Source organism: Chiloscyllium punctatum, chromosome 30 (genome assembly GCF_047496795.1).
Source record: "Chiloscyllium punctatum isolate Juve2018m chromosome 30, sChiPun1.3, whole genome shotgun sequence".
NCBI classification, from domain to species: domain Eukaryota; kingdom Metazoa; phylum Chordata; class Chondrichthyes; order Orectolobiformes; family Hemiscylliidae; genus Chiloscyllium; species Chiloscyllium punctatum.
The window spans coordinates 51,983,057-52,054,751 of record NC_092768.1 but is presented as its reverse complement, the minus strand read 5'-3'; the positions used below and the strand labels follow the sequence as shown (position 1 = coordinate 52,054,751).

The 71,695-nt window shown below is 48.5% G+C and overlaps 1 protein-coding gene across 2 annotated transcripts; it reads right to left on the bottom strand.

Moving 5' to 3' along the window:
• Positions 1 to 31,279: 31,279 nt before the first annotated feature.
• tap1 (transporter 1, ATP-binding cassette, sub-family B (MDR/TAP)) lies at positions 31,280 to 61,349 on the bottom strand. Of its 2 annotated transcripts, XM_072550453.1 has the most exons (12): positions 61,148 to 61,349; positions 54,456 to 54,998; positions 51,613 to 51,727; positions 50,033 to 50,163; positions 48,381 to 48,586; positions 45,700 to 45,897; positions 44,832 to 44,960; positions 44,460 to 44,648; positions 39,320 to 39,493; positions 36,880 to 37,042; positions 35,838 to 35,974; positions 31,280 to 31,697 (listed from the first exon to the last, which is right to left on the bottom strand). In XM_072550453.1, exons 2-12 carry the CDS (start codon positions 54,967 to 54,969, stop codon positions 31,458 to 31,460), a joined length of 2,196 nt encoding a protein of 731 aa, XP_072406554.1. In that variant the 5' UTR covers positions 54,970 to 54,998; positions 61,148 to 61,349; the 3' UTR covers positions 31,280 to 31,457. The 2 variants fall into 2 exon arrangements, with proteins under 2 accessions (XP_072406554.1, XP_072406555.1); XM_072550454.1 differs by lacking the exon at positions 61,148 to 61,349 and having other exon boundaries at positions 54,456 to 55,279.
• Between the last annotated feature and the right edge of the window lie 10,346 nt (positions 61,350 to 71,695).

Genomic DNA, 71,695 nt, shown 5'->3' with positions numbered 1-71,695 from the left:
ATCTGTCTGGAGTTGAGGGAAGGTAATCTGCCATCCTCATCTGCTCTGGTCTGTTTGTGACTCCAGACACACAAAGCAATGTGGTTAGCTCTTAACTGCTGTCTGGGCAATAATATCTGTAGATGCAGAAACTCTCCTAACATTGAAGAAGTATTTAGATGTGCAGTTGGAATGCTGAGGCAGACGAGGCAATGGGCTTGGTGCTGGAAAATAGGATTAGAATTGTTTGGTGGTGGTTTTTGACTGGTATGGGTGTGATGGGCCAAAGGGCCTTGGTTTGTGCTGTAGAACTGAATGAACATAAGAACAGGCTATTTGGCACAACAAGTCCACACTGACAGTGTGAAGAGTATCCCTCCAAGACCCATCCTGTTGCCATACATTTCCCATGACCAATGCACCCACCCTACACATTGGTGAATACTACAGGCAATTTAGCATGGCCATCTTTGGACTGTTGGGTAAACCAGAGCAAACCCTTGCAGACACATGGAGAATGTGCAAACTCCATGTACACAGTCACCTGAGGCTGGAATTGAACCTGGGACCCTGGCGCTGTGAGGCAGCAGTGCTAATCGCTGAGCCACCGTGCTACCCGGATGGCTCAATCACTCTAATTACTGGGCTCAGCCAGTGGCGGCCACATCCCACAAACAAGAAAGTGCTACCAGACCTGCCGGAGGTTCTCCAGCATTTTGTGTTTTTTTCAGACCAGAAGACCATCTATTCATTTAACCTATCAAGGCTGCTCTGGACTGCCTCCAATACGAGAGTATCTTTCCTTAGTTGGGGAGGGCCGAAACTGTTCACAATATTCCAGCTGTAGACTGATCTTTGCCTTGTATCGTTTCCGTAAAACCCTCCCTATTTTTATACACCATTCCCTTTGAACTAAAGGCCAACATTCCACTTGCCTTCCCCATTACCTGCTGAAATTGGACGTTAGCATTTTGTGATTCATGGACGAGGATTCCCAAATCCCCCTGTTCCTTAGCTTTCTGCAGATTTTCTCCATTTAAATGATATTCAGTTCCTTTAGTCCTCCTGTCAAAAGTTCAGAACCTCACATTCCGTTTGTGTATCTGTATTTTAGCTGCTGCCTTGATCTACCCTCGAGTTTTTCTTGTTGCTTTTTTTTTGGAAATTGAAACAGCAAGTGAAACAGGGGAGGGGAATTTTGTGGTTTTCACTTTGTGGTTCGCTGTGCGTGATCAGTTCAATGTGATTGATTGATTAATACTGCACGGCAAGAGTCCCCCTGGTCAGGATACCAGGTTTAAACTGCCCTTGGAAAAGGGGAAATCCAAATCACGGAGACTGTCAGCTAATTGGGGGCAACAAATATGTCATTGTCAGCAGGGAAAGTCCCTCCTTTAATTCTGGCTGAAATATCCAAGTTACTGAGTCACAATAAACCACTAATTGGGCTGGGTACATGCGTAAAGTACTTTCGATATATTTGACCTTGGGCGATATGACCTCTCTCTCAATTATGTGATAGACCATAAAGATATAGGGGAGTTATACATCATGGAAACAACATTCGGCCCAACTTTCCCATTAGCCAGCATTTGACCCATTTCCCTTTTCGTCCTTCCTATTCGTATACCCATCCAAATGCTTTTACATGTTGTAATTGTATCAGCCTCCACCACTTCCTCTGGCAGCTCATTCCATACACACACCACCCTTTGTGGAAAAAGTTGCCCCTGAGGTCCCTTCTAAATCTTTCCCCTCTCACCAATGCCCTCTAGTTTTGGAATCCTTTACCTTGGGAAAAGGACCTTGATTGTTTACCCTCTCCAAGCCTGTCATGATTTGATAAAACTCTGTGTAGAGTTATGTGGAAGTGAGTAAACTGTCAATGATAAACTGCCACCAATGGGGGATTGCTACACGGTGTTTAGTGTGCCTGAATTTTAAATAAACACAGAAAATGGTGATCTCGCAGCTTCTGTGGACAGAGAAACAGAGTGAATGTTGCATTCCTGATGAAGGGCTTTTGCCTGAAATATCGATTTTCCTGCTCCTCGGATGCTGCCTGACCTGCTGTGCTTTTCCAGCACCACTCTAAACTTGACATGTCTCGTGATTTTTGATTTTGATTGGATTTGGTTGATTATTTTCACATCTACCGAGATACAGCAAAAAGTATTGCTTTGCATGCTGTTCAGACAAATCATACCTCTGAAACGTACTCCACTTCAGAACGATTGCTATACTTTTCTTGTATTTGATGTTGTTGTCAAATTTTAACCTGCCTTTAAGCCTTGTGTGGGAACAAGAGAGACTCACGGTTGGTGTGTTGCCTCCCGGGTGCCAGGGTCCATGATGTCTCTGATCGTGTTTTTGGGATCCTTCGGGGGGAGGGGGAGCAGCCCCAAGTCGTGGTCCACATTGGCACCTAATGACATAGGTCGGAAGGGAGATGGGGACTTGAGACAGAAATTCAGGGAGCTAGGATGGACGCTTAGAGCTAGGACAAACAGAGTTGCTTTCTCTGGTTTGTTGCCCGTGCCACATGCTAGTGAGGTGAGGGATAGGGAGAGAAAGGAGTTGAACATGTGGCTACAGGGATGGTGCAGGAGGGAGGGTTTCGGGTTTTTGGATAATTAGAGCTCTTTCTGGGGTAGGTGGGACCTCTACAAACAGGATGGTCTTCATCTAAACCAGAAGGGTACCAATATCCTGGGTAGGAAATTCGCTAAAGCGATTAAGGTGAATTTAAACTAATACAGCAGGGGGATGGGAACCAAAATGGTAGGACAGGGACAGAAGAGGATGAGAGTAGGGTGTTCCTAAATCAAGTATCTGACACTGGCAAGCGAGAACCTGTTTTGAAGTGTGTGTACTTCAATGTGAGGAGCATCCGAAATAAAGTGGGTGAACTGGCAGCGTGGGTTGGTACCTGGGACTTCGATGTTGTGGTCATTACAGAGACATAGATAGAGCAGGGACAGGAATGGCTGTTGCAGGTTCCAGGATTCAGATGTTTCAGTAAGAAGAGAGAAGGTGGTAAAAGAGGGGGAGGTGTGGCATTGTTGATCAGGGACAATATTGCAGTTGTAGAAAGAATGTTTGGGGACTCGTTAACTAAGGTAGTATGGGCTGAGGTTAGAAACAGGAAAGGAGAAGTCACCATGCTGGGAGTTTTCTATAGGCCTCCAAATAGTCCCAGAGATGTCGAGGAAAGGATAGCAAAGATGAGAGAGGCAGGGTAGTTGTCATGGGGGACTACAACTATCCAAATAATGACTGGGATCTCTACAGTACGAGTACTATAGATGGGTCAGTTTTTGTCCAGTGTGTGCAGGAGGGCTTCCTGACACAGTACGTAGACAGGCCTACAAGGGGCGAAGCCACTTTAGATTTAGTACTGGGTAATGAGCCTGGCCAAGTGTTAGATGTGGAAATAGGTGAGCACTTTGGAGACAGCGATCACAATTCTGTCAGGTTTACTTTAGTGATAGAAAGGGTTAGGTGTACTCCACCGAGCAGGAGTTACAGCTGGGGGAAGGGAAACTATGATGCAATTAGGAAAGGTTTAGGAAGCGTAGATTGGGGGAGGAAAATGCAGGAGGTGAGCACATTAAAAATGTGGACCTTATTCAAGGAAAAGCTCCACTGGGTCCTAGATAAGTATGTACCTGTTAGACAGGGTGGACATTTGGCTGGGGCTGTTTTTCCTGGAGCGTCGGAGGCTGAGGGGTGACCTTATAGAGGTTTACAAAATTATGAGGGGCATGGATAGGATAAATAGGCAAAGTCTTTTCCCTGGGGTTGGGGAGTCCAGAACTAGAGGGCATAGGTTTAGGGTGAGAGGGGAAAGATATAAAAGAGACCTAAGGGGCAACCTTTTCACACAGAGGATGGTACGTGTACGGAATGAGCTGCCAGAGGATGTGGTGGGAGGCTGGTACAATTGCAACATTTAAGAGATATTTGGAGGGATATATGAATAGGAAGGGTTTGGAGGGATATGGGCCGGGTGCTGGCAGGTGGGACTAGATTGGGTTGGGATATCTGGTCGGCATGGACGGGTTGGACCGAAGGGTCTGTTTCCATGTTGTACATCTCTATGACTCTATAGAACGCGTGAGCCGTGGTTTACTAAGAAAGTGGAATCTATGGTCAAGAAGAAGAAGGCGGCTTATGATAGAGCAAAATGTGTTAACTCAGATAGGGCACTTGAGGGTTACAAGGAAGCCAGGAAAGACCTAAAAAGAGAGCTCAAAAGAGCCAGGAGACATGAGAAGTTGTTGGCAGATAGGATCAGGGTTAATCCTAAGGCTTTCCATTGGTATGTCAGGAATAAAAGAATGACGAGAGTTAAATTAGAGTCAATCAAGGATAGTAGTGGGAAGTTGTGTGTAGAGGCAGAGGAGATAGGGGAAGCACTAAATAAATATTTTTCAACAGTGTTCAACATAGAAAATGACAATGTTGGCGAGGAAGATACAGAGATACTTTCATCTAGACTAGAAGAAATTGAGGTTCATAAGGAAGAGGTATTGGAATTATTACAGAATGTGAAGATAGACAAGTCCCCTGGGCCAGATGGGATTATCCTAGGATCCTCTGGGAAGCAAGGGAAGAGATTGCCGAGCCTTTGGCATTGATCTTCAAATCATCATTGTCTACAGGAATAGTGCCTGAGGACTGGAGGATAGCAAATGTGGTTCCCTTGTTCAAAAAGGGTAGTAGAGACAACCCTGGTAATTACAGACCAGTGAGTCTCACTTCAGTTGTTGGTAAAGTTTTGGAAAAGAGATAGGATTTATAACCATCTAGAAAAGAATAATCTGATCAGGGACAGTCAGCATGGTTTTGTGAAGAGTAGGTCATGCCTAACGAATCTTATTAAGTTTTTTGACAAAGTGACCAAACAGGTAGATGAGAGTAAACCGGTTGATGTGGTGTATGTGGATTTTTGCAAGGCGTTTGATAAGGTTCCCCACAGTAGGCTAGTATACAAAATGCAGAGGAATGGGATTGTGGGAGACATAGCAGTTTGGATCAGTAATTGGCTTGCTGAAAGAAAACAGAGGGTTGTAGTTGATGGAACACATTCATCTTGGTGTCCAGTTACTAGCGGCGTACCACGTCAGTGTTAGGTCCACTGCTGTTTGTCATTTTTATAAATGACCTGGATGAGGGAATAGAAGGGTGGGTTACCCACTGAGGTAGGTGGAATTGTGGATAGTGATGAAGGATGTAGTAGGTTGCAGGGAGACATAGATAGGATGCAGAGCTGGGCTGAGAGGTGGCAAATGGAATTTAACGTGGACAAGTGTGAGGTGATACACTTTGGATGGAGTAATCGGAATACAAAGTACTGGGCTAATGGTTGGAGTCTAGGGAGTGCACATGAGCAGAGAGATCTCAGTGTCCATGTACACAGATCCCTGAAAGTTGCCACCCAGATTGACAGGGTTGTGAAGAAGGCATACAGTGTTTTGGCCTTTATTAATACAGGGATTGAGTTCCGGAACCAGGAGCTTATGCTGCCGCTGTACAAAGCTCTGGTACGGCCACACTTGGAGTATTGTGTACAGTTCTGGTCACTGCATTATAAGAAGTATATTGAAGCTTTGGAAAGGGTGCAGAGGAGATTTACTTGGATGTTGCCTGGTATGGAGGGAATGCCTTACGAGGAAAGACTGAGAGTCTTGAGGCTGTTCTCGTTAGAAAGAAGAAGGTTGAGAGGTGACTTAATAGAGACGTACAAGATAATCAGAGGGTTAGATAGGGTAGACAGGGAGAGCCTTTTTCCAAGTATGGGGACGGCGAGCACAAGGGGACACAGCTTTAAAGTGAGGGGGGATAGGTATAAGACAGATGTCAGAGGTAGTTTCTTTACTCAGAGAGTAGTAAGGGTATGGAATGCATTGCCTGCAACGGTAGTAGATTCGCCAAGTTTAAGTTCATTTAAGTCGTCATTGGACAGGCAAATGGACGTACATGGAATAGTGTAGGTGGGATGGGTTTCAGATTAGTATGACAGGGCAGCGCAACATCGAGGGCCGAAGGGCCTGTACTGCGCTGTAATGTTCTATGTTCTATATGCTCTATGTTCTATGTCACCAGCACACAGTCTTGGACCTTGGAATGTGCTCGTCTGCAACACCCAACCCAAGGACAAGTCTTGGCACTGATCGACTCAGGCCGAGCAAAGATCATTGTTCACCAGATTTTATTGAAGTTAAAATTAACTTCATTTCACTTTCAAATCTCTGACACGTACAGGAGCAAATCAGCCAGTTACTGGGTGGGTAATCATGAGAGAAATGAAAAACCAGAAAATCATGGGGGAATGCGGCAGCTCTGTGGAGAGACAAAGTTAACATTCCAAGTCCAGCGACCCTTCTTCAACACTGATGGGTTTCAATTTGGAGATGGCGGTGTTGGACTGGGGTGTACAAAGTTAAAAATCACACAACGCCAGGTTATAGTCCAACAGGTTTAATTGGAAGTACACTGGCTTTCAGAGTGACGCTCCTTCATCAGGTGATAGTGGAGGGCTCGATCGTAACACAGAATTTATAGCAAAAATTTGCAGTGTGATGTAACTGAAATTATACATTGAAAAATTGATTGTCTGTTAAGCCTTTCATCTGTTAGAATATAGTGATAGTTTCACTTCTTTCATGTGTAAGTCACAAAACCCTTTTTTTTTAAATTGCATTCTCGGGTTAGCTGTTAACAATGGTGATAGCTAGACAATATGTTGAAATAAAAAGTGAGATAACAGAGTTTTACATAAATTCATGCAGTTCTGAGCTCAAAAACTGCATAAATTTATGTAAAACTCTGTTATCCGACTTTTTAGATTAGAATCAATCTAAACATCAGGGCTAACACCTTCAACATATTGTCTAGCTATCACCATTGTTAACAGCTAACCCGAGAATGCAACTTTAAAAAAAAGGTCTTGTGATTTACACATGAAAGAAGTGAAACTATCACTGTATTCTAACAGATGAAAGGCTTAACAGACAATCAATTTTTCAATGTATAATTTCAGTTACATCACACTGTAAATTTTTGCTATAAATTCTGTGTTACGATCGAGCCCTCCACAATCACCTGATGAAGGAGCGTCGCTCCGAAAGCTAGTGTGCTTCCAATTAAACCTGTTGGACTATAACCTGGTGTTGTGTGATTTTTAACTGATGGGTTTGACATGATTAGATAATGAGGCAGGGTGAGATGAAACAAAAGGGAAAGTCAGGAATTTTGTGGGATAAGAAATCAAAGGTGCTGTAGAACACTAGCCAAAAGGACTGGGAGTGGTTGCGGATTGCTCAGGTTACTGGGTAGTTGATGAGTGATGCCAAAACCAAGGGTTCAATTCCTGCACTGGCTGAGGTTACCCTGAAGGTTTCTCTTTCTTATCCTCCCCTGAGGTGCGATAACACTCTGATTAAACCCTAGTGATTGAATGGTGAATGTGATTTATTGGTGAAACTGGCTGGTAAGCTGTGGGAGACACTTTGAAACGTATCATTGATTCTTAAATGTGAATGCAATTTGGTGCTGAGAGTCAGGGTGACTGTCCAATCTGTCCGTTATCCCTAATACTGAAGAGAATAGGCAAAAGCTATTCATTGGCTCACTTCTCAGGGCAATGCCTTGACTGATCCTGTGTATAAATGAACTTAAACAAAACTGAAAGAACTGTGGATGCTGTAAATAGAAATTGCTGGTAAAGCACAGCAGGCCTGACAGCATCTGTGGAGAGAAATCAGAGTTAACGTTTTGGATTGAGTGATCTTTCCTCACAACTTGTGCACGGTACTTGTTAGACTACAGCTGGAGGGTGGTGTACAGTTGTGGGTGCCACACTATAGGAAGGGTGTGAATACAGTGGAGAGGGAGGACAGAAGAAGTCTACGCGCATGGCTCCAGGGATGAGAAACTTCAGCAATGAGGCTAGATTGAAGGAGTTGGGAGTTTTCTCCAGGGAGAGACGAAAGCTGATTGGAGGCTTGATCGAGGTTTTCAAAACCATGGGTGTGATGGACCGAGTGGGGAAGAGAAACTGTTCCTCCTCATTAAAAGGAACATGAACACGGGGACTTAGATTTAAGGTTATATACAAATGAAGCAAAGCTGATGTGAGAAATGAAGGTTTTCCCACAGCAAGGAGTTAGGGTATGGAATGCACTGACTGGAAATGTGGAGGAGTCAGGTTTGACGAAGATATTCGAGAGGGCATTGATTAGTTATTTGAATAGAAATGGTATGCAGGGATATGGGAAGAGGGCACTTGGTAATCGTGCTCATTTAATGAGTTGGTGCAGAGACACAATGGGCAAAATGGCTTCCTTCTGTGCCATAACAATCATGCGATTCTGTGAAAATAGAGTCAACCTGTCTGGTTTAAAATATAAACAAAGCTTGGTTGTTAACTGTCAGTCATCATTAACAGGTGTATTCTTCATGGCAACACCTCTATCAATCAGAGTCCAATGGCCAACCAATCAGCACTGTCCTCTCAGTCAGTGTAGCTAGGAGCTTGATCTTCGAATTGGTCCTGATGAGTTTGAGTCAAAGAGTTCGGACACAATGCTTCTTTTTCCAGCAATACTCACGTTCAGTACCACCAGGCGGTTAGTTATATCGAACACTGTAAACAAGTGGAATACTTTGACCTTGAGAACATCACCCAAGTCAATCCTGTCTTGGCTCATCTACTGCTGAAGCCTTCATTTCGCGACCTCTGCACCTGACTATTCCCGCTGGCCTCCCACATGCTACCTTCTGTCACCTGGAGGTCATCCGAAACTCTGCTTCCCGTGTCCTAACTTGCAGGAGATCCCAATTCCCAATGCCCCCTGTACTTGATTATCTACAATACAGCTCCCTCCCTCCTGGCGTAGGAAAAGAATCCCTACAGTGGGGAAACAGGCCCTTCGGCCGCACGATTCCACACCGACCCTCTGAAGAGTATCCCACCCAAACCCATTCCTCTACCCTATTATTCTACACTTACCCCTGACTAATGCACCTCACCGACACAACTCTGAACACTATGGGGAAATTTAGCATGGCCAATTCACCTGACCTGCACATCTTTGGACAGCGGGAGGAAACCAGAGCACCCGGAGGAAACCCACGCAGACACAGGGAGAATATGCAAACTCCACACAGACAGTCGCCTGAGGTGGGAATTGAACCCGGGTCCTTGGCGCTGTGAGGCAGCAGTGCTAACCACTGAGCCACTGTGCTGCCCCAGATTTTAAAATTCTCTTCCTCGTTTTCCAATTCCGGGATCCGGAGGTGAGGGAGACAATGTCAGTAACATGGAGAACAGGCTTAACAAGAACAATTTTGGCAGTTATCGAACTCGGCATTAACACCCCAAGGATGATGAAGAGTCAAAGCAGAAAATGAGGTGTTGCTCCTCAAGTTGAGTTCTGTTTCATTGTGACAATGCAGCAGGGCCAGGATACAAGATGGCGGCTGATAGGTGCTGATAATTGGGGGCATTAGCGGCACCGAGCAGCAGTGACACAGCCATGGCCAGGCTGGACAACTGCTTCCTGTTGGTGGACTGTATCCATGACAGACGTGGGGGTGGTGAAGGGTTGGGGATGGTTTATCCATCACATCCCTGAGGAGGAATGCAAGGATGGTTCCATTCCACAGGGGATTTGATTGGGGCCTGGCCCCACACTGGCCAGGATCCATGGCTGGCACCAGCTGGGGCAGAGTGGCCTCAGGAACGGCGTCGGCGGAGGAGGATCCCAGAACCAAGATGCAGTGAGATGTCCAGCAGTGGCAGGATGAGCATCAAGTAAGGAACAAGGAAAGGGAAAGGCCGGAATGGGGTATGTGAGGAGTGGGGTTTGTGTGGAATGGGGGATGTGAGGAGTGGGGGATGTGAGGAGTGAGGAATGTGAGGAGTGGTGTTTGTGTGGAGTGGGGAATGTGAGGAGTGGGGAATTTGAGGAGTGGGGATGTGAGTAGTGGGGGATGTGAGGAGTGGGAGTTATGAGGAGTGGGAGTTATGAGGAGTGGGAGATGTGTGGAGTGGGAGATATGACGAATGTGGGTGTGTGAGGAGTGGGAGATGTGAGGAATAGGGGTGTGTGAGGAGTGGGAGATGTGAGGAATGGGGGGTGAGGAGTGGGAGAGGTGAGGAGTGGGGGATGTGAGGAATGGGGAGTGTGAGGAATGGGGGATGTGAGGAGTGGGGTGTGTGAGGAGTGGGGTGTATGAGGAGTGGGCGATGTGAGGAGTGGGGGATGTGAAGAGTGGGGTGTGTGAGGAGTGAGGGGTGTGAGGAGTGGGGGATGTGAGGAGTGGGGTGTGTGAGAAGTGGGGTATGTGAGGAGTGGGCGATGTGAGGAGTGGGGGATTTGAGGAGTCGGGGGGTTGAGGAGTGGGGTGTGTGAGGAGTGGGGTGTGTGAGGAGTGGGGGTTGTGAGGAGTGGGGGGTGTGAGGAGTGGGGGAATGTGAGGAGTGGGGGGTGTGAGGAGTGGGGGGTGTGAGGAGTGGGGGATGTGAGAAGTGGGGAATGTGAGGAGTGGGGTGTGTGAGGAGTGGGGTGTGTGAGGAGTGGGGTGTGTGAGGAGTGGGGGGTGTGAGGAGTGGGCGATGTGAGGAGTGGGGGGTGTGAGGAGTGGGGAATGTGAGGAGTGGGGGATATGAGGAATGTGGGTGTGTGAGGAGTGGGAGATGTGAGGAATAGGGGTGTGTGAGGAGTGGGAGATGTGAGGAATGGGGGGTGAGGAGTGGGAGAGGTGAGGAGTGGGGGATGTGAGGAATGGGGAGTGTGAGGAATGGGGGATGTGAGGAGTGGGGTGTGTGAGGAGTGGGGTGTATGAGGAGTGGGCGATGTGAGGAGTGGGGGATGTGAAGAGTGGGGTGTGTGAGGAGTGAGGGGTGTGAGGAGTGGGGGATGTGAGGAGTGGGGTGTGTGAGAAGTGGGGTATGTGAGGAGTGGGCGATGTGAGGAGTGGGGGGTTTGAGGAGTCGGGGGTTTGAGGAGTGGGGTGTGTGAGGAGTGGGGTGTGTGAGGAGTGGGGGGTGTGAGGAGTGGGGGAATGTGAGGAGTGGGGGGTGTGAGGAGTGGCAGGTGTGAGGAGTGGGGGATGTGAGAAGTGGGGAATGTGAGGAGTGGGGTGTGTGAGGAGTGGGGTGTGTGAGGAGTGGGGTGTGTGAGGAGTGGGGTGTGTGAGGAGTGGGGTGTGTGAGGAGGGGGGGTTTGAGGAGTCGGGGGTTTGAGGAGTGGGGGATGTGAGGAGTGGGGTGTGTGAGGAGTGGGGTGTGTGAGGAGTGGGGTGTGTGAGGAGGGGGGGGTTTGAGGAGTCGGGGGTTTGAGGAGTGGGGGATGTGAGGAGTGGGGGATGTGAGAAGTGGGGGGTGTGAGGAGTGGGGTGTGTGAGGAGTGGGGGGTGTGAGGAGTGGGCGATGTGAGGAGTGGGGGGTGTGAGGAGTGGGGAATGTGAGGAGTGGGGGATATGAGGAGTGGGGTGTGTGAGGAGTGGGGTGTGTGAGGAGTGGGGTGTGTGAGGAGTGGGGAATGTGAGGAGCGGGGGGTGTGAGGAGCGGGGGATGTGAGGAGTGGGGTGTGTGAGGAGTGGGGTGTGTGAGGAGTGGGGTGTGTGAGGGTTGCAGATAGCTGGGCGATCGGGAATGGAACCATTGGATACTTGGAAAAAAACAACCCCCAGCTTTGCAGTTAATTTAAACAGAGTTCCAAATGGTGTCAGAGAGCGGCAACTCTGCAAATAGTAAACAAAACAACACTTTTCACTGTATTTTGGTCCATCTGATCGTAAATCAAGAACACGTCAGCATGAGAGCAAAGCAGAGTAATGGAACAAGGCAGTGTAATGGAACAAGGCAGTGTAATGAAACAAAGTTAAAAATCACACAACACCAGGTTATAGTCCAACAGATTCAATTGGAAGCACACCAGCTTTCAGAGCGACGCTCCTTCATCAGGTGATTACTGATATGCTTCCAATTAAACCTGTTGGACTATAACCTGGTGTTGTGTGATTTTTAACTTTTTACACCCCAGTCCAACACCGGTATCTCCAAATCATGATTGATATGATTTTGGTTTCCTCAAATCGGCTGCCTATTCAGACTGCTGCCATGCTTCCTGTATTTAGTTGGTTGCATCTGCAAAACCTCTCGGCAGGCAGTTGATAGACTACCATCAGATTGTGAATTCTTGCTTCATGACATTAGACCTACAAACTGGTTTCACTCATGGCAGATTGTAATCAGTTTAGTTCCGCTTTAACCAAGGAAAGAAAGACTGGTATTGGAGGCAGTCAGCTAGTCCTGGGTGGGGAGGGACTGTTGGATGAGGAGAGGTTGAGTAGATTGGAATCGAAGTAAAAACAATGACTGCAGATGCTGGAAACCAGATTCTGGATTAGTGGTGCTGGAAGAGCACAGCAGTTCAGGCAGCATTCAAGTAGCTTCGAAATTGACGTTTCGGGCAAAAGCCCTTCATCAGGAATAAAGGCAGTGGAGAGATAAGCTAGAGGAGGGTGGGGGTGGGGAGAGAGTAGCATAGAGTACAATGGGTGAGTGGGGGAGGGGATGAAGGTGATAGGTCAGGGAGGAGAGGGTGGAGTGGATAGGTGGAAAAGGAGATAGGCAGGTAGGACAAGTCCGGACAAGTCATGGGGACAGTTACTGAGCTGGAAGTTTAGAACGAGGGTGAGGTGGGGGAAGGGGAAATGAGGAAACTGTTGAAGTCCACATTGATGCCCTGGGGTTGAAGTGTTCCGAGGTGGAAGATGAGGCGTTCTTCCTCAAGGCGTCTGGTGGTGAGGGAGTGGCGGTGAAGGAGGCCCAGGACCTCCATGTCCTCGGCAGAGTGGGAGGGGGAGTTGAAATGTTGGGCCACGGGGCAGTTTGGTTGATTGGTGCGGGTGTCCCAGGGATGTTCCCTAAAGCGCTCTGCTAGGAGGCGCCCAGTCTCCCCAATGTAGAGAGACCACATCGGGAGCAATGGATACAATAAATGATATTAGTGGATGTGCAGGTAAAACTTTGATGGATGTGGAAGGCTCCTTTAGGGCCTTGGATAGAGGTGAGGGAGGAGGTGTGGGCACAGGTTTTATAGTTCCTGCAGTGGCAGGGGAAAGTACCAGGACGGGAGGGTGGGTTATAGGGGGGTGTGGACCTGACCAGGTAGTCACGGAGGGAACGGTCTTTGCGGAAGGCGGAAAGGGGTGGGGAGGGAAATATATCTCTGGTGGTGGGGTCTTTTTGGAGGTGGCAGAAATGTTGGCGGATGATTTGGTTTATGTGAAGGTTGGTAGGGTGGAAGGTGAGCACCAGGGGCGTTCTGTCCTTGTTACGGTTGGAGGGGTGGGGTCTGAGGGCGGAGGTACGGGATGTAGACGAGATACATTGGAGGGCATCTTTAACCACATGGGAAGGGAAATTGCGGTCTCTAAAGAAGGAGGCCATCTGGTGTGTTCTGTGGTGGAACTGGTCCTCCTGGGAGCAGATACGGCAGAGGCGGAGGAATTGGGAATACGGGATGGCATTTTTGCAAGAGGTAGGGTGGGAAGAGGAGTAATCCAGGTAGCTGTGAGAGTCAGTGGGTTTGTAAAAAATGTCAGTGTCAGGTCAGTCGTCCTTGGATGCTGCCTGAACTGCTGTGCTCTTCCAGCACCACTAACCTAGATTGGAATCGATTCTGGAGTAGGGTGCTGGAAAAGCATAGCAGTTCAGGCAGCATCCGAGGAACAGGAAAATCGACATTTCGGGCAAAAGCTTTTACCTAGATTGGAATTGAGTATTATGAGAGGCTACCTTATTAAAACACACAAGGTTCTTGGAGGACTGTACAGACTAGATGTGCAAAGGTTGTTTCCCAGTGTGGAGCATCTAGGACCAGAGGGCATCATCTCAGAATAAGGAGTCGCACATTTAAGGCAGAGATGAGGAGGAATTTCTTCTCTCAGAGCGGAGCGAATCTGCAGATTCACTGCAGAGGACTGTCAAGGCTGGGTAAAGTCTATTCAAAGCTGAGGTAGACAGATTTTTTAATCAGGAGGAGAATCGGGTTTTTGAGGATAAGGCTGGCAAGTGGGGTTGAAGATGATTAGATCAGCCATGATCTCATTGAATGGTGGAGTAGACTCAATGGGCTGAATGGTTTCCCCCTGCCACCCTGTTTTGACTTTTGGAGTAACAGACTTTTGGAGGGGTGGCATGGTGGCTCAGTTGTTAGCACTGCTCTCTCACAACAGCAGGGACCCAGGTTTGATTCTAGCCTCAAACGTCTGTGTAGTGTTTGCACATTCTCCCCGTGTCTGTGTGGGTTTCTTCTGGGTGCTCCAGTTTCCTCCCACAATCTAAAGACGTACAGGTCAGATGGATTGCCCATAGTGTTCAGGGATGTGTAGGTTCGCTGCATTGGTCAGGGGTAAATATCATGTAGGGGAATGGGTCTGGGTGGGTTACTCTTTGGAGGGTCGGTGTGGACTTGTTGGGCTGAAGGGCCTATTTTCACATTGAAGGGATTCTATGATTCGATGGTATTGGATTATCCATACATTAACATTTAGGAAGTCATTCTTTTACTAGTATGAATCTTGAATGGGGGCATCAGTACAAGCTGTTTTTAATCTCCTGCTCTCTGTGGCTTTTCTTGCTGTGAAAGGGGGTGTGGTTGTCACAACGTTCTCAGTTGTAGAAATTTTCAAAGCCCTAGATCTTGCACTTTCAGTTTTAGGCTGTTTTTCTTCACGGTAGCCAACAGTCTGTCAGTTGTGGTTAACTGGCAGTCTGAAATCAACAGCAATCCAAAACACCCCAACTTTACCCCTGAGCCTGTCGTGGTGATTCCCTCCTAAATATATACCGCTGATGCTGCTTTTGGGAAAATGACACTGTCTCACGAGTTATTAACTCAGATCGTGCCAGTCAGACCCCAGAATGAAACCTGACTTGGTTTTCCAGTTTGGTTGCGAAAGTGGTCCGTTATGAACAGATTCACATGAAGTTGTCAAAGTCCTTTTTACACAAGAACAACACTTTACCACCTGAAAGAAAGGAAAAGCTATCTATAAACGCATACATGTAAGCATATCTGGAAAGATCTGAACGTAAGGAGCAAGAGACCTTTTCGACCCTTCCCTCAGCAAGATCATTTACAGATACTCAACCCCAGTGAAATGTCACTCCTATCTAAACTCTTTAAACCCATAAAACAGAGAAGCAGAAATAGACCATTCATCCCATTGAGTCTGCTCCTGCAGGCAATGAGATCACGGCTGATCTGATCATCCTCAACACCACTTTCCTGCCTTTTCACCCTAACAATTGATCCCCTTGCAAATTAAAATAAAAGCTCTCCATCTCAGCCTTGAATATATTTTATGACCTGGCCTTGACAGTTCTCTGCAGTAAAGGATTCCACAGATTCACTAACCCTCACAGAGAGGCAATTACTTCTCATCTCTGTCTTAATTGTGCAACCTTTTATTTTGAGATGATGCCCTCTGGTCCAAGACTCCCTCCAATGGGAAACCCCCCTCTCCCCACCTCTCCAGTCAAGTTCCCTAAGAATCCTGTGTGTTTCAATAATGTGACTCTCATTCTTCTAGATGCCAATGAGTCCACACCCAGTCTACTCAACCTCTCCTCGTAAGACAGACCCTCCATACCCAGAATTCATCAGAGTGAACCTTCTTCAATTAGATTAGATTACTTACAGTGTGGAAACAGGCCCTTCAGCCCAACAAGTCCACACCGACCCTCCGAAGAGCAACCCGCCCAGACCCATTCTCCTACATTTACCCTTCACCTAACACTACGGGCAATTTAGCATGGCCAGTTCACCTAACCTGCACATTTTTGGACTGTGGGAGGAAACCAGAGCACCCCGAGGAAACCCACGCAGACACAGAGAGATTGTGAAAACTCCACACAGACAGTTGCCTGAGGTGGGAATTGAACCTGGGTCTCTGGCGCTGTGAGGCAGCAGTGCTAACCACTGTGCCACCGTACCGCCTGCCTCCGATACCCATTCATCTTTTCTTGATTAAGGGGACCAAAACTGTTGACAGTACCCCAGCTGTGGTCTGACTGGTGCCTTTTTATACACCATTCCCTTTAAAGAAAGGCCAACATTCCATTAGTCTTCTGTATTACCCACTGACACTGGAATGTTCACTTTATGCGATTCGTAGGTGAGGACTCACAAATCCCTCTTCTTTCTCCATTTAAATAATAGTCAGCTCCTTCAGTCTTCCCGCTAAAGTGCATAAGCCTCATTTTCCCACATAATATTCCATCTGCTCCATTTTTACCCACTTGTTTAACCCCCTGCCGACTCACCACTTGCCTTCCACCTACGTTCCTGTCAGCCGCAAACTTGACAATGGCTATGTTCACTTTCCTCATCCAAGTCGTTAATATAGGTTGTAAATAATATAAAATTGTAGGCCCAACAGTAATCCCTGTGGCACACATGTTGCCAAGTCTGATGATTCCTCCCCCACTTCCCCCATCCCTCCACCCTACCTTACCCCCACCCCCACACCCCTTGCCTGCCCTACCTCAACTGTCTGTATTTTATTAGTTAGCCAATCATCTACCCATGCTATTACATCAATCCCAATACCTTGGGCTGTAACCTAATGTGAGCCACCTTACAAAAGCCTTCTGAAAATTCAAATCCATTACTCCTCTGCTTCCCCCGTACACGTCCTACTTGTTACCTCCTCACAGAATTCGAATACATTTATCAGAATTTCTTCCTTTACTCACTCTCTCCAGTTTCCTGTCTTGGGGCCCTGAAACAGTTTTATGACATCTTTGCTTTGATGGTTGGAACTTGCTTTCAGTTCCAACAGCTTTAAAACCTCGACACACACTTCTCCTCATCGGAGAGTCTAACTTGAGACGATATCGTCTCAGAACTAATGAGTGCCAAATTCAAGACTGAGATAGGGAGGAATTTCTTGTCTTAGAAGGGTGAGAGTCTTTGGAAACCCCTGCCACAGAGAGAGCTATGGGGGCAGATTCCTTGTGTATATTTAAAGCTGAAATAGATATATTCCTGATTAATCAGGGAATCGAGGATTACAGGAAAACCACAGGAACGTTGCCAGACGAAATATCAGATAAACCATGTTAAGTCCCGAGCTCGCTGCAGATCATCCTGTGTCCAAAGAGGGCGGCAGAGGGTGTCTCTCTCTCTCTCTCTCTGCATGGAGACTGGAAACAAACCTGATTCCATAGACTCTACCCGGCAACACCTGACGTCATAGAACAACTCTTTATTATGATTGGTCTTCATGAACAGCATTGATAGGCAGTGTGTGTCAGAATGAGTGTGAGCTGCTCACACCGAGGGAGGGGAGAATGAGAGTGTCAGGGATGTGTGTGAGCTGCTCAAATTGTGAGGGAGGGCACATTGAATGTGAACTGCTCACACTGTGATGGAGGGGACAGTGAGTGTGAGCTGCTCATGCTGTGAGGAAGGGAACAGTGACTGTGTCAGGGTGAGTGTGAGCTGCTCACACTGTGAGGGAGGAGGCAGTGAGTTCTGTGAGTGAGCTGCTCACACTATGAGTGAGGGACAGTTGTCTTGTGAGGGTGAGTGTGAACCTCACACTGTGATAGAGGGGACAGAGTCTGTTATCAGGGTGAGTGTGAGCTGCTCACACTGTGATGGAGGAGACAGAGTCTGTTATCAGGGTGAGTGTGAGCTGCTCACACTGTGATGGAGGGGACAGTGTCTGTTATCAGGGTGAGTGTGAGCTGCTCACACTGTGATGGAGGGGACAGAGTCTGGTATCAGGGTGAGTGTGAGCTGCTCACACTGTGATGGAGGAGACAGTGTCTGTTATCAGGGTGAGTGTGAGCTGCTCACACTGTAATGGAGGGAGCAGTGTGTTGTCAGGGTGAGTGTGAGCCTCTTACATTGTGATGGAGGGGACAGTGTCTGTTATCAGGGTGAGTGTAAGCAACTCACACTGTGAGAATCATAGAGATGTACTGCTTGGAAACAGACCCTTCGGTCCAACCCGTCCATGCCGACCAGATATCCCATCCCAATCTAGTCCGACCTGCCAGCACCCGGCCCACATCCCTCCAAACCCTTCCTATTCATCTACCCATCCAAATGCCTCTTAAATGTTGCAATTGTACCAGCCTCCACCACTTCCTCTGGCAGCTCATGACACCTTTGCTTTGATGGTTTGAACTTGCTTTCAGTTCCAACAGCTTTAAAACCTCGACACACAATTCTCCTCATCAGAGAGTCTCACTTGAGAGGATATAGTCTCAGAACTATACTACCCTCTGTGTGAAAAAGTTGTCCCTTAGGTCTCTTTTATATCTTTCCCCTCTCACCCTAAACCTATGCTGTCTAGTTCTGGACTCCCCGACCCCAGGGAAAAGACTTTGCCTATTTATCCTATCCATGCTCCTCATAATTTTGTAAACCTCTATAAAGTCACCCCTCAGCATCCGATGCTCCAGGGAAAACAGTCCCAGCCTGTTCAGCCTCTCCCTATAGTTCAAATTCTCCAACCCTGGCAATATCCTTGTAAATCTTTTCTGACCCTTTTCAAGTATCACAACATCTTTCCGATAAGAAGGAGACCAGAATTGCACACAATATTCCAACAGTGGCCTAACCAATGTCCTGTACAGCCGCAACATGACCTCCCAACTCCTGTACTCAATACTCTGACCAATAAAGGAAAGCATACCAAATGCCTTCTTCACGATCCTATCTACCTGCGACTTCACTTTCAAGGAGCTATGAACCTGCACTCCAAGGTCTCTTTGTTCAGCAACACTCCCTAGGACCTTATCACTAAGTGTATAAGACCTGCTAAGATTTGCTTTCCCAAAATGCATCACCTCGCATTTATCTGAATTAAACTCCATCTGCCACTTCTCAGCCCACTGACTCATCTGGTCCAGATCTTGTTGTAATCTGAGGTAACCCTCTTCGCTGTCCACTCACCTACAACTTTGGTGTCATCTGCAAACTTATTAACTGTACTCTTATGCTTGCATCCAAATCATTTATGTAAATGACAAAAATTAGAGGGTCCAGCACTGATCCTTGTGGCGCTCCACTGATCACAGGCCTTCAGTCTGAAAAACAACCCTCCACCACCACCCTCTCTCTTCTACCTTTGAGCCAGTTCTGTATCCAAATGGCTAGTTCTGCCTGTATTCCATGAGATCTAACATTGCTAATCAGTTTCTCATGGGGAACCTTGTCAAATGCCTGACTGAAGTCCATCGAGATCACATCTACTGCTCTGCCCTCATCAATCCTCTTTGTTACTTCTTCAAAAAACTCAATCAAGTTTGTGAGACATGATTTCCCACGCACAAAGCTATGTTGACTATCCCTAATCAGTCCTTGCCTTTCCAAATTCATGTATATCCTGTCCCTCAGGATTCCCTCCAACAACTTGCCCATCACCGGTGTCAGGCTCACTGGTCTATAGTTCCCTAGCTTGTCTTTCCCACTCTTCTTAAACAGTGGCACCACGTTTGCCAACCTCCAGTCTTCCGGCACCTCACCTGTGACTATCGATGCTACAAATATCTTAGCAAGAGGCCCAGCAATCACTTCTCTGGCTTCCCACAGAGATCTCGGGTACACCCTGATCAGGTGGATTTATCCACCTTTACCCTTTTCAAGACATCCAGCATTTCCTCCTTGAGAGTGGGACAGTGTGTTAGGTGAGTGTGAGCTGCTCAGATATCCCCCCAAATAAAGTTCTGAGTATTTCCATAGAATCACACAGTATGGGAGCAATCCCTTCGGACCAAGCTGTTTATGCTGATCCGTTTTCCTAAATAGCTCCATTTGCCTCGAAACCTTCCCTATCCATGTGTTCCAAAAAGCCTTTTAAATGTTGGAAAGGTAGGGATTCTCTGAGACTGTGCCCTGTACTGATTGGCAGTCAAAGCAGGAATAAGGAAGAGGGAGTTTGAGAGAAGGGGAAATTGTGTGATCAAATAAAAGGAGGAATATGTGAGAGAGTAAGAGTGTAATTAACACAGAAAGACAAGAGAAGTTGTGCATGTGACGTAAAGGTTTCAGAATGAGGTGTCGTGAGGAGAGACTGAGAAACATGGAGAAAGAACCACAAGCTGACAAAACAGGTGGATACCAAAAATGTGGTAAGAGAGGTCTGAAGGGAGCGAAGGTTGAAGAGTTAAACAGCATCAAGAGAGAACAGAGTCGAAAATGTGGTGCTGAAAAAGCACAGCAGGTCAGGCAGTATCTGAGGAGCAGGAGAATCGACGTTTCCAGTTTTGCCAGGGCTCCTTGATGCCACACTCAGTCAAGTGTGACCATGATGTCAAGTGTAGTTCATACTCACTTCCCCTTTGAGTTCTGCAGCATGAGGGATGTGATCAGGAGACTAGTTGCTGCATTGAAGACTTCAGATTGGGGCTGGGGTAGAAGGAGAAGTAGATTGGTTGTGGAAAGGGAAGCAAAGGGTGGAGATTGATTGGAGGCATGGAGGAGTGAAGTGGGCGGGGCCTGGTGTGCTGGGCTGGTGATGGGGAGTACAGGAATTGAGGCAATAGGCAGTGTCGGTGCTGTCCATTTGTGTTGCTCTCTCAGGCTGTTGTCCTTCCAGATCTCTGAGTTCACATATCAATCATGCCCTGGAGAGGGATCTCTGACAGCGTCCATTCTAAAGCAGGGAAGACAGGGCCAGCTTAAGCTGAGAGCTCAGCCAGGTCCCACTAATGGATGAGGACAACACCAGACGTGACCTTTCAATAAAGAATGAACACAGAAACATAACACTGTTTCCCCCATAAGGCTGGAAATGTCCCCAAGGCTCCTGTCCCCATCAATGTGTGCCCGGCCTATGGGACGTGTGATCACCCTGAGCGCCGTGACTAATCTCTTCTCAACAAATACCGAGGATTCACTAGAGAAAGTGAAATTAATTTGTGGTTGTGAGAAATTCCCCTGTGTCTTTAGTGCTTGCAGACCATTTGATGTTAATGTTGATGGTGTTGGATTGGGAAATGGAGCCTGAGATGCAGGGTCTCCCTATTTAAACCGGACACTCTTTCTTCAGGTCTGTTGTTCCCCAGTAAGGCTAGAAAGCACGGCTGTCACCAATAAGCAGCTACTGACTTGGACACACAGCAGGATTTTAATTCAAATCAAGAAGGAAAAGGCAAAAAGAAAGACTATAGATAGCAGAGGAAGTAAAATGTGGATAAATGTGAGTGATAGATTGGGAAATTGAATTAGCTTTATTGTCACATGTACTCAGGTGAGGACAGTGAGAGGTTTACAAGTCTCAGGCACACATTTTAGGTACAAAGAATCGAGGTACAGATTCTTCAGTACAAATTGTTAGGAAAAAATAATTAGAAAAATAATGAAAGAAAAAGGCCAGCATAACATATCGTAGAAGTGAATGAGAAAATAGGGGAATAAGTTCAGTCCTTCCAGCCCAGGCTTTGAAAGCACCTAGCCTCCAGTCCATACCAGGCCTTATCTCCATACCAGGCGAGGCTTCACCTCACAGTCCTGGAGGTGGAGTGACCCCTCTGGAATCAACTCAAGGCCAGAGGTCCACACTGAGGCCATGCTGTACCAGGCTGGGATCCAGTGGACCAAGAGACCACCACGTCAGGCTGAGACACCACCCCACCAGGCTGTGAGATCACCACGCTTGGCTAGGAGACTGCCACAACGGCCAGGAGACTGCTGCACTGGGCCTAGCGACCACCACAACAGGCTGTGAGAATGCAGCACTAGGCCGGGAGACCGCCACACTGGGCCGGGATGCAACCGGACAAGGAGACCGCCACACAAGGCCGGGAAACCGCCTCACTAGACTGGGAAATCACCACACTAGGCCGGGAGACCACCTCACCAAGCCTGGAGACCGTCACACTCGGCTGGAAGATCGCCACACTACGCCGGGAGACTGCCTCACTAGTCCAGGACACCATCTCACCAGGCCGGGAGATTGCACACTAGACCAGGATCCCGCCTCACCAGGACGGGAGATTGTCACACTAGGCCGGGACACCGCCTCACCTGGCTGGGAGATTGCCACACTAGACCGGACATTGCCTCACCAAGCTGGGAGATTGCCACACGAGACCAGACATTGCCTCACCAGGCCGGGAGATTGCCACACCAGGCCGGGAGATTGCCACACTAGGCCGGGACACCGCCTCACCAAGCTGGGAGATTGCCACACTAGGCCAGGACACCACCTCACCACGCTGGGAGAATGCCACACTAGGCCAGGATACCACCTCACCAAGCTGGGAGAATGCCACACTAGGTCAGGACACCACCTCACCAAGCTGGGAGAATGCCACACTAGGCCAGGATACCACCTCACCAAGCTGGGAGAATGCCACACTAGGTCAGGACACCACCTCACCACGCTGGGAGAATGCCACACTAGGCCAGGACACCACCTCACCAAGCTGGGAGAATGCCACGCTAGGCCAGGATACCACCTCACCAAGCTGGGAGAATGCCACACTAGGTCAGGACACCACCTCACCAAGCTGGGAGAATGCCACACTAGGTCAGGACACCACCTCACCAAGCTGGGAGAATGCCACACTAGGTCAGGACACCACCTCACCAAGCTGGGAGAATGCCACACTAGGCCAGGACACCACCTCACCAAGCTGGGAGAATGCCACACTAGGCCAGGACACCACCTCACCAAGCTGGGAGAATGCCACACTAGGCCAGGACACCACCTCACGAAGCCGGGAGAATGCCATACTAGGGAGGGAGATTGCCACACCAGGCTGGGAAACTACCTCACTAGGTCGGGAGATCGCCATACTAGACTGGGAGACCGTCGCACTGGGCGGGGAGACCTCCACACCAGGCCAGGAGACCTCTGTGTCCTTAGACACCAGTCACTGAAAGTGAATGCAAGTGGAGAAGGTGGTGAAGAAAGCAAATGGTACGTTGGCCTTCCTAGCGAGAGGATTGGAGTACAGGAGCAAGGCTGTGGGGAGACCATATCTGGAGCACTGTGTGTAATGTTGATGCCTTTATCTGAGGAAGGATGTTCTGGCAATGGAGGGAGTGCAGCAAATGTTTTCCAGGCTGATCCCTGGGGTGGAAGTGGGGGTCAGCGGTGATGCAGCAGTCAGGGCTGAAGCCTTGTGAGTGGCGGTGAAGCCTGGTGTGTGTGTGTATGTGTCTTATATCAGCGTGGGGGAAAGGACACCCAGTGCACCACAGAATGAGCTGTCTTAGAGTGTCTGCTGACCCACAGCTTACAAAATGTGATGTTTGACATTTTAACTTTATTTTTCTACTTCTAAGAAACCTGTAGTGGTGAACCTTTTAACCTATTTATTAATTTTTCTATTTCTGTAACTGAGATTTTGCACTGAGGTAATTTGTACCTAAGATGGTGCCACGTGTGGTGACATTCTACATTTCTCACTATACGCTTGTACTCCATACTTGAGTCCACATAACAGTAAAACCTAAATCTAATTCTGAAATCTAAAGATTGGTCAGATAGGATTATATTCACTGGAATTCAGAAGAATGCGGGAGGTAGGAGAGAGAGAGAGAGAGACCTCATAGAAATCTTATAATTCGAACAGGATTGAAAGGGTAAATGGAGGGAAGATGTTCCAGATGACTAGGTGACTCAGGTCAAGACTAAATGTTTAAAGGTACAGGGTAAGCCATTTCAGACTGAGGGAAGGAGAAACATCTTCACCCAGAGAATGGTGAGTCTGTGGAATTTCCTACTGCACAAAGCAAAAGAACCCAAAACATTGAATGTTTTCAAGTTGGAGTTCAGTACAGTTCCTCGAGCTATAGGGATAAAAGAGTATGGGGTCAAAAGTGTCTTTCAGAGAGAGAGAGATGATCGAGAGAGGATATTGGAAAGAGGTCAGATCAGGAGAGTAGACAAGATTTCTAAGATTCATTTACAGGATGGGGGTATCACTGGCAGGGGCAGCATTTATTGTCCATCCCTTATTACCCAGATGGCAGTTAAGAGTCAACCACATTGCTGTGGGTCTGGAGTCACATATAGGCCAGACCAGGTAAGGATGGCAGTTTTCTTCCCTCAAGAGCATTAGTGAACCACATGGGCATTTCCAACGATTGACAATAGATCCATGGTCATCAATGCTCCAGATATGGTCATCATTAGACCCTGAATTCCAGATTTTTATTGAATTCAAATTCCAGTTTGAACCTGTCCCCCCCAGAACATTACCTGGGTCTCTGGATAATAATACCACAAGGTTATCACCTTGTTTCAATAATGTGACCGCTCATTCTTCTAGATGTCAATGAGTCCACACCCAGTCTACTCAACCTCTCCTCATAAGACAGTCCCTCCATACCCTGGATCAGCCCAGGGTGCCTTCTCTTGACTGCCTCCAATACCAGCTGATCTTTTTTTTTTGATTAAGGGGACCAAAACTCTTGACAGTATTCCAGCTTTGGCCTGACTGGTGCCTTGTGTAGTTTTAGCTAAACCTCCCCATTTTTATACACCATTCCCTTTAAAGGCCAGCTTTCTATTTGTCTCCTGTATTACCCACTGACCCTGGATGTTCACTTTATGTGATTTGTAGATGAGGACTCACAAATCCCTCTTATTTCTCCATTTAAATAATAATAAACTTCTTTAGTCTTCCCGCTAAAGTGCATAAGCCTCACATTTTCCCACATTATATTCCATCCGCTCAGTTTTTACCCACTTGTTTAACCCCCTGCTGACTCACCACTTGCCTTCCACCTATGTTCCTGTCAGCCGCAAACTTGGCGATGGTCTGTTCACTTTCCTCATCCAAGTCATTAATCTAGATTGTAAATGATATATAATTGTAGGCCCAGCAGTAATCCTTGTGGCACTCCACATGTTGCCAGTCTGATTTCCCTCCTTCTCCCTCAAGGCGTGCCAATTTAAGACTGAGATGGGGAGGAATTTCTTGTCTGAGAGGATTGTGACTCCTCGGAACCCCCTGCCACAGAGAGAGCTGTGGGGGCAGATTCCTTGTGTATAATTAATGCTGAAATAGATATATTCCTGATTAATCAGGAATCGAGGATTACAGGGAAAACACAGGAATGTAGACAGATAAACCATGATCATATTGACTGCAGAGCAGATCTGGGGGGCTGTGTGGCCTAATCCTCTTCCTGTTTTGTCTGGTCTTACGGTTGCAATTAGAAATTGCACTAATTAACCTGTCCTTCTGTCAGAGTGAAACTGTTCTCCTCAACTAAGGACCTGTTTCTCCTGTTAATATGAAACTGAGACCTGATTTCAGGGAGGAGTGACATCTCTCTGATTTCACCAAGGAATTTCGGAGAAACCTCTTCAATCAGAGACTAAGGAGAGTAGGGAACTTGGGTTAAACTGTGCTGTGACTGAATTGAAGAAGAGAGCTGCATTTGAGAAGAAGGTGTGGGGGTAAAGATCAGGGGAATGTTGATGGGATGGCAGGAGAGGGGTATAATGAGCTGCACATGGAATGTAAACACCAACGTCGTTCTCAAATCGGAGAAAGATACTGCGTAAGCTGGAAATCTGAAACGAAAGCAGAAAATACGAGAGAAACTCAGCAAGTCCAGCAGCGTGTGTGGAGAGAGAAACAGTTACCACTTTGAGACCCATTCTGAAGAGGAAGAGATTCACTCTGTTCCTCTCTCTTTCTCACTCCACTAGCTCACCATCACAGCTTCTCCTGCACTTTTCCACTTTTATGACACTGCACTGCTCTGTTGAATTGGATTGCCTCTTTCTGTGCTGTACTTTATAAAGGATTCATGGATTTCTGGTTAGGTCCAGGTCAGAGTACTGTGGTCAGCACTGTGATGCAGGGAGGGTCTCACGGTGGCGGAGAGAATGCAGAAGAGAGTGACCTGAATGAGAGACATCAGCAACTTGGACATTGGAGGAGCTGGGAGTGCACTCCTCACAACCAGGAGATGATTCTGAAGTGGTTTGATTAAAAATAGAAAGGGGGCTGACAAAAGAGAAAGTTCTCATTGGTCAGAATATCTGGAAACACAAGAGTTGAGACACTTGGTGTAAGATTAAGGAAACAAGAGAGACATTTCTTTCCATTTAGAGATTGCCTCATATCCAGTTTGCAAAGTCTGAAAGGTTTGTCCAAGCAGATACAATATATAAAGAACAGTACAGCACAGGACCTGGCCTTTCAGCCCACCAAAACTGTGCCTTTCCAAACTGCAAACCTTTTGCCCCTACACAGTCTGTATTCCACTATTCCCTGCCTATTCATATATCTATCAAGATGCCCCTTAAATGCTGCTGTTTTGTATCTATCTCCACTGTCTCCCTTAGCAGCACATACCAGGCACTTAGAACCATCTGTGCAAAAAATCTGCCCCTAACATCTCCTTTAAACTTGCCCCATTACCACAAAACTGTGTCCCTGAGTATTTGACAATTCTATTCTGTCTATCCACGCCTCTCATAAAGTTGTAAATCTCAGGTCGCCCCTTAGCCTTCGAGGTTTTAGTAAAAACCGACCAAGTTTGATCTTTGCTCATTGCTGACACCCTCCAAACCAGGCCACATCCTGGGAAACCGTTTCTGTTTACTCTCCAAAGGCTCCACATCCCTCTGGCAGTGTGGTGACCTCAGAATCAGACGTAAAACTCAAACCGGAATAGGATAAAACTGGGGAATATCTCGCAATGTGGGAGAGATTGGAATGAAATGCACAACTCTAGCACATCATAGATGGACTGAATGGGCTAGCTCATGCGACTGAGCCTACAGCCCACCCACATCACAGTCACATTCTGTATTTGTAGACCACCATTCAAACCCAGCGCCATCTCCCTTTGTAATGCCCCCCCCCCCCCCCCCCCAACCTTTCTATCTCCTTTCACCACTTCCCGAAACACATTATGGTTCAGTCCAGAGCCTACTGCAGATCATGCTGTGTCCACAGGGGACGGCAAAGGGTGTCTCTCTCTCTCTCTCTCTGCACGGAGACTGGAAACAAACCTGAATTCATAGACTCTACCCGGCAACACCTGACGTCATAGAACAGCTCTTTATTATGATTGGTCTTCATGAACAGCATTGATCGGCAGTGTGTGTCAGAATGAGTGTGAGCTGCTCACACCGGGGAAGGGGAGAGTGAGTGTGTCAGGGTGTGTGTGAGCTGCTCAAATTGTGAGGGAGGGGATAGTGAGTGTGAGCTGCGAGGGAGGGAGCAGTGTCTGTGGTCAGGGTGAGTGTGAGCTGCTCACATGGGGAGGGGTAGTAAGTGTGTCAGGATGAGTGTGAGCCGCTCAGATACTCTTCAAAGTGAAGTTCTGGGTATTTCCATAGAGTCACACAGTACAGGAACAGACCATTCGGCCCAAGTTGTTTATGCTGGCCCGGTTTCCTGAATGGCTCCATGTGTCTGTATTTGGCCCATATCCCTCTAAACTTTCCCTATCCATGTGTTCCAAATGTTTATTAAATGTTGGAAGGGTAGGGATTCTCTGAGACTGTGCCCTGTACTGATTGGCAGTCAAAGCAGGAATAAGGAAGAGGGAGTTTGAGACAAGGGGGATTGTGCGATCAAACAAACGGAGGAATATGTGAGATAGTAAGAGTGTGATTAACACAGAAAGATGAGAGAAGTTGTGCATGTGACGTAAAGATTTCAGAATGAGGTGTAGTGAGGAGAGACTGAGAAACATAGAGAAAGAACCACAAGCTGACATAACAGGTTGGATCCCAAAAATGTGGTAAGAGAGGTCTGAAGGGAGCGAAGGTTGAAGAGTTAAACAGCATCAAGAGAGAACAAAGTGTGGTGCTGGAAAAGCACAACAGGTCAGGCAGCATCCGAGGAGCAGTCTCCAGTTTTGCCAGGGCTCCTTGATGCCACACTCAGTCAAGTGTGACCTTGATGTCAAGTGTAGTTCATACTCACTTCACCTTTGAGTTCTGCAGCATGAGGGATGTGATCAGGAGACGAGTTGCTGCATTGAAGACTTCAGATTGGGGCTGGGGTAGAAGGAGAAGTAGATTGGTTGTGCAAATGGAAGCAAAGGGTGGAGATTGATTGGAGGCATGGAGGAGTGAAGTGGTTGGGGTCTGCTGTGCTGGGCTGGTGATGGGGAGTACAGGAATTGAGGCAATAGGCAGTGTCTGTGCTGTCCATTTGTGTTGCTCTCTCAGGCTGTTGTCCTTCCAGATCTCTGAGTTCACATATCAATCATGCCCTGGAGAGGGATCTCTGACAGCGTCCATTCTAAAGCAGGGAAGACAGGGCCAGCTTAAGCTGAGAGCTCAGCCCGGTCCCACTAATGGATGAGGACAACACCAGACGTGACCTTTCAATAAAGGATGAACACAGAAACATAACACTGTTTCCCCCATAAGGCTGGAAATGTCCCCAAGGCTCCTGTCCCCATCAATGTGTGCCCGGCCTATGGGGCGTGTGATCACCCTGAGCGCCGTGACGAATCTCTTCTCAACAAATACTGACGATTCACTAGAGAAAGTGAAATCAATTTGTGGTTGTGAGAAATTCCCCTGTGTCCTTAGTGCTTGCTGTTGATGTTATTTGATGTTAATGTTGATGGTGTTGGATTGGGAAATGGAGCCTGAGATGCAGGGTCTCCCTGTTTAAACCGGACACTCTTTCTTCAGGTATGTTTTTCCCCAGCAAGACCAGAAAGCACGGCTGTCACCAATAAGCAGCCACTGACTTGGACACACAGCATGGACATTCAGGATTTTCATAGAATCCCAACAGTGTGGAAACAGCCCTTGGGCTCAAGAAGTCCAGATCCATTCCCCTACATTTATCCTGACTAGTGCACCTAACCTACACTTCCCTGAATACTATGGGCAATTTAACATGGCCAATTCACCTAACCTACACATCCCTGAACACTATGGGCAATGTAGCATGGCCAATTCACCTAAGCTGCACATCTGTGGATTGTGTGGCGAAGGCGGGGCACCCAGAGGACACCCATGCAGACACAGGGAGCATGTGCAAACTTGAAACTCCATTTTAATTCAAATCAAGTAGGAAAAGGCAAAAAGAAAGATTATAGACAACAGAGGAAGTAAAATGTGGATTAATGTGATTGGGAAACCGAATGAGCTTTATTGTCACGTACTCAGGTGAGCACAGTAAGAGGTTTACATGTCTCAGGCACACTTTTCAGGTACTCTACAAGGTACATAATCTTCAGAACAAATTGTTCAGAAAAAATAATGAGAAAACTAAAGAAAGAAAAAGTTCAGCATAACTGATCGTAGGAATAAATTAGAAAATAGGGAAATAAGAAGTTCAGTCCTTCCAGTCCAGGCTATGGAGGCACCTAGCCTCCAGTCTATACCAGGCCTTACCTCCTGTCCATGCCAGGTTTTACCTCCCGTCCAGGCTATGTTTCACCTTAAGGTCCTGGAGGTGGGCTGGCCACTCTGGAATCATCTCAAGGCCAGAAGTTCACAATGAGGCCATGCTGGGCCAGGCTGGGCATCCAGTGGATGCAGAGATAACCACCCTAGGCTGGGAGACCACACGTCAGGGTGGAACACTACCACACCGAGCTGGAAGACTACCACACTAGGCCGGGTGACTGCTGAACAGGGAGAATGCCTCACCTAACTGGGAGACCTCCACAGCAGGCCAGGAGACCTCGGTGTCCTTGTACACCAGCCACTGAAAGTGAATGCAAGTGGAGAAGATTGTGAAGAAGGCAAACGTTACGTTGGCCTTCATAACAAGAGGATTGGAGTACAGGAGCAAGGCTGTGGTGAGACCATATCTGGAGCATTGTGTGACATTTTGCTGTCTTTATCTGAGGAAGGATGTTCGGCAATGGGTGGAGTACAGCAAGTGTTTTCCAGACTGGGGTGGCAGTGTGACTGGGTGACTCAGGTTAAGGCCAAGAGTTTAAAGGTACAGAGTAAGCCACTTTGGACTGAGGGAACTAGAAATATCTTCACCCAGAGAATGGTGAGTCTGTGGAATTCCCTACTGCACAAAGCAAAAAGAGCCCAAAAACATTGAATGTTTTCAAGTTGGAATTCGATACAGTTCCTTGAGCTATGAGGATAAAGGATATGGGGTTGAAAGTGGGAACTGGGTACCCAGTTGGATGATCAGCCATGATCTGAGTGAATGGGGGAGCAGAATCAAGTGGCCTGCTCCTGCTCCTATTCTGTATGTTGCAGTGATGCACAGAAGTGCTACACTGTCCCAGTTACAATGTCAAAAGTGGCATAGCTCTCAAATTCTTGTCTGTGAGAGAGAGAGAGATGAGCGAGAGAGGCTATTTGAAAGAGGGCGGGTCAGGACAGTGGACAAGACTTTTTAAAAATTAATTTAGAGGATGGGGGTATCACTGGCAGGGGCAGCATTTATCACCCATCCTTAATTACCCAGAGGGCAGTCAACAGTCAACCACATTGCTTTGGGTCTGGAGTCATGCGTAGGCCAGACCAGGTAAGGATGGCAGATTCCATCCCTAACGAGCATTAGTGAACCACGTGGACTTTTCCAGTGATTGACAATTAATCCGTTCAAATTCCAATGTGAACCTGTGCCCCCCAGCACCTTACCGGATCTCTGGATTAACAGTCCTGCGATAACACCACTGGGTCATCACCTCCAGTACAACAGAGAGAAGATAAACTGGATTTAAGGGAGAGAGACTCAGAGAGACACTATCCGAGATTAGGATGAGGGAGAGAGATAATTAAGTATTCAGTTGGACTTTTAAGAGAGAAAAATAATGTTTCTGATCCAGTGACCTTTCATCAATAACATTCCCATGGTTTCTCTCTGCCAGACCTACTGAGTTTCTCCAGCAGTCTCTGTCTGTTTCAGATTTCCAGCATCAGCAGTAATTTGCATTTGTAAGACTTGTACAAGGTGTTTTAACCTGCAGATTCCCAACCCGTGGGGTTACACAAACAACTTTTATTGAACAGTATCTACAGTCGAAAAATACACTCGATGCCTCGCATCGAATGACATAACAATTCATGAACAATTTACAACGCGGAGGATTTACAAAACAAAGTCAAGAAGTGGCAGCATGTACAATAATAAAAATGGATTTCCAGTCACCCGGCCTGGTCTCTGACTAGGTCTGTCACTGAATGTGAGTTCCATCAGTCTTTGAATTGGTCTGTCGTGACTGGCTTCTCTCTGTCTCTGTCTACGTGTCTGCCTGACTGTCCATATCTCTGTCTCTGTCTATCTGTCTCAATGTGGTGTCATTGTCTGACTATCTCTCTGTCCATGTTTCTGTCCACCTCTCTGTCTGTCTCTGTCCCTGTTTGTCTGTAAATATCTCTGTCTGTCTCCCTGTCCATGTCTCTGTCTGTCTCTCTCTGTGCTGTCGTTGTCTGTCTGTCCCTATCTCTGTCTCCGTCAGTCCCTGTGTACTGTGACCTCCCAGCCTGTCTCCAGCTCCTGGACCTGATGGACTCCGTCAGTTCTTCATTGGCTCAGGCTCTTCCTCTTCCGTAATCTTTCCAAAGCCCTGGAAGTGTTTCTGGAGCAGCCGCTGGTAACAGCCGCCGTTTTCCTGCAGCTCCTGATGTGTGCCCTCCTCCACCACGGTGCCAGCCTCCAACACCACAATGTGGTCAGCCCTCTCGATGGTACTGAGACGGTGAGCAATGACCAACACTGCATGCTGCCGGTTGCCATTGTACACAGACTGCAGGACCTGTGTGTGGGGGGGAAGGCACCGGTTTGGTTAGGTACACGGAGAGAATGAGAGAGAGAGAGAGAGACGGTGGGTTGGGCGTTAGATACGCGGAGAAAGAGACGGGGGATGGTGTTTATATACATGGAGAGAGAGAGAGAGACGGGGGATGGTTAGATACATGGAGACAGAGAGAGAGAGAGACGGGGGATGGTTAGATACATGGAGAGAGAGAGAGACGGGGGTGGTTATATACATGGAGAGAGAGAGAGGGGGGTGGTTGTTTACATGGAGAGAGAGAGAGAGAGAGACGGGGGTGGTTATATACATGGAGAGAGAGAGAGAGGGGTGGTTATATAGAACATAGATCAGTACAGCACAGAACAGGCCCTTCAGCCCATGATGTTGTGCCAAACATTGATCCTCATGTAAGGTAAACCTAATGTACGAACCCTCAAATTTCTGTGACCATATGCATATCCAGCAGTCTCTTAAATGTCCCCAATGACCTCACTTCCACAACTGCTGCTGGCAACACATTCCATGCTCTCACAACTCTCTGCATAAAGAACCCGCCTCTGACATCCCCTCTATACTTTCCGCCAAACAGCTTAAATCTTTGACCCCTCATGTTAACAATTTCTGCCCTGGGAAAAACTCTCTGGCTATCAACTCTATCTATGCCTCTCATTATCTTGTACACCTCAATTAGGTCCCCTCTCTTCCTTCTTTTCTCTAATGAAAAAAGTCCGAGCTCAGTCAACCTCTCTTCAAAAGATAAGCCCTCCATTCCAGGCAGCATCCTGGTAAACCTCTTCTGAACCCTCTCCAAAGCATCCACACCTTTCCTATAATAGGGCGACCAGAACTGGACACAGTTCCAAGTGCGGTCTAACCAAAGTTTTATAGAGCTGCAATAAGATCTCACGGCTCTTAAACTCAATCCCCCTGTTAATGAAAGCCAAAACACCATATGCTTTCTTAACAACCCTGTCCACCTGGGTGGCAATTTTAAGGGATCTATGTACCTCCACACCAAGATCCCTCTGTTCCTCCACACTGCCAAGAATCCTGTCTTTAATCCTGTACTCAACTTTCAAGTTCGACCTTCCAAAATGCATCACTTCGCATTTATCCAGGTTGAACTCCATCTGCCACCTCTCAGCCCCTCTCTGCATCCTGTCAATGTCACACTGCAGCCTACAGCAGTCCTTTATACTGTCAACGACACCTCCAACCTTTGTGTCGTCTGCAAATTGCTAACCCATCCTTCAATTTCCTCATCCAAGTCATTAATAAAAATTACAAAGAGTAGAGGCCCAACAGAGCCCTGTGGAACACCACTCACCACTGACTTCCAGGCAGAATATTTTCCTTGGGGTAAAAACAATGACTGCAGATGCTGGAAAGCAAATACTGGATTAGTGGTGCTGGAAGAGCACAGCAGTTCAGGCAGCATCCAACGAGCAGCAAAATTGACGTTTCTGATTATTCCTGATGAAGGGCTTTTGCCCGAAACGTCGATTTCGCTGCTCGTTGGATGCTGCCTGAACTGCTGTGCTCTTCCAGCACTACTAATCCAGAATATTTTCCTTTCACTACCACTCGCTGTCTTCTGTTGACCAGCCAATTCTGTATCCAGACAGCTAAATTTCCCTGTATCCCATTCCTCTTGACCTTCTGAACGAGCCTACCATGGGGAACCTTATCAAATGCCTTACTGAAGTCCAAATACACCACATTCACCACTCAACCCTCATCCACCTGTCTAGTAACATCCTTAAAGAACTCAGTAAGATTTGTGAGGCATGACCTGCCCCTCACAAAGCCATGCTGACTGCCTTTAATCAAGGCATGCTCTTCCAGATGGTCATAAATCCTATCCCTCAGAATCTTTTCTAACACCTTGCAGACGACAGATGTGAGACTGACTGGTCTATAATTGCCAGGGATTTCCCTATTTCCCTTCTTGAAGAGAGGAATTACATTTGCCTTCCTCCAGTCCTCAGGTACGACTCCGGTGGAGAGCCAGGATGCAAAAATCTTCGCAAGTGGCGAAGCGATCACATTTCTCGCTTCCCAAAGCAGCCGAGGACAAATCTGGTCTGGCCCTGGTGACTTGTCAATCTTAATGTTTGTCAAAATTTTCAACACATCAGCTTCCTCAATCTCTATCCGTTCCAGCATGCTTACCTGCTCCTCAATGGTTTCATTCACTACAAGGTCCTTTTCTTTAGTGAAGACAGAAGCAAGAAACTCATTTAGGGCTTCCCCTACCTCCTCAGACTCTATACACAAGTTCCCTATGCTATCCCTGATCGCCCCTACTCTTTCTTTGATCATTCTCTTATTCCTCACATTCATGTAAAACCTTTGGATTCTCCCTAATCCTTCCTGCCAAGCCTTTTTCGTGCCCCCTCCTGGCTCTCCTCAGACCATTTTTGAGCTCCTTTCTCGCCTGCCTGTAATCCTCTAGAGCTGACCAAGACCCTTGCTTCCTCCACTTTACATAAGCTGCCTTCTTTCTTTTGACAAGAAGCTCCTCCGCTCTCGTCATCCAAGGTTCCTTTATCTTACCCCTTTTTGCCTGTCTCAGAGGGACATATTTATTCATCACTCGCAATAACTGTTCCTTAAACAGTCTCCACATGTCTACAGTGCCCTTTCCATGGAACAATTGCTCCCAGTCCATGCTTCCCAACTCACATCTGATAGTATCATAGTTTCCTTTTCATATACAGAGAGAGAGAGAGAGAGAGAGGTGGTTGTATACATGGAGAGACAGAGAGACGGGGGTGGTTATATACATGGAGAGAGAGAGAGAGATAGAGACGGGGTGGTTGTTTACATGGAGAGAGAGAGAGAGACGGGGGGGGTGGTTATATACATGGAGAGAGAGAGAGAGAGACACGGGGGGTGGTTATATACATGGAGAGAGAGAGAGAGGGGGTGGTTGTATACATGGAGAGAGAGAGAGAGAGAGAGAGAGAGAGACGGGGTGGTTGTATACATGGAGAGAGAGAGAGAGAGACGGGGTGGTTGTTTACATGGAGAGAGAGAGACAGGGTGGTTATATATATGGAGAGAGAGAGAGACGGGGGCAGTGGTTATATACATGGAGGGAGAGAGAGAGAGAGGGGTAGTTGTATGCATGGAGAGAGAGAGAGAGGCGGAGGGGTGGTTATATACATGGAGAGAGAGAGAGGGGGTGGTTGTATACATGGAGAGAGAGAGAGAGAGAGAGAGAGAGACGGGGTGGTTGTATACATGGAGAGAGAGAGAGAGAGACGGGGTGGTTGTTTACATGGAGAGAGAGAGACAGGGTGGTTTTATATATATGGAGAGAGAGAGAGAGACGGGGGCAGTGGTTATATACATGGAGGGAGAGAGAGAGAGAGGGGTAGTTGTATGCATGGAGAGAGAGAGAGAGAGAGAGAGGCGGAGGGGTGGTTAGATACATGGAGAGAGAGAGTGAGAGAGACGTGGGTGGTTTTATACATGGAGAGAGAGAGAGAGAGACGGGGGTGGTTTTATACATGGTGAGAGAGAGAGAGAGAGATGGGGTGGTTAGATACGTGGGGGGAGAGAGAGAGAGAGAGAGAGAGAGAGACTGAGAGGCAGGGGCTGGTTAGATTTATGGAGAGAGAGCGAGAGAGTCAGAGACGGGGTGGTTAGATACACGGGGAGAGAGACAGAGACGGGGGTGGTCATATACATGGAGAGAGAGAGAGAGAGAGAGAGAGAGATGGGGTGCGGTTAGATACATGGGGGGGAGAGAGAGAGAGTCTGAGAGGCAGGGGGTGGTTAGATACATGGGGAGAAGGGGAGAGAGCGAGAGAGACAGAGACGGGGGTGGGGGGAGCTGGTTAGATACTCGGAGAGAGAGAGAGGAAATAGATATAAAGTGAGAAAGACATGGGGGTTAGTCCCCAGGAAGAGAGAGAGAGAGAAAGAGAGACATGGGGGTTAGACATGGGGATGTTGGGGGGGTGGGGGGGTGTGTGTGATGGGGGGGAGAGAGAGGATGTGTGTAAAGGAGACAAAGCAAGTGTGAGGGAGGGAAAGGAAGAGAGTGTGTGTGTATGTGTGTGTGTGCGGGAATGTGTGGGAGTGAGGTGATGAGAGACAGCGATCAGGAGTGACGGCCCCTCCCACACTCACCGTGTTCTCACTGATTCCGTCCAGGCAGCTGGTAGCATCATCGAGAATCACGACAAGGGGTTGTCGGATCAGAGCTCGGGCAATGGCCACTCGCTGCTTCTGACCCCCGGAGAGCTGTTTGCCCTTCTCACCGACATCTGCAGATTGATGGGAGAGAGAGAGAGAGAGGAGTGAGGGGGCAGCTCAGACAGACAACAAGGCACTGTCCCCAACAGGAGCAATCAGTGCTCACAGCACTCAGACCCTCACTCCGACACACTGAGGGGGGCACTCAGCAGCAACAGCACCACCCACTCCTCCAAAACTCAGTCTCCCACGGGACTCTGAACCCCCATCACTCTGTGTCTGGTTGCCCCCTACTCTGTGTCTGGTTGCCCCCCCCCCCCCCCCAACTCCATGCCCAGTTATCCCCTCACTCTGTGCCAATTGCCATCTTCACTGCTCGGGGCCCAATTGCATTCTGCTGTATGCCCAGTTGACCCCCTTCTGTGCCTAGTTGCCCCCACTCCAGGACCAGTTGCCCCCTCCCAAGCCCTGTGCCCGGTTGCATTCCACTCTGTATCCAGTTACCCTTGGCTCCATTACCCAGTTATCCCCGCACCCCATGCCCAGTCGCCCCCCCTGCACTCCGTGCCCAGTTACCCAGCACTCCATGCCCAGTTACCCCCCACTCTGTGCCCAGTTGCCCCCAGCACTCCATGCCCAGTTACCCCCCACTCTGTGCCCAGTTGCCCCCCGCACTCCATGCCTAGTTACCCCCCCACTCCGTGCCCAGTTGCCCCCTGCACTCCATGCCCAGTCACCCCCCACTCCATGCCCAGTTATCCCCCCACTCCGTGCCCAGTTGCCCCCCGCACTCCATGCCCAGTTACCCCTGCACTTCATGCCCAGTTACTCCCACTCTGTGCCCAGTTGCCCACACCCATGCCCAGTCACCCCCCATTCTGTGCCCAGTTACCCCCCCCACTCCGTGCCTAGTCGCTCCCCCCCCAGTCCGTGCCCAGTCGCCACTCTCCACTCCGTGCCCAGTCGCCGCACTCACCAGTCTTGTATTGCTCCTGCAGTGTGGTGATGAAGTGGTGAGCATCAGCGCGAGTTGCTGCCTCCTCCAATGTAGATGCCAGTGGCTGCTGGTCCAGGCCATACGCAATGTTCCTCTCCACCGAGCGAGCGAAAAGCACTGGCTCCTGACTCACCAGCGCCACCTGGGGACCACGCACAAGCAGCAGCTCAGAAATCCCACCAGCAACAAGATGGGGGAGTCCCAACAGGGAAGGGGTCACGCTCACCATGCACAACACACTGTGCAACATTCCACATGAAAGGCTTGTGGTCAGAGCCCTGCTCTGGGTTGGATGAAAGCTCTGCAGGCTAAGGATTGCTTTCCTGTGCTACTAGACTAGACAGGATTGAGCTACATAAGGAGGAAGTGTTAGCAATTCTGGAAAGTGTGAAAATAGGTAAGTCTCCAGGGCTGGATGGGATTTATCCTAGGATACTCTAAGAAGCCAGGGAGGAGATTACCGAGCCTTTGGCTTTGATCTTTATGTTGTCATTGTCTACAGGAAAAGTACTGGAAGACTGGAGGATAGCACATGTTGTTCCATAGTTCAAGAAGGGAAGGAGAGACAACCCTGGTAGTTATAGGCCTGTGAGCCTTACTTCGGTTGTGTTAAAGTGTGAGGAAAGGTTATAAGAGATAGGATTTATAATCATCGAGAGAGGAATAAGTTGGTTAGGGATTTGGTTTTATGAAGGGTAGGTTGTGTCTCACAAACCTTATTCAGTTCTTTGAGAAGGTGACCAAACAGGTGGATGAGGGTAAAGCAGTTGATGTGGTGTATATGGACCTCAGTAAGGTGTTTGATGAGGTTCCCCATGGTAGGCTATTGCACAGAGGCATGGGATTGAGGGTGATTTATCAGTTTGGATCAGAAGTTGGTGAGCTGAAAGAAGACAGAGGGTAGTGGTTGATGGGAAATGTTCATCCTGGCAATCAATTACTAGCGGCGTCCTGCAAGGATTGGTTTTGGAGCCACTTTTGCTTGTCATTTTTATAAATGACCTAGATGAGGGCGTAGAAGGAGGGGTTGGTAAATTTGTGGATGACACCAAGGTCAGTAGAGTTGTAGACAGTGCAGATGGATGCTGCAGGTTACAGAGGGACGTAGATAAGCTGCAGGGCTGGGCTGAGAAGTGACAAATGGAGTTTAATGCAGAAAAGTGTGAGGTGATTCAATTTGGAAGGAGTAACAGGAATACGGAGTACTGGATGAATGGTAAGATTCTTGGTAATATGGATGAGCTGAGAGATCTTGGTGTCCATGTGCATAGATCCCTGAAAGTTGCCACCCAGGTTGACAGGGTTGTTAAGAAGGCATACAGTGTGTTAGCTTTTATTGGTCGAGGGATTGAGTTTCGTAGCCATGAGGTCATGTTGCAGCTGTACAAAACTCTGGTGCGGCCGCACTTGGAGTATTGTGTACAGTTCTGGTCACCGCATTTTAGGAAGGATGTGGAAGCTTTGGAAAGGATTCAGAGGAGATTTACGAGGATGTTGCCTGGTATGGAGGGAAGGTTTTATGAGGAAAGGCTGAGGGACTCGAGGCTGTTTTTATTGGAGAGAAGAAGGTTGAGAGGTGACTTAATTGAGACAGAGAAGATAATCAGAGGGTTAGATAGGGTGGACAGTGTGAGCGTTTTTCCTGGGATGGTGATGGCTAGCATGAGGGGACATAGCTTTTAGTTGAGGTGTGATAGATATAGGACAGATATCAGGGGTAGTTTCTTTACTCAGACAGTAGTAGGGGCTTGGAATGCCTGTGGAGACAGTAGTTGACTCGACAACTTTAATGGCAGTTAAATGGTCATTGGATAAACATATGGATGAGAATGGAATAGTGTAGGATAGATGGGCTTCAGATTGGTTCCACAGGTCAGCGCAACATTGAAGACCAAAGGGCCTGTACTGCGCTGTAATGTTCTAGGTTCTATTACCAGGAATTGCAATATAACCCCTGATTATCCCGGGGTATTTTGCACTCCTAGGAGGGGTGTATATGATCCTCTCTCTCTCATACACGTTCTCCCAGGATGGGGCGTGTATATGAATCTCTGTCTCCGTCCCTGGCTAGAGATATATGACCCTCTCACTGCCCCTTACGGGTATGTGACCTTCCCTGTGCTCCTGGGGGTGAGGGTGTAAGTGACCCTTTCTCTCTGCCCCTGGAGGTATATAGTCCTCCTCACCTCTCCTTTTCTCTGCCTGTCACTAGAGGAAGGTATGCGACACACTCCCCTTGTGAGGGGGGGGGGGGTTGCTAAATGATACTCTCTCCCTGCCCCTGAGGGACATATGACCCTCTCCCTCTGCTCCTTGGGATACATGAAACAATCACGCTGCCTTTCGATGATATATGGCACATCCACCCCCCTTCCCCATTCCCCCAGGATCAGGGTGTATGTTCCCTGCTGCTCCTCACCTTGTTGTGGTAATATTTATGTTCATATTCCTCAATGGGTCTGCCATCCAGCAGGATCTGTCCGGACTGAGGTTGATAAAACCTCTCGAGCAGGTTCACACACGTCGTCTTGCCCCCACCGGAGGGTCCCACCAGGGCCGTGACCTCACCACACTTCAGCTCAAAGGAAACGTTCTGAAAATGGGGGCAGACTCAGTCAGATGTTGCTCACGGTTTGAATCAGCTTGCCATCTCTCTGTGGCCAGAAACACCAGGAATGGACTCTCGAGTGTGTCCCCTGACACAATGTAATTATTCCTGACCTGAATGTGTCTTCCCTGCTTTCTCATAGTCCTTCATCCCTCATGGGAAACACTATTTCTCAATCTTAGGTCTGACTCGTATGGAAAATAAAGACCACGAAAGCATGGGAAGGGTGAAAGCATGAAGCCCACTGGCAATCTGTGGTCTGTGGAATGGGATAAGGTTAGGGGAACATTCTTACACCAATTACCAGAGTAAGGTTAAGGCTGAGAGGGCACTATGGCCAGATGAGATAACACAAGTAATAAAGTAAGTTAAGTATCATCGTGACAAGATTGGGACCATAAATATTTGGGACATGACATTAAAATATCTAATTAATAGTTAGTAGAGTCAGCTGGAGACTATCGTAATAGATGGAATAGCTAGATATCTACCATGACAGGTTAGTCTGGAATTGAAGATCACTGTAGCAGAGTTAGCACTAAATATCTAACTGTGACATTAGAATAACATTAAGTAGAATGTACAACTAAAGAGATAATGGGAACTAACATCACTGGTTTATTGTGTAGCTAGAGTGAGGTACTTTGATTAATATAGTTGGACATGCTGATAAACTGACAGAAACATGACAAAAAAGATATAAAAATCCACGGACCCTGAGGTTCGTTGGCATTCGAGAATCTGCTTTCTCAGTGTAACGGTTTTTTGTTTACAAATAAAAGACCTCCTTCTTGAAGAACTCTCTGCATCTCCATATTCTCTCCACAACACTCGCAGAACCACCGGCCTGTCGTTGGGACAGAGTTTGAGATTCCCGGTTTTGCTCTGTGTGAAACGTTCTCCCTTGTCTCAACCCTTGACAGCCTGGCTCACACGACAGACCCTTACAGGGAAACAGCCCATCCCCTTCAATATATCACCCCATGGCTTCGACGGTCAAACCCAGCCTGGCTCAACTGGTGAGGACTGCAGATGCTGGAGAGTCAATGTCAAGAAGGGCAGTGCTGGAAAAGCACAGCCGGTCAGGCTGCATCCGAGGAGCAGGAGAGTCGACGTTTCGGGCATAAGCCCTTCCTGATGAAGGGCTGCTGTGCTTTTCTAGCGCCACCCTTTTCGACTCTGTATCAACTGGCCTCTCATAATCTGCAGGATACAGGAGCAGAATCAGGACATTCGGCCCATTGAGAGTCTGCCTCACCATTCCATCAAGGCTGAGAGATTTCTCAACACCATTCACCTGCTTTCTCCTTGTAACCCTTGGTCCCCTTACTAAGTGAGAACCTATCTATTTCTGTTTTGGATACACTCAATGAGGTGGCCTCTGGGGCAATGGGTGCCACTGATGCCCCACACTCCACATCTCAGTTCTGAAGGGCTACCCCTTCACTCGGAGACTGTGCCCTTGGGTCCTAGTGGAAACATTTTCTCCATATCCACTGTATCCACGTTTTTCAGTACCCTACCCTCTAAACGCCATCAAGTACAGACGCAGAGTCCTCAACCACTCTTCATATGACAAGCCCTTCATCCACAGGATCGTTCTTGTGAACTTCCACTGGACTTCGTGCAGGACCAGGAGCCCAACCAGTAGTGGCCCAAAACCGCTCACCATATTCCACATGCAGTCTAACCATGGTCTAATACAGCCTCAGCTGTACATCTCTGGTATTCTAGCTCGCTTGAAATGAAAGCTAACATTGTATTTGATTTCCTAACTGCCTACTGAACCTGCCTGTCAACCTTGAGACAATCCTGAACGAGGACACCCGAGTCACTTTGTATTTCAGAATCTTGAAGCCTTTTCCTGTTTTAGAAAATGGTCTACTCTTCCTACCAAAGGGCACAACCTCACACTTTGCCACATTATATTCATCTCTATTCAACTTCTTTACCATTCCTGCGAGCTTGTCTGAGTCCTCCTACAGCCTCCTCATGTCCCGCCATCAATGTTCGCAACAATGCCCTCAGTTCCTTCATTAGAAAGAACATACAACATGAATCGTTGTAGTGAAAGGCCTTCAGAACTCCAAATAGATCACGTCCACTCGCTCTCCTTGTTCTAACTTCCTCTCCTCAATGACTTCTAACAGATTTGTTAGACATGACCTCCCGGTGCTGACTCGGCCTGATTTTACCGAGCACTTCCAAATACTCCACAATCTCATCCTTAATAATACACTCTAAGATCTGACCAATGACCAAAGTCTGGCCAACCGGCCTATAATTTTCTGTCTTCTGCCTCCCTCCTATCTTAAAGAGGGGTGTTACATTAACCATATTCCAGTCCTCTGGGACCCTCCCTGACTCCAGTGATTCCTGAAAGATCACCACCAATGCCTCCACCATCTCCTCAGCTATCTCCTTCAGAACTCTGGTGTATAGCCATGGAAATGGAGTCATAGAGATGTACAGCACAGAAACAGACTCTTCTATCTAACTGATCCAGATATCCTAAAGTAATCTAGTCCCATTTGCCAGCACCCGGCCCATATCCCTCTAAACCCTCCTTGCTCATATAACATCCAGATGCCTTTTACAGTCATAGAGATGTACAGCATGGAAACAGACCCTTCGGTCCAACCTATCCATGCCAACCAGATATCTCAACCCAATCTAGTCCCACCTGCCAGCACCGGCCTATATCCTTCCTATTCATATATCCATCCAAATGCCTCTTAAATGTTGCAATTGTACCAGCCTCCACCATTTTCTCTGGCAGCGTATTCCATACACATACCATCCTCTGCGTGAAAAAGTTGCCCTTGGGTCTCTTTTATATCTTTCTCCTCTCACCCCACCCCAGGGAAAAGACCTTCCCTATTTATCCAATCCATGCTTCTCATGATTTTGTAAACCTCTATAAGGACACCCCTCAGCCTCCGGTGCTCCAGGGAAAACAGCCCCAGCCTGTTCAGCCTCTCCCTGTAGCTCAGATCCTCCAATCCTGGCAACATCCTTGTATATCTTTTCTGAACCCTTTCAAGTTTCACAACATCTTTCCGATAGGAAGGAGACCAGATTTGCACGGAATATTCCAAAAGTGACCTCACCAATGTCCTGTACAGCCGCAACGTGACCTCCCAACTCCTGTACTTTAATTCTCTGACCAATAAAGGAAAGCATACCTTCTTCACTATCCTATGTACCTGCGACTCTGCTTTCAAGGAACTATGAATCTGTACTCCAAGGTCTCTTTGTTCAGCTACATTCTCCAGGACCTTACCATTAAGTGTATAAGTCCTGCTCTGATTTGCCTTTCCAAAGTGCAGCACCTTGCATTTATTGAAATGAAACTCCATCTGCCACTCGCCCATTGGCCCATCCATCTGGTCTGGGTGATTTATCCACCTTGACACCTTTCAGCTTCCCCAGCACCTTCTCCTCAGTGAAACCCACTACACTCACCCCTGTTCCCTGACTCTCTTGAAGTTGTGGGAAACTATTGGTATCTTTCAACGTGAAAACTTTTGCCAGGTATCAATTCAGTTCCTCTTCCATTCTTGTGTTCCCTATTACTCCTTCATCCGCCTCATTTTCCAGCTGTCCAAAGTCCTTTCTGGCCTCTCTCTTCCTTTTAGCTATCAAAAAAGAACGCTTACAATTCATGTTACTTGCTAGCTTAGTCTCATATTTCATCTTGTCTGTCCTTAATTTTTTTTTTGGTTATCATCTGCTGGTTTTGACAGCTTCCGAAACCTCTGGCCTCCCTGTAATCTTCACTGCATTGTATGCTTTTTCTTTGACACTGTTCCTGATTTCCCTTGTCAGCTATGGTTCCCTATCACCCCCCCCCCCCCCCCCCCCCTTAGTATGTTTCTTCTTCCTTGGGATGAATTTCGGCTGAGCATCCCAGAATTCCAGCCATTGCTAATCCACTGTCATCCCTGCTAGGCCCCCTTTTTCTCCCAATTCTGGTCACCTCCTCCCTCATGCCTTTATTTGATTATAATACCATTACATCGGATTCAGGCTTCAATCGACTGCAGAGTCAATTCGATCACATTTTGGTCAATGGACCAGAGGTGTTCCTTCACCTTCAGCTCCCTAATCAAGTCTACCTCAAACAACCATCGCATAGATATTTCACAAATTCCTTTTTTTCAGATCCACCATTAGCCTGCTTTTCCCAGTTCACCTCCATGTTGACAGTCTGCATGAGTATTATCACAGTGCCATTCTTCAAGGCCTTTTCTACTATTGACTTACTTTCTGCGGCATTTTAGCCCAGGAATATTCGGTGGAATCTACACTGCAAAGCTAACTTCTCCTTCCTTCATCTCTCTAGCTCTTCTGTGCCATCCTCTCTCCCTCTCTCTCAACATCCCTCTGTCTCTGCGTCTTCCTGTCTCTGTCTCTCTCTCTCTTTCTTCCCCTTTCTCTCTCCCCGTCTCTCTTTCTCTCCATCTCTTTCATTCTCAAATCTCTCTCCATTTTTCTCTCACCCCTTCCTCCCTCTGTGTTTCTCCCTCTTTTCTTGTGTCTTTCTCTCTTGCCCACTGCCTTTCTTTCTCTCTCTCTCTCCCCCTCCATTTTTCTCATCCCATATCTCTTTCTGTCTCTCCATATCTCTCTTTTTCCCTCTGTTTCTATCTCTTGCCCCCCCCCTCCATCACTCTCCTTCCCCCTCTGTTTCTTCCTCTCCTTCCTGTGTCTTCCAGCTCTCTGCCTCCCCCTCCCTCTGTCTATCTCCCTTTATTACCCCCTCTCCCTCTCCTCTCTCCCTCCATCTCTGTCTCCCCCTCCTCTCCCTGCCCAGGCTCTCCCACACACCCCCACTCCCCCTCTCCCTCCATCTCTCTCTCTCTCACACAGTGTCCCTCTAGTTGGCACTGACTGGTACCTTGCCATCCCACAAGGTCATGTGATGTGAGAGGTAACAGGGTGCCGGTACCTTCAACACGGGTGTGTTCGGTCGTTTCGGGTACGAGAAAGTTACATTCCGGAACTCGACGTGTGCCCGGAGTGACTGTGGTGCCAAGGTGCCCAGTGTAGAGGGATCAGGCGGGCGGTCTATGTACTCAAACACCTTCTCCGATGCCCCAACAGCTTTCTTCACATTGGGATAGACAGAGATCAGCACCTAGGGTGAGATGCACAAGAGGGATCAGAGGTCAGGGGAGGTCAGAGGTCAAGGGAGGTCGTGAGAACCAAGGTCAGCGGAGGTCATGGGAATGGAGCTCAGTGGGGGGGGGGGTGTCACGGAAACCGAGGTCAGCAGGGGGTCACAGGGAATGGTGTGCACTGAATGTTCCTCATCACTCACCTCGATGGCAGTGGTGAACTGTAGCTGGTAGAAGATGATGGAGACGAGAGTCCCACTTGAAACACTGCCTCCTGAGACCAGGCAACCTCCGATGTAGAGCAGGGTGACCTTCAACGCCAGGTCTGACAGCTGAGGTGTAGGAAAAACCATCGAGAGAGAGAGAGACACAGAGAGAGAGAGAGAGAGAGAGAGAGAGTATGAGAGAGAGGGAGAGTGAGAGAGGGGGCAGGGAAGAGGAAGAGTAGGGAGTGGGACGAGTAAGAAAGAAGGTGAGAGAGAGAGAGAAGGGGGGGAGAGAGAGAGATAGAGAGAGAGAGAGAAAGAGAGAGGGAGGGAGAGGGGTGATAGAGAGTGAGAGAAAGAGAGAGAGTCACCAACAGATTTACAAAGAGATTTGGACAATAGCACCATTCCCATCCCACTGCCCTCTCCCTCACAACCCTACTCATCCGTCACAACCCATCCCCCTCCCTCACAACCCCTCCCCTTCTCTCACAACCCCTCCCCTTCCCTCACAACCCCTACCCATCCCAAACGCTACCCCTGTCTCACAACCCCCACCCATCCCAAACCCTACCCCTCCCTCACAGCCCCTACCCCTCCCTCACAGCCCCTAACCCTCCCTCACAACCCCAACCATTCCCTCACAACCCGTACCCCTCCCTCACTCCCTCACCCTCACTCTCACTCCTCCTCACTTCCCCTCCCCCTCCACTCTCCCTTCCACTACCCCTTCCCTCATCATCGCTGCTACATTAATCGTTAATCCAGTTGCCCCGGTCTCACTGTAGAAGTTGACACCTAGCTGTGACCCTGAGTGAATGGAGGGTCCCCCTGGACTGCCCCTGGGAAAGGAAAGGTCCCTTACGCTGTTGGTCCACATGAAGCCAGCGTAGGCTGCTGCCTCCTTCTTGTTGAGGCGGTACGTGTCCTCCAGCCGGTCACTATAGCGACGAGACTCGCCATCCTCATTGGCAAAGCTCCGCACAGTCTTCATTGAGGAGAAGGTTTCCATCGCCACGTCGTTCGCCTTGGCCAGGGATTCCTGAACATCGGCTGCCAATTTCTAGCACACCCGCAAAGAGAGGGGGAGAGAGAGGGAGAGAGAGTGTCAGTGAGTTGTTGCAGTTAGTGACTGTTAGAGAGAAAGTTAGTGAATGTGAGGAGAGAGAGATAGTGAATGTGAGGGAGAGAGTGAGTGTTAGAGAGTCAGTGAGTGTTAAAGAGAGAGTGTGTGTTAGAGAGAGAGTTAGTGAGTGTTAGAGTTAGTGAGTGTTAGAGAGAGAGTCAGTGGGTGTTAAAGAGAGAGTTAGTGAGTGTTACAGAGAATTAGTGCATGTTAGAGAGAGACAGTCAGTGAGTGAGTGTGAGAGAGACTGAGAATTAGTGAGTGTTCAAGAGAAAGTTAGTGAATGTGAGGGAGAGAGAGCGAGTGAGTGTTAGAGAGAAAGAGTTTCTGTGTGTTAGAGAGAGAGAGTTAGTGAGTGTGAGAGAGGCTGAGAATTAGTGAGTGTTAGAGAGTTAGTGTGTGTTAGAGAGAGAAAGAGTTAGTGTGTGTTAGAGAGAGTTAGTGAGTGTAAGAGAGAGAGAGACAGTTAGTGAATGTTAGAGAGAGTTAGTGAGTGTTAGAGACAGAGTGAGTGTTAGAGCGAGTCAGTGAGTATTAGAGAGAGAGTGAGTGTTAGAGAGAGACAGTGAGTGTTAGAGAGAGAGAGAAATAGAGAGAGTCAGTGAGTGTGAGATAGAGGGTCAGTAAGTGTTAGGAGTGGTAAGGACTCAGTGATCACAGAACGACTCCAGTATTAGACACTGAGGGAGATTATACAGTGCTTAATGGGGAATGAGTCTGATATTCGACACTGAGGAAGATTATATAGTGCTTAATGGGGAATGAGTCTGATATTCGACACTGAGGAAGTTTATACAGTGCTTAATGGGGAATGAATCTGATATTCGACACTGAGGGAGATTATACAGTACTTAATGGGGAATGAATCTGATATTCGACACTGAGGGAGATTATACAGTGCTTAATGGGGAATGAATCTGATATTCGACACTGAGGGAGATTATATCGTGCTTAATGGGGAATGAGTCTGATATTCGACACTGAGGAAGTTTACATAGTGTTTAATTGGGACTGAGTCTGATATTAGACACTGGGAGAATGTGAGGAATGCAGATGCTGGAGATCAAAGTCAAAGAGTGTGGTGCTGGAAAATCACAGCAGGTCAGGCAGCAACATGTCCTCATTCCTGATGAAGGGCTTATGCTCAAAATGTCGATTCTCCCGCTCCTCAGGTGCTGCCTGACCTGCTGTGATTTTCCAGCACCACACTCTCGACTCTGATATTAGACACTGGCTAGGTGGGCAGATGAGGGCAAAGCTTTTGATGTTGTCTACTTGCACACCAGCAAGGCTTTTGATAAATTCCTGCCTTGGAGACGGATAGCAAAGGTAAAAGCACATGGGATCAAAGGGAATTTGGCAAACTGACTCCACAGTTTACCCAGTGGCAGGAAGCAGACGGTGAATGGCTGAGGGGTGTTTTTTTTCCGACTAGAAGTCTGTATCTAGTGGGCTCCCAAAGGGATCAGTGTAGGGGCCCCTTGCTGTTTGTGGTTTTATCTTGAATGACTTAAACTTGAAAGTTGGAGGGTTGATTCGTAAGCTTGTGGATGGCATGCACATTGGTGGGGTGGAAAATAGGAGGGGATCCTTAGATGAGGGGATGATATAGACAGTCTGGCCAAATGCACTGATCATTGGCAAATAGAGTACAATCTGGATAAGTGTCAGGTGATGCACTTGGGCAGGTCAAACAAGGTAAGAAAATATACCTGGGAAGCACAGAGGATCAGAAGGTGTGTATAGACAGCCATTACATGAGGTATCAGCGCAGGTAAGTCAAGTAGTTAAGAATATACACTAGGTATACTTACATTTATTAACCAAATTTTAAGAGCAGGGAGATGATGCTGGAACTGTGTACAATGTTTGGCCACAGCAAGCGAATTGTGTGCAGTTCTGGAATCCACATAATACAAGGGATGTGATTGAACTGGAGAGGGTGCAGAGGAGATCCGGGGCCGGAGAGTTTCGGTTATGAAGGGAGATTAGAAGCACCAGGGCTGTTTGATTCAGAGCAGAGGAGGTCGAGGGGGGGGGACAGGATTGAGGTGTATACACTCATGACGGACTTAGATAGGGGACTGAGGAAGAGAGTTATCCTGATGGAAGGATCAGTGAGCAGGGGTTTAAGGTAAGGGGAAGATTTAAGGTTTAAGTTTGAAATATGAGGAAAAACCTTTTCACCCAGAGAGTGGTGGGAATCTGGAACTCACCGCCTCTGTGATTAGTCCAGGCAGAAACCCGCACAATATTGAAGTATTTAAATGTGCATCTTGTGATTCCTAGGGATACAGGACTAAAGGCCAAGTGCTAGAAAATGGGATTACAATAGTTAGGCAGTTGACTAGTGCGGTCCTGATGGGCCTGTTCCTGTGTTGTATGCCTGACTGACTGGAATGAGTAGATAGTAAATGTACCTGGTAATATTTGCCGGTGTACTTCGGTACGATACTGATAATGAACATGCCCATGATGCTGAACAAGGTCAGTTTAAAGGACAGCTTGACCATAAAGGCCAGGAGAAAGACGGCCCGCATCAGGTACCACATCAACAGGCTCAACTTCTCAGTCAGTGACTCGCTTATAGTGTTCGTATCCGTGGTGATCCGGGATGTGATGTCACCTGGGCAACAAGCAGGGAGACAGCATCAAAACCTGTTTCCTCTCTGGAATTCCTGAAAGTTCCCAGTTCTCTGTCAAACACTGTCTGTGGTGTTCCTGAGCTCATCATCTGTCGCACAAATTACCATGACTCGGGGCACATCATCTGCTTGCATACTTCTGTACTGAACATCACTGCAGGTCTGAGTCTCTCTCTGTCCACAGTCTGTTTCTCTCTCTCTCTCTTTCTCTCTCCCTCTCTATCCTCTCCCTCTCTGTCCACAGCCTGTTTCTCTCTCCCTCTCTATCCTCTTTCTCTGTCCACAGCCTGTTTCTGTCTCCCTCTCTATCCTCTCCCTCTCTGTCCACAGCCTGTTTCTCTCTCCCTCTCTATCCTCTTTCTCTGTCCACAGCCTGTTTCTCTCTCCCTCTCTATCCTCTCCCTCTCTGTCCACAGCCTGTTTCTCTCTCCCTCTCTATCCTCTCCCTCTCTGTCCACAGCCTGTTTCTCTCTCCCTCTCTATCCTCTCCCTCTCTGTCCACAGCTTGTTTCTCTCTCCCTCTCTATCCTCTCTCTCTAATCACAGCCCTTCTCTCTCTGTCTCTCTCTAATCACTGCTTATTTTTCTCCTTTTTTTTGATTTAATTTGATTTGTTATTGTCACATGTACCTGGGTACAGTGAAAAGTTTTGTTTTGCGAGCAGATCATATGACACAATGATCAGAGGGTTATTGAACAGAGTGGGGAATACAAAGTTACGGCTGTACAGAAGTAAGGCCTACACTAGATTTGACATTTGAGAGGTCCATTCAAAAGTCTAACAGCAGGGAAGAAACTTCAATCAGTGGGTACAAGTATTTATGTTTTTGCCTGACAATAGCTTGGAAGAGACTAAAACCAGCGTGGGGGTCGTCTTTGATGACAGGGGCTTCTCTCTGTGACTCACACTCTCCCTGCTCTCTCTCTGTGACTCACACTCCCCCCCCCCCCCCCCCAGTGTCTCTCATTCTCCACACCCTCTCTCTCTCTCTCTCACGCCCCACCCCTACCTAGGACCTCTCAATCTCACCTCCCTCTTTCTCTCTGTGTTTCTCACTCTCCCTTTTCTTTCTCTCTCTCTCTCTCCCTTTCTTTCCCTCTGTACCTCTCATTCTTTTCCCTCTCTCTCTCTGTCTCTCATTCTCCCTCTCTCTTTGTGACTCACTTTCTCCTCTCTCTCTGTACCTCTTACTCTCCCAACTTTCTCTTTCTCTGTGTCTCTCACCCCCCCCCAACCTCTGTGCCTCTTACTCTCCTCCCTTTCTGCCTTTCATGCCCTCCCCATCCCTCTCACGCTCTCCCTGTGCCACTCACTCTCCATCCCGTTCTCTCTCTCTATTTCTGTGCCTCTCACTGTCCCCATCCCTCTCTATCTGTGCCTCTCACTGACCCCCTTCTCTCTGTGTCTGTTGCTCCTGCCCCCTTACCTGTGTGCTCAGTGTCAAAGAAACAAATCTTCTGCTTGACCACTGATCGAAACACGGAGCTCTGGATATGTGTGTGGATGCGCGTCATTGTAACATTGTAGACACAGTCACAGATAAACTCTGTCAGAGCACTGTGGGAGAGACAGGGAAACAGGCATCACTGCAGTTAGACAGCATTGTGGGACAGACAGGGATTACTGCGGTTAGACTGCATGTGGGAGAGACAGGGATCACTGCAGTTAGACTGCACTGTGGGAGAGACAGGGAAACAGGCGTCACTGTGGCTAGACAGCATTGTGGGAGAGACAGGGATCACTGCAGTTAGACAGCATTGTGGGAGAGACAGGGATCACTGCAGTTAGACAGCATTGTGGGAGAGATAGGGAAACAGGCATCACTGTGGCTAGACAGCATTGTGGGAGAGACAGGGATCACTGCGGTTAGACAGCGCTGTGGGAGAGACAGGGATCACTGCGGTTAGACAGCGCTGTGGGAGAGACAGGGATTACTGCGATTAGACAGCATTGTGGGAGAGACAGGGATCACTGCGGTTAGACTGCATTGTGGGAGAGACAGGGAAACAGGCATCACTGTGGCTAGACAGCACTGTGGGAGAGACAGGGATCACTGCGGTTAGACAGCGCTGTGGGAGAGACAGGGATCACTGCGGTTAGACAGCGCTGTGGGAGAGACAGGGATTACTGCGATTAGACAGCATTGTGGGAGAGACAGGGATCACTGCGGTTAGACTGCATTGTGGGAGAGACAGGGAAACAGGCATCACTGTGGCTAGACAGCACTGTGGGAGAGACAGGGATCACTGCGGTTAGACAGCGCTGTGGGAGACACAGGGATCACTGCAGTTAGGCAGCACTGTGGGAGAGACAGGGATCACTGCAGTTAGACAGCATTGTGGGAGAGACTGGGATCACTGCGGTTAGACAGCGCTGTGGGAGACACAGGGATCACTGCAGTTAGGCAGCACTGTGGGAGAGACTGGGATCACTGCAGTTAGGCAGCGCTGTGGGAGACACAGGGATCACTGCAGTTAGGCAGCACTGTGGGAGACACAGGGATCACTGCAGTTAGACAGCATTGTGGGAGAGACTGGGATCACTGCGGTTAGACAGCATTGTGGGAGAGACTGGGATCACTGCGGTTAGACAGCGCTGTGGGAGACACAGGGATCACTGCAGTTAGACAGCATTGTGGGAGAGACTGGGATCACTGCGGTTAGACAGCGCTGTGGGAGAGACTGGGATCACTGCAGTTAGACAGTGCTGTGGGAGACACAGGGATCACTGCAGTTAGGCAGCACTGTGGGAGAGACAGGGATCACTGCAGTTAGACAGCACTGTGGGAGAGACTGGGATCACTGCGATTAGACAGCATTGTGGGAGAGACTGGGAAACTGGGATCTCTGCAGTTAGACAGCACTTGGAACGCACATCCCAGGAGATTCACATATTGCGCACTGCTTGACAAACAGGAATCACCAGCGATACAGCACTCCAAGTGGGGATGAGTAACGTGGAGTAATCCCAGTGAGCCAGCATTGAGTGCATGGTGAATCTGATTACCTTGCACTGGTGATCAGGGACATTGCAATGATAGAGTTGGTGAACGCTGATGGGTCGTCCTCGTTCATCACCCAGTCGGTCATCCGGCCAGTATAATAGGGTATCGCCATCTCCCCTGGGAACACAGGAAGCCAAGTCTGACCAATAATAAGCAGGACCGTTTCCAATCCCCTTCACCAGCCTGAGAAACCATCCATCTCTGACCTTCCCACCCAAACTCACTCCCAACCCCAGACCAGGGACTCTAACTTGAAACATTGCACTTTTTATCATGTCAGTTCAGTACGTGCAGATTAGGATCCATTCAACAAGATCATAGTGAATGTTACCACAATGTCTGCTACACACATCTAAGGGAATTCACTTTCTTCGTGTCATATGTACATAATGTTGTGACTCCGCCCTGAAAGTCAGTCTGTAAGTTGTGTGTTCACACACACTCAGGCACACACGCACGCGCACACAGACTCAAACACACACACACACACACACAGACATACACACCCACACACGTGTACACACACAGACACGCGCGCACACCCACACATCTGCACATACACAGACTCACACACACAGACACACGCACAGACTCTCACACACACGCAAACACACACAGAGACTCACACACGCATGCGCACAAACACGTGCACACGCACAGAAACCTGCTGCTTTGATGCAATGGCTGATGTATAACCTGTCATGTGTTTTACGGTTTTAAGTGCCCAAACCACACAGTTAACGACAAGCGACTGATCATTAGACTCTCATCATTCCAACATGTCAGCCTCTGGTTCACATGCCAGTCTAAACCCGATAACCAAGCAGTCCCTTGTCAGTCCCTTCATATTCCGACAGACAGATTTCAGGAGGGAATTCCAGAGCTTGGGATCTCGGCAGCAGAAGGCACTGCCCCCAGGGGTGGATCAAGAGGCCAGAACTGGAGGAGCACTGTGATTCCGGGCTGGGGAAATGGGAATCAGACTCCAGTGGATAAGAGAGATCGGGAGGGCTGAGGGGACAGTGGGGTTGGGAAACAAGAGGGAAAACTTTAAAATCAAAGCATAACCAGCCCATGATCGAAAGTACAAATCTACATATACAGGGGGTGAAAGGGGAGATGACTCAGTGTGGGCTAAGACGTGGCCAGCAGAATTTTGGATATTCAGGAAGGGTAAAACGCGGGAGACCAAATGGGAGTGCGTTGGAATAGTCGAGACTGAAGGGAATGAGGGCAGGTTTGAGGCTCTCAACAGCTAATGGAGTTTCAGCAATGGCAACATTTGCGAGTCTAGATCTGGGTGTTCTTGTACACCAGTCACTGAACGTCAGCGTATTGGTAGAACAGGCTGTGAAGAACGCAAATGATACGTTGGCCTTTATAGCAAGAGGATTCAAGTATGAGAACAGGGACATCTTACGCAATTCTACAGGGTCTTGGTAAGATCACACCTGGGGTATTGTGTGTAGTTCCGAGTCTCCTTATCTGAGGAAGGATGTTGTGGAAAGGGAGGGAGTGCAGCGAACATTTCCCAAACCGATTCCTGGGATGGCAGGACTGATGTTACGAAGACAGATGAGATCAGTTAGAAGTAGATTCACCTGAGTTTCGAAGAATGACGAGGAAATTCGAATGCTGTAGAGTAAACTCAGGAAGCATGTTCCCATTGACCAGAGAATCTAGAATCGGGGTCACAGTATCAGGACACAGGGTCAGCCATTTAGGACTGAGATGAAGAGAAGTGTTTTCACTCAGAGAGTGGGGAGCCTGGGGAATTCTCTGCCACAGAAAGTAGTCACAGCCAAAACATTGTATGTTTTCAAGATGGAGTTGGATATAGTTCTTAGGACCAAAGGGATCAAATGGTATTGGGGAGAAAGTGGAACAAGGTACTGAGTTGGATGCTCAGCCATGATAATACTGAACAGGGAGGTGGGCTTGAAGGGCTGAATGGCATACTCCTGGAAATATTTTCTTTGTTTCTACACAATTTTTGATTATAAACATGGAAATCTGCAGTCATAATAACAGCATGGAGATAATGGTCAGAAGGTCATCTCAGGGTCAATTGTTAGTTTATTCTTATTATCTTCTCATGGGCTGGGCCAGTATTTATTGCCCGTCCCTAGTTGCCCCTTGAGAAGGTGGGGGTGAGATGCCTTCTTGAACTGCTGTTGGTAGACCCACAAAGCCCTGAGGGCACTTTGACCCAGCAACACTGAAGGAATGGCAATATATTTCCAAGCCAGGATGGTGAGTGGCTTGGAAGGGAACCAGTGGCGTTCCCATGGATCCGATGACCTTGTCCTTTTCGCTGGCAGTGGTGGTGGGTTTGGAAGGTGGTTTCTGAGGATGTTTGATGAATTTAAGACTGAGCATGCAAACTACCTGAGGGATGGGAGTCGATGGCAGTGCCATCTTCGAATGGTTGGCAAACCTATTCTTCTAGCCTGTCGATTGACCTGCCCACCTCGATCCTTATGGCACTACCCGACTCCCATTCCCCTCCCCATTGGCACACTTGACCCATTCTTCACCCTACCAATGATACCGAACCAGGTAAAAACAATGACTGCAGATGCTGGAAACCAGTTTCTGGATTAGTGGTGCTGGAAGAGCACAGCAGTTCAGGCAGCATCCAAGGAGCAGCGAAATCGACGTTTCGGGCAAAAGCCCTTCATCAGGAATGATACCGAACCTCCTAACCCTGCTCCCTCCTCACCAGCCCTGTCCATCTCTGGACTCCTGGCCCCCAGGTAACTGCCTGCAGATAGCCAATACAGCACCGTGCCCACCAACCCACCCCCCCACCAAACCTGGTCAGCGATGCCAGTGTCCATCTTACCCAGTGAAGACAGGACCAGGAACAGAGCCACTAGAAGGAAGTGGCCGATGTTGGGCTTCATATAAGCCAGCAGTCGGGACAGGGTGGCCTTGGAGCCTGCCTCGCCCACGGGCTGCCCTTCGGAGCTGGGGGGCAGGATGTGCCAGCGCAGGAAGAAGACCAGTCCCGTGCTGGCATAGTTGAGGGACAGGGTGCTCCAGTTGTGCAGCCCGTACAGCATCTCGGCGGAGGGGAGGCCGGCAGTGGCTGTCAGGCTGACGTAGGCCGGAGTGAGCAGGCCGGAGACGAGCAGCATCCAGGAGAGCTCCTGGGGCTGCAGCCAGGCCGGCAGCTCGGACCGGGAAAGCGAGCAGACCTGCAGCAAGGCAGCCAGCAGACCCACACGCAGCAGCGAGAGCAGCCAGAGAGCCAGCACTGGCTCAGCCAGGCCCCAGCGACACAGAGCCAGGTTGAGAGTCCAGGTAGCAATGACATCCAGCAGCGGAACACAAAGCAAAGGAACACAAAGGGTCATCTTCCTTCACCAGTATTAGCCCGGAAAGTCTGTAAAAACAGGACAGAAACCTCCATTAAATACTGTTACTGAGGGTTTAAACTCGGCGAAACACTGTTACTGAGGGTTTAAGCCAAGCTAAGCACTGTCACTGGGAGTTTAAACCAGGGTAAAGGCTGTTACTGAGAGTTTAAACTCGGCTAAACACTATTACTGAGAGATTAAACTAGGCTAAATACTGTTACTGAGAGTTTAAACTCGGCTAAACACTGTTACAGGGAGTTTAAACTCAGCTAAGCACTGTCACTGGGAGAAAGTGAGGACTGCAGATGCTGCAGAGTCAGAGTCGAAAACTATGGCACTGAAATTAGCGTCACACTTTTCGACTCTAAATACTATTACTGACATCTTAAACCCGGTTAAGTCCTATTACTGAGTAAATACCATTACTGAATGCTTAAAACAGGTTAAATACCACCACTATGAGAATAAGCTAGGTTAAATACCATTACTGAGTGCTGAAACCAGGTTTAATACTGTTACTGAGAGATTAAGCAGGGTTATATTCCTTCACTGTGAGATTAACCCGGGTAAAATATTGTCACTGAGTGATTATGCCAGATTAATTGATGTTGCTGAGTGTTTAAACTGGTTACATCCTGTTACTGAGATCTTAAACCAGGTTAAGTTCTATTACTGAGTGAATAAACCAGGTTAAATACTATTACTGATTGTTAAACTGATTACACCCTGTTACTGAGATCTTAAACCAGGTTAAATACTGTAACTGAGTGATTAAACCAGGTTATATCCTGTTACTGAATATAAGAATTAGGAATAAGGAGGAGGCCATTCAGCCCCCTTCAGCCTGCTCCACATTTCATCCAGTCATGGCTGATCTCCTCTCAGCCTCAACTCCACTTTCCTGCCGAGTTTGTTGTATCTTATTCTCAGGATGAAGGCATCTCTGGCTAAGCCAGTGTTTCGTACCCACCTCTAGTTGCTCAGAGTGTAATTAATGGCTAACCAATTTGCTCTGGGTTTGGAGTCAAATGTAGGCCAGACCAAGTTAGAACGGCAGTTTCCATCCCAAAAGGTCAGTAGTGAACGCGCCCCACCCCCCTCCTCCGCTCCCCCCAACCCCAGTCAATCAGCAATGAATTTGCTTGGCTTCTTATTCCAGATTTTTACTGAATTCAAATTGCACCATACACCATTGCAAGATTTGAACTCAGGTCCCCAGAACATTACAGAGGGTCTCTGGATTAACAATCCAGCAGTAAGGTCATGAGGCCATCCCCTCCACTTTCCATAATCCTTCAAGCCGTTACTCATTAAAAACCTATCTATCTCCCCCATAAGTATACTTCATGTCCCGGATTCACTGCATTCCGGGGTAGTCAATTTGACAGATTCACAATCCTTTGAGAAGAGTAATTTCTCTACGTCTCTGTTTTAAACCTGCTGCCCCTTATCCTGAAACTATAACCTCTCACTCGAGACTGGCCCAAGGGGAAACATCCTCTCCATGTCTATTTTGACAAATCTCATTTCGCATTTTATTTTCCTCAGTTAGATCGCCTCTCATCGCTCGAAACTCCAGAGAGTGTCAGACTAAATTGCTCAACCTTTCTTCACAGACAAACCCCTCATCTCTGGAATCAATCTAGTGAACTTCCACTGACCTGCCTCCAATGAAACGACATCCTTCCTCAATTAAGAAAACCAAATGCAGTTACAGTCTCACTAATGCCTTGTGCAGGTACAGCAGGATTTTTCTACTTTCATATTCCATTTTAGCAATAAATACCGAAATTCGATTTGCCCTCCTCACTTTCAGTATACCAATTTTCTGTGATTCATGCACAAGAACACCCAGCTTCCTCTGCACTGAAGCAGTTTCTCTCCATTTAGATAATAAATCGCCTTTCTATTCCACTGGCCAAAATGGATAACCTCCCACAAATCTACATTAAGCCCCGTTCACCTAACCTATCCATGTCCAGTTGATTGAGGAGTGGACTGAATAAGTATAACAGCACAGACTTTAACCTGGGTTAAAATTATTTTTTAGGGGAGAAAGTGAGGACTGCAGATGCTGGAGATCAGAGCTGAAAATGTGTTGCTGGAAAAGCGCAGCAGGTCAGGCAGCATCCAAGGAACAGGAGAATCGACGTTTCCGGTTCTGGAATGAGGAAGGTGTGTCCAGCAGGCTAAGACAAAAGGTAGGGAGGAGGGACTTGGGGGAGGGGCGTTGGAAATGCGATAGGTGGAAGGAGGTCAAGGTGAGGGTGATAGGCCGGAGTGGGGTGGGGGCGGAGAGGTCAGGAAGAAGATTGCAGGTTAGGAAGGCGGTGCTGAGTTCGAGGGATTTGACTGAGACAAGGGGGGGGGGAGGGGAAATGAGGAAACTGGAGAAATCTGAGTTCATCCCTTGTGGTTGGAGGGTTCCTAGGCGGAAGATGAGGCGCTCTTCCTCCAACTGTTGTGTTGCTATGGTCTGGCGATGGAGGAGTCCAAGGACCTGCATGTCCTTGGTGGAGTGGGAGGGGGAGTTGAAGTGTTGAGCTATGGGGTGGTTGGTTTGGTTGATCCGGGTGTCCCAGAGGTGTTCTCTGAAAGGTTCCACAAGTCGGCAGAACCGACCGACCTACACCTCCTCCCACCCTGCCCCCTGTAAAAACGCCATCCCATATTTCCAATTCCTTCGTCTCTGCCGCATCTGCTCCCAGGAGGACCAGTTCCAATACCATACAACTCAGATGGCCTCCTTCTTCAAAGACCGCAATTTCCCCCCAGACGTGATCGATGATGCCTTCCACCACATCTCCTCCACCTCCCACTCCTCCGCCCTTGAGTCCTGCCCCTCCAACCAAAACCAGGACAGAACCCCACGAGTCCTCACCTACCACCCCACCAACCTCCATATACAGCATATCATCCACCGTCATTTCCGCCACCTCCAAACGGACCCCACCACCAGGGATATATTTCCCTCCCCTCCCCTATCAGCGTTCTGAAAAGACCACTCCCTCCGTGACTCCCTCGTCAGGTCCACACCCCCCACCAATCCAACCTCCACTCCTGGCACCTTCCCCTGCAACTGCAAGAAATGCAAAACTTGTGCCCACACCTCCCCCCTTACCTCCCTCCAAGGCCCCAAGGGATCCTTCCATATCCGTCACAAATTCACCTGCACCTCCACTCACATCATTTATTGCATCCACTGCACCCGATGTGGTCTCCTCTATATTGGGGAGACAGGCCGCCTACTTGCGGAACGTTTCAGAGAACACCTCTGGGACACCTGGACAAACCAACCCAACCACCCCATAGCTCAACACTTCAACTCCCCCTCCCACTCCACCAAAGACATGCAGGTCCTTGGCCTCCTCCATCGCCAGACCATAGCAACACAACAGTTGGAGGAAGAGCGCCTCATCTTCCGCCTAGGAACCCTCCAACCACAAGGGATGAACTCAGATTTCTCCAATTTCCTCATTTTCCCTCCCCCCCCACCTTGTCTCAGTCAAATCCCTCGAACTCAGCACCGCCTTCCTAACCTGCAATCTTCTTCCTGACCTCTCCGCCCCCACCCACTCCAGCCTATCCCCTCATCTTGACCTCCTTTCACCTATCACATTTCCAATGCCCCTCCCCCAAGTCACTCCTCCCTACCTTTTATCTTAGCCTGCTGGACACAGTTTCCTCATTCCTGAAGAAGGGCTTATGCCCGAAACGTCGATTCTCCTGTTCCTTGGATGCTGCCTGACCTGCTGTGCTTTTCCAGCAACACATTTTCAGATAAAATTATTTTTTGCCTGAGTTATAAGTCTAATCTGGGCTACAAATTTAACACTGCACCAACAATTCCTGTTCAACGAGCAAGTCACAGCCAGTGCCTGTTGAATTGAACCATCTATTTGTCTTGGAGCTCTGCCCTCTACAATAATGATTCCATGCCAAGTGAAAACCAGAAACCCAGAACCTACAAATAAAAGCATTGCTGTTCGAGAATCTGCATATAACAATTATCACTGATGTAAGCATTATACCAGGATATGCTGCCTGACCTGCTGCGCTTTTCCAGCAACACATTTTCAGCTCTGATCTCCAGCATCTGCAGTCCTCACTTTCTCCTATTTCATGAAACAGTCCAGCATAGGAACAGGCCTACAATGTTGTGTTGAACATGATGTTAAATAAACTCTATTCCCTGCTTATTCATGTGCTTTTCTAAAAGTCCCTTAAATGACTATATTGTGTCTGCCTCCAACACAACTCCCAGCAGTACGTTCCAAACTCCTACCACTGTCTGTGTAAAAAACTTGCCCTTCACATCTGCCTTGAACTTTTCCCCCAACCTCAAATGCATGCTCTCGTATTAGACATGTCAACTCTGACAAAAAAAAATTCTGTCAACTCTACTAATTGTTGTTGAACAAAGCAGCTTGTTAGGCCATTAAGGCTCAAGCCCATTGTTGTGGGTCTGGAGTCACATGTAGGCCAGACCAGGTTAGGACAACAGATTCTGTTCCCAGAAAGAAATTAGTGAGCCGGATAGATTTTTTTATGATCAATGACAGTTTTGTGCTCACGGTCACAGAGCTTAACTTCCTATTGGATAACTTTCTAAATGGATTCATCAGGCCTCAGTTCCACCAGCTCCTGTGACCTTTACATTGCTAGTCCTGAGACAATGTCTCTGCATTTTTATCTCCACATGTATACTCAGCCCTGGAACATGTATACCATCCATACCATACTGGCTTAATGTTTGTACATTATCTCTGGAAGTGTACCAAGCTTTCAGAACAAATATGTTATCTCTGGATACATATATGGATCCAGGGCAAGTATATTTTCTCTGGATACATACATCGACACAGGGAAAGGATATTACCCCTGGAGATGTATGTGGTCCAGAATTATGTATATTACCCCTGGATGTGTATGTAGTCCTGGGTCATATATATTATTCCTGTATGTATACATGGCCCGAGGTTGTATAGATTATCCCTTGATGTGTACATAGTCCTGACTTGTGTGTCTTATCCCTGGATGTGTACATGGTCTTGAATCATATATATTAGCCCTGGGTGTGTACATGGTCCTGGGCTGTGTATATTAGTCCTGGGTGTGTACATGGTCCTGGATCATATATATTTGCCCTAGGTGTGTTCATGGTTCTGGGCTATGTATATTAATCCTGGGTGTGCAGATGGTCCTGGATCATATATATTAGCCCAGGATGTGTACATGGTCCAGGCTATATATATATATATGGGGAAAGTGAGGACTGCAGATGCTGGAGGTCAGAGTCGAGAGTGTGGCGCTGGAAAAGCACAGCAGGTCAGGCAGCATCCGAGGAGCAGGAGAATTGATGTTTCAGGCAAAACCTCTTCATCAGGAACCGTGGGTTGTGTACCGTCCCAGGAAAGCAACGTTCCAAAAGTGAGTGGGATCAAAGGGGCCCTGTCTGAGGGACAGAAAGGAGACAGCGCTGGGGATTAAGTGGTGAGAATCCAGGCTTGGACACAATACTGGCTCCTAGCAGTTAGCAACACAGAATGCCTGGAACTCTTCCAGCGCTGAATGAGGCCATTCGGCCCCATCGTGCTGGCACCGACACTGCTGGGGAGCGGTGTGACTCAATCCCATTGGACTTTTCTTTCGGTTCTAATTCCCCCCTCCTGAATGCCTGACTTGGACCTGCCTTCCTTCCCCCTCCTTTTGACGCCTCACAGCCCACCCACGGGGCTGAGTGAGAAAGGTTATTCTCACATCACATCACATTTGTCAACTTTTCCATATCATAGTGATCCCAGCTCCTGTGAAACGGCCGGCTGGATGAATGACCGAGGAGCAAGGCGTCATTTTAAAAAAAAAGTGCGTGTTTTCAGCTGAGAACACAGTGATGGTGGCAGAATTCAAAATAATCTGCTGCAAGGGGTGCAGAAGCAAACAGAAAACAGCAAGGAGTGAGATAGTATAACGAGAAAAGGCTGTATTGATATGATGGGGCCAGATTACAGCGGTGGGGGGGGGGGGGGGGGGGGAAGGAAGGGAGTTGTAAACATTTTGAAAAAGAGTCTAGATGCTCCTGAAAGCCCAAGACCCTTCTCCTCAGACACAAACACAGAGAACAATTCTGTAATCTAGACGCTGACTCGTTACAGTTTCCAGGAAATAGACTGACCTGTTTCTGCTGGAGGACAGCGACCGGCTCTCTCTCTCTCTCACACACACACACACATACACAGACAGACGCTGCTCAGGAATTGTAACTGTCTTCGGGAAAGCAGCAACAAAAAAAAGGCTTGAGGTACCGGCCTCTCGGTAAACCTTTCAGCCGGAATTCCCCCAGCTCCCCCTCACAATGGGTTCGGTACCGCCTCTGTGAACTAGGATAGTGAAAGTGAAACTTCAGTTCAGCTGGTTTCCTGGTCACTACAATGTTCAATACATAAAGTGGCAAATACAGATGGTGTTCTGTTAAAATAGTGGTTCTCTCTCTCTCTCTCTCTCACACACGGGTTAACCAGACATCATAGAGGAGGTCCTTCGGTCCATCGAATCTTCACTGCTTCTAAGTATTACATCAGCCCCATCTTCCCACACTCAGCCCATAACCACCTCATCCAAGTACAGTACCTTACTAAAGGTTGTGAGGTTTCTCGGCACAGCTGCCCTCCCATACAGAACATTCCCGATCCCCTGTCACTCTCTGGGTGCAAATGTGTTCCTCCTATCCACTCTAAACCTCCTGCCTTTCATTTTAAAATGTTGACCTCCTCCCCGCCGTTAATGACACTTCTTCTAAAGGGAAGATTTGCTCTCAATTCACTCATTCCTGATGAAGGGGCTTTTGCCCGAAACGTCGATTTTTCCTGCTCCTCCGATGCTGCCTGACCTGCTGTGCTTTTCCAGCACCACTCTGTTCTCTGTTGTCTATTGTGATGTCCCCTCTCAGCCTTCTCTGCTCCAAAGAAAACAACCCGAACTTATCCAGCCTCTCTTCATCACCAAATCACTCCATCCCATGCAACATCCTGATGAATCTCCAATGCACCCCCTCAGTGTAAACACACCCTTCCTATAGTGCGGTGACCAGAACTCCAGGTGTGGCGGCACAAAATTCTGGACATCTCCCAATGCTATCTCCTTGCTCACATAGAGAATAGGTGCAGGAGTAGGCCATTCTGCCCTTTAAGCCAGCACCACCATTCATTATGATCATGGCTGAGCTTCCTCAATCAGTATCCTGTTCCTGCCTTATCCCCATAACTTTTGATTCCACTATCCTGAAGAGCTCTTTCCAACTCTTTCTTGAAAGTATCCAGAGACTTGGCCTCCACAGCCTTCTGGGGCAGAGCATTCCATACACCCCCCACTCTCTGGGTGAAGAAGTTTCTCCTCATCTCTGTCCTACATGGCCTACCCCTTATTTTTAAACTGTGTCCTCTGGTTCGGGACTCACCCATCAGTGGAAACATGCTTCCTGCCTCCAGAGTGTCCAATCCTTTAATAATCTTATATGTCTCAATCAGATGGGCGGCACGGTGGCACAGTGGTTAGCACTGCTGCCTTACAGCACCAGAGACTCGGGTTCAATTCCCGCCTCAGGCGACTGACTGTGTGGAGTTTGCACGTTCTCCCCGTGTCTGCGTGGGTTTCCTCTGGGTGCTCCGGTTTCCTCCCACAGTCCAAAGATGTGCTGGGTCAGGTGAATTGGCCATACTAAATTGCCCATAGTGTTAGGTAAGGGGTAAATGTAAATGTAAGGGTATGGGTGGGTTGCGCTTCGGCAGGTCGGTGTGGACTTGTTGGGCCGAAGGACCTGTTTCCACACTGTAATGTAATCTAATCCCCTCTCAGTCTTCTAAACTCAAGGGGTATACAAGCCCAGTCGCTCCAGTCTTTCAACGTAAGATAGTCCCACCATTCCAGGAATTGACCTCGTGAACCTACGCAGCACTCCCTCAATAGATAGAATGTCTTTCCTCAAATTTGGAGACCAGCACTGCACACAATACTCCAGATGTGGTCTCACCAGGGCCCTGTACAGCTGCAGAAGAACCTCTTTGCTTCTATACTCAATCCCTCTTGTTATGAAGGCAGAATGCTATTAGCTTTCTTCACTACCTGCTGTACCTGCATGCTTGCCTTCATTGACTGGTGTCCAAGGACACCCAGATCTTGTTGTACTGCCCCTTTACCTAACTTGACTCCATTTAGGTAGTAATCTGCCTTCCTGTTCTTGCCATCAAAGTGGATAACCATACATTTATCCGCATTAAACTACATCTGCCATGCATCTGTATGGCATAACGTATGCCATGACTGATAAAGAAAAGTCAAGACTGTGGTGCTGGAAAGGCACAGTAGGTCAGGCGGCATCTGAGGAGCAGGAGAATCCACATTTCAGGCAAAAGCCCTTCATCAGGAATAGAGCTGTGAGCCTGGGGGGGAGGTGTAGAGATAAATGGGAGGGAGTGGGGTAGCTGAGAGTGCAATAGGTGGATGGAGGTGGGGGTAAAGGTGAAAGGTCGGAGGGGAGGGTGGAGCGGATAGGTGGGAAGGAAAATTGGCAGGTAGGACAAGTCATGAGGGTAGTGCTGAGCTGGAAGGTTGGAGCTGGGGTAAGGTGGGGGGAGGGGAAATGAGGAAACTGGTGAAGTCCACATTGATGCCTTGGGGTTGGAGGGTCCCGAGGTGGCGGGTGGTGAGGGAGCGGCGGTGGAGGAGGCCCAGGACATGCATGTCCTTGGCAGAGTGGGAGGGGGAGTTGAAATGTTGGGCTACAGGGCAGTGGGGTTGGTTGGTGCGGGTGTCCTAGAGATGTTCCCTAAAGCGCTCTACTAGGAGGCGTCCAGTCTCCCCAATGTAGAGGAGACCACATTGGAAGCGACAGATACAATAAATGACATTGGTAGGAGAAATTTTGATGAATGTGGAAGGCTCGTTTAGGGCCTTGGATGGAGATGAGTGGGGAGGTGTGGGCACAGGTTTTGCAATTCCTGCAGTAGCAGGAGAAGGTGCCAGGAGGGGAGGGTAGATTGTTTGGGGGTTCCGGGGGGGGGGGGGGTGGTGGGGGGGGGGGGGGGGGTGGGGGGTGGGCGTGGAACTGACCAGGTAATTGCAGAGGGAACGGTCTTTGTGGAAAGCAGATAGGGTTGGGGAGGGAAATATGCGCCTGGTGGTGGGGTCTGTTTGTAGTTGGCAGAAATGCCAGAGGATGATGCGATGTATATGGAGGTTGGTGGAGTGGAAGGTGAGGATTGGGGGGGGGGGAGGGGGTTCTGTCCTTGTTGCAGTTGCAAGGGTGGGGTTTGAGGGTGGAGGTGTGAGACATGGATGAGACTGGAGAGCATCATCGACCACATGGGGGGAGGGAAGTTGTGGCCTTTAAAGAAGAAGGCCATGTGATGTGTTCTTGGTAGAACTGGTCCTCCTGGGAGCAGGTACGGCAGAGGTGGAGGAATTGCGAATACGCGGTTAGCAGTTTTGCAGGAGGCAGCGAGGGAGGAGGTGTAATCCAGGTAGCTGTGGGAGTCCCCCTCCCACTCTGCCGATGACATGCAGGTCCTGGCCCTCCTCCATCGCCACTTCCTTACCACCCGACGCCTGGAGGAAGAACACCTCACGTTCCGCCCCGGGATCGTCCAACCCCAGGGCATCAATGTGGACTTCACCAGTTTCCTCATTTCCCCTCCCCCCACCTTACCCCAGTTCCAACCTTCCAGCTCAGCACCATCCTCATGACCCATCCCATCTGTTCATCTTCCTTCCCACCTATCCGCTCCACTCTCTGCTTCGCCATATCACCTTTACTCCATCTACTTATTGCACTCTTAGCTACCTTTCCCCCAGCCCCACCCTCCTCCCATTTATCTCTCCAACCCTGAGGCTCCCAGCCTCATTCCAGATGAATGGCCTTTGCCCAAAACATTGATTTTCCTGCTCCTTGGATGCTGCTTGACCTGCTGTGCTTTTCCAGCACCACACTCTTGACGATAATCGCCAGCATTTGTAGTAGTCACCTTCACCTGTATGCCTTCTTCACTAACCTAATGACCTGTCCTGTCACCTTCAGGGTTCTGTGGACAAGCATCCAAAGCTTTCTCTAACCCTCTGAGCTTCCTCGTGGCCAACCATTCATTGAGGACTCCTTTTCTTACTTCCAAAGTACATCACATAACATTGATAAAGTCGTAGAATCCCTACAGTGTGGAAACAGGTCATTTGACTCAACAAGTCCACACTAACCCTCTCAAAAGTAACCCACCCAGACCCATTACTCTATATTTATCCCTGACTAATGCAACTAACCTACACATTCCTGAATACTATGGGCAATTTAGCATGCCCAATTCACCTAACCTGCACATCTTTGGACTGTGGGAGGAAACTGGAGCGCCCGGAGGAAACCGAGAGAGACACGGGGAGAATGTGCAAACTCCACACAGTCACCCTAGGCTGGAATCGAACTTGAGTCCCTGGCGTTGTGAGGCAGCATTGCTAACCACTGAGCCACAATGTCATAGAGATGCAGTGTAACTGGAAATTCTCAAAACTCCTCCTCCAGCTTTCTGTCTTCACATACATCACTTTCCCGATCCCTCAAATATCTGCCTGATGATGAAAACCCATCAGCACATTGAAAGCACCCAATTCATCCATGCCAACCAGATATCCTAAATTAATCTAGTCCCATTTGCCAGCCCTTAGCCCATATCTCTCTAAACCCTTCCTATTCATATACCCATCCAGACTCATTTTAACTGCTGTAATTGTAACAGCCTTCACCACTTTCACTGGCAGATCATTCCATACACATGCCATCCTCTGCGTGAAAAAGTTACCTCTTGGGTCCCTTTTAAATCCTTCCCCTCTCACCTTTCACAACATCCTTCCGATAACAGGATTAACCTCCATCTACCATTGATCTGCCAATCTGACCAATCCATTTATATCCCCCTGTTACCGTTCACCTTCCTCCTCACTGTCAGCCACCCAGTCAATTTTTGTCTCAACCACAAATGGAGTTATTATTCCCATCCCCACATCCTCATTGACATGATTTCTGAATATCACAAAAAGTGGGGATCCAGCAGTGATCCCTGTGGTACCCACTGCACACCGGGCTCCAGTCACACAAACAGTCTAAAACCACCAACCTCTGTCTCCTATAACAAAGCGAATTTTGGATCTATCTTGCTAAGTTGCCATAAGCTTTCCCCTCCTTTGTCAGTCTCCCATGTGAGATCTTGGCAAAGGCCTTGCTGGAATCCATATAAATGACATCAATTTGCCTTAATCTCATCGACATCATGGTCACCTCCTCAAAACATTTCACCAGAATTGTTAAGCATGACCTCCCTCTGCCAAAGCCAAACTGTCTCTCCCCAATCAAACCTTGCCTCTTTAAATGGAGATTAATCTTTTCCTTCACTATTTTCTCCAGTAGTTCCCTCCTACTGACATTAGACTCATTGGTTTATAGTTCTCTAGTCTATCTCTACCACTCTTCATCACTTGTGGATGGCACGGTGGCACAGTGGTTAGTATTGCTGCCTCACAGCGCCAGAGACCTGGGTTCAATTCCCACCTCAGATGACTGACTGTGTGGAGTTTGCACGTTCTCTGTGTGGAATCCCACAGTCCAAAGATGTGTAGGTCAGGTGAATTAGCCATGCTAAATTGCCTCTAGTTTTAGGTAAGGGGTATGGGTGGGTTGCGCTTCAGCGGGTCACTGTGGACTTGTTGGGCCAAAGGGCCTGTTTCCACACTGTAATGTAATCTAAAATCTAATAAGAGGGGCCACATTAGTTGTCCTCCAGTTTTCAGGCCCCTTTCCAGAGAGGAATTAAACATTTGGAACTGGGCCCCTGTGATTTCCTTCCTTGTCTCCCACAGCAGCAATACAGAGTTTTCAATAACCATCACTTTCTTCAATCGGAGAGAGTTTTCAACAAAAATTTGCAGATGAGTCACAGGACATGAAATGAAAACTCTGTTTCTTTCTCTCCAGAGGTGCTGCCAGTATCTCCAGGTCATTCTGTTTCTGTTTGTTTCAGATCTGCAGTTCTTTGTTTTAACTTCAACCAGGCCATGTTTACTGTACAACAAAGAGACTGGGTGCATTCTTCTGTTGAATATCAGCTGGTCTGGGATCCCCATGGAAACGGACACCCCAAGTCAATGCACAAGATTCCTGCATGCTGGAAATCAAGGAGTGGGACTGTCTCTCCCACTATTCCTGGACATGGAATTGAATGAGCTGCATTTTCCCGGCCAGTCCAGTCATTCACAAACATTTCCCTGGGCTGCTCTGTGTCTGTTTCCACGGGGACCCCAGACCAGTTTGCAGTCTCTCGAACTGTTTGCAAATCTGCTGATCCTGTATTACTCCAGGTGGTGGAGGAGGAGGGGGCTCTGTGTTGTAAGATGTCCTGGGCAATTGGAGTGAGTCTTACTTTTGCAGCTAGAGGAAGTTTGTGTCGAGGCTTGACTCCCAACAGCTATTGGGATTGAAAAGACCAGACATAACTCTCCACAATTCTCCCCCGTCTTTAGGGGAGGCAATGGCTGCGTGGTATCATCACCGCACTATTAATCCAGAAACTCAGCTAATGTTCTGCTCAGGGCAGGGGGAGATCAAGCCCAGTGAGGGGGCAAGAGATCGAGAGTGGGAGAGAGATTGATCCCAGTGTGTGCGTGTGGGTGTGCGGGTGAGGGCGGGGAGGGGGTGGGGGGGGGAGGTGTGAGATGGGAGATTGACTAAGTAAACACAAGGACTGTAGATGCTGGAAACCAGAGTTTAGATTAGTGTGGTGCTAGAAAAGCACAGCAGGTCAGGCAGCATCCGAGGAGCAGGAAAATCAACGTTTCGGGCAAAAGCCCATCATCAGGAACAGAGGGAGAGATAAATGAGAGGGGGTGGGGGTGGGGAGAAAGTAGCATAGAGTACAATAGGTGAATGGGGGTGGGGATGGAGGTGATAGGTCAGAGAGGAGGTTGCCCTGGGGTTGAAGTGGATGCTGCCTGACCTGCTGGTGCTTTTCCAGCACCACTCTGATGGGAGATTGGGCCCAGTGTGAGGGGAAGGAGGTTGAGCCCTCTGTATGTGTGTGTGTGTGTGTGTGTGGAGGGGGGGGGGGGGGAATGGAGAGATCAAGCCCAGTGTTGGGGGAGGGTGATCGAGCCCAGTGCTGGGGGAGGGGGAGGGAGGTCAAGCCCTGTGCCTGTGTGTGCGTGTTGGGGGGGAGGGGAGGTGAGGGGAGGGGTGGGGGCGAGGAGATCGAGCGCAGTGCAGGGGGAGGGAGATCGAGCCCAGTGTGGGGGGAGGGACTTTGAGCCCAGTGTGGGGGGAGGGACTTCGAGCCCAGTGTCGGGGGAGGGAGATCAAGCCCAGTGAGGGGGGAGGGAGATCAAGCCCAGTGAGGGGGGAGGGAGATCAAGCCCAGTGCGGGGGGAGGGACTTCGAGCTCAGTGTGGGGGGAGGGAGATCAATCCCAGTGTGGGGGGAGGGAGATCGAGCCCAGTGTGGGGAAAGGGAGATCAAGCCCAGTGCAGGGGGAGGGAGATCGAGCCCAGTGCGGGGGGAGGGAGATCAAACCCAGTGCGGGGGGAGGGAGATCAAACCCAGTGTGGGGGGAGGGAGATCAAGCCCAGTGCAGGGGGAGGAAGATCGAGCCCAGTGTGGGGGGAGGAAGATCGACCCCAGTGCGGGAGGAGGGAGATCGAGCCCAGTGCGGGGGGAGGGAGATCAAACCCAGTGCGGGGGGAGGGAGATCAATCCCAGTGTGGGGGAAGGGAGATCGAGCCCAGTGTGGGGAAAGGGAGATCAAGCCCAGTGCAGGGGGAGGGAGATGGAGCCCAGTGCGGGGGGGAGGGAGATCAACCCCAGTGCGGGGGGAGGGAGATCAAACCCAGTGTGGGGGGAGGGAGATCAAGCCCAGTGCAGGGGGAGGAAGATCGAGCCCAGTGTGGGGGGAGGAAGATCGACCCCAGTGCGGGAGGAGGGAGATCGAGCCCAGTGCGGGGGGAGGGAGATCAAGCCCAGTGCGGGAGGAGGGAGATCGAGCCCAGTGCGGGCGGAGGGAGATCAAGCCCAGTGCGGGCGGAGGGAGATCAAGCTCAGTGTGAAGAAGGGCTCATGCCCGAAACGTCAATTCTCCTGCTCCTTGGATGCTGCCTGACCTGCTGCGCTTTTCCAGCAACACATTTTCAGCTCTAATGGAAGTTCCTACTTTTACAATGAGAAACGTTTGAAATATAGCTGCAGGAGTAGCTGGCCTTCCTGCACCACCATTCAGTATGATCATGGCTGATCATGCAATTACAATATCCTCTTCCCATTTTCTCTCCATGCCCCTTGACCCGTTAGCCACAAGGGCCATGTCCAGTTCCCTCTTGGATACATCTAACGAACTGGCCCCAACAGGAGGCTCCTGAAGAAATGCCTTGGAGCAAACTTCCATCCCAAGCTGAGAATTTCAAAAGTGGTGTGAAACTTCAAACAGGCGTAAGTGAGGACTGCAGATGCTGAAGATCAGATTCAAGGTTGTGTTGCTGGAAAAGCACAGCAGGTCAGGCAACATCCGAGGAACAGGAGAATTGACGTTTCAGGCATAAGCCCTTCCTGAGGAAGCCCAAAACGTCGATTCTCCTATTCCTTCGATGCTGCCTGACCTGCTGTGCTTCTCCATCACCACACTCTCGACTCTGAAACTTCAAACACCTTTCGTCAAATACAGTGACCCCTGAGCCCTCATTAGCTCCCGCAATGCCAAAGGGCAGTACTTTGCTTGGATAGTGAATTGATTGTGATGTCCGAACAAACATGCTCATTATTTGCCATGTTCTGCAATCTATGATTTTCACTACATTTCATTGGTTTTAGCTGCTACGTTCAAATCATAGAATCCCTACTGTATGGAAAGGAACCATTCTGCCCATCCTTTCCGCCCAACCCTCCAAAGAGCATCCTACCCCGACCCACACTCTATCCCTGCAATGACACATTGGCCCCGTGGCTAATTCACCCCCTGGAGATTCTGGTCATCTTTGGACTGGGGGAGACAATCAGAGCACCCAGAGGTAACCTGTGCAGATGCGAAGAATGTGCAAACTCTGTTGCCTGAGGCTGGAATTGGACCCCAGTCCCTGACATAGTGAAGCAGCAGTGCTAATCACTGAGCCACCGTGCCTCCACCCTCAATTCCCTCCACCCCTGAGACTCTCAGATGGTGGCTGATCCTCTCTCTCAATGTTGCCTTCCCATTTTGTCCCCTTGATGCCTCTAAAAACTCAACATTTCTCCATCTCTTTCTCGAATATATTCAGTGGCGTGACACCCACTGCCTTCTGTGGTAGAGAATTTCACAGGTTCCCTCCCCTCTGGGGGAAGGAATCATTTGAGTCCTGAATCTCAGTCCTGAATGGTCTATCCTCTATCCTGTGTCCCTGGTTCTCGGCTCCTCCAACCAGGGGAAACCTCCTCCCTGTCCAGCCCTGTTAGAATTTTATATGTTTCAATCAGACCCCCTCTCATATTTCTCAACTCTAATAAATACAGGATCAGAACCAATCTCTCCTTTCAGGGACAGTCCTGCTATCTCCTGTAGCAGCCTAGTGAACTTCACTGCACTCACTCCATGGCAAATATATCCTCTCTTAGGCAGGCAAATCAAAACTGTATACAGTTCTCCAGATCTGGTCTTATTAAAACCCTGTATAACTGCAGGAAATGTTCTTACACTGAAGGCCTATGTACCATTTGCCTTCCCAATTGCTTGTTGCAACGTCCTATTTACTTTGGTTGACTGATGTACATGGACACCCAGTTCGCTATCTGCATCCACACTTCACAATCTACCAGCATTTAAATAATTCTATTCCTTTCTGTTTTTTTTACACACCGGAGTGTATAACCTCACATTTTGCCACATCATTCTGCCTCTACCACATGTATGTCCACTCAGTTGATGGAAAACACCTTACGTCCTCCTCACAACTCACAATCTCACCCAGGTTTGTATCTTGAGCAAACCTTGGAATGACTATTTGGTTCCTTCATCCAGATTATTGGAGACATATCGTGAATTTCTGTGGTCCAAGCACTGATTCGTACGGTATCTCATTCATCACTGCCTGCCGTTTGGAAAACGGCCCACTTAATCTCATTCTGTTTTCTGTCTGTCAACCCATTCTCAATCTGTGTGTGTCTGTGTGTGTGTGTCTGCATGTGTTTGTGTGTCTGTGTGTGTGAGTCTGTGTGTGTGTCTCTGTGTGTGTGTGTCTGTGTTTGTGTGTGTCTGCGCGTGTGTGTGTGCGTGTGTCTGTGTGTGTGCCTGTGTTTGTGTGTGTGTCTGTGTGTGTGTCTGTGTATGTGTCTGTGTTTGTGTGTGTGTGTATATGTGTGTCTTTGTGTGTGTCTGTGTATGTGTTAGTGTCTGTGTGTATATGTCTGTGTGTGTGCGCCTGTGTGTGTGTGTGTGTGTGTGTGTGTGTCTGTGTGTGTGCATGTGTGTGTATCTGTGTGTGTGTCTGTGTCTGTGTGTGTGCGCGTGTGTGTGTGTATCTGTGTGTGTCTGTGTGTGTGTGTGTGTGTGTGTGTGTGAACAAAGCATTCCTGATACCAATGTTCAATTTACATGCTACTGGATTGGATCTACGTTTTATAGAACCAGACACAACTGAAGTGACCCTTGAGCACATCACCGCCATTTCTGCTGCCCAC

Excerpts from the sequence above, each read along its gene's own strand:
- tap1 (XM_072550453.1), bottom strand. The coding sequence starts at position 54,969 with ATGACCCTTTGTGTTCCTTTGCTTTGTGTTCCGCTGCTGGATGTCATT. Across the intron at positions 48,587-50,032 it reads CTTTGACACTGAGCACACAG|GTGACATCACATCCCGGATC; the intron begins GTAAGGGGGCAG and ends CTTGTTGCCCAG. Across the intron at positions 37,043-39,319 it reads ATAAATATTACCACAACAAG|GTGGCGCTGGTGAGTCAGGA; the intron begins GTGAGGAGCAGC and ends CGTGGTCCCCAG.